General features: G+C 38.0%; 1 protein-coding gene across 2 annotated transcripts; it reads left to right on the top strand.

The window, feature by feature from the left end:
* Nucleotides 1-14035: 14035 nt before the first annotated feature.
* ACADL (acyl-CoA dehydrogenase long chain) lies at nucleotides 14036-66728 on the top strand. Of its 2 annotated transcripts, XM_043577714.1 has the most exons (11): nucleotides 14036-14281; nucleotides 19501-19656; nucleotides 21789-21926; nucleotides 23694-23858; nucleotides 31335-31401; nucleotides 36606-36770; nucleotides 37560-37661; nucleotides 38764-38877; nucleotides 55537-55664; nucleotides 59722-59808; nucleotides 65481-66728. In XM_043577714.1, the coding sequence occupies exons 1-11, from the start codon at nucleotides 14205-14207 to the stop codon at nucleotides 65572-65574; spliced, it is 1293 nt and encodes a 430-aa protein (XP_043433649.1). In that variant the 5' UTR covers nucleotides 14036-14204; the 3' UTR covers nucleotides 65575-66728. The 2 variants fall into 2 exon arrangements, with proteins under 2 accessions (XP_043433649.1, XP_043433650.1); XM_043577715.1 differs by lacking the exon at nucleotides 23694-23858.
* The last annotated feature ends 5361 nt before the right edge of the window (nucleotides 66729-72089 follow it).

Below are 72089 nucleotides of genomic sequence, written 5' to 3'. Positions count from 1 at the left end.
TCTCTTCCTTTTCTCCTTATTTCTTCCCTTCTCTAGTCTGGTTATCCTGGTTGTTGGTTTGTTTAAGCATACATATTTAATCTATTCTCTTTATACCTGTTCTGTATCTCCTTTATTTTCCCATCTCTCTCTCTCTGGATTAAGCCATAGATTTTCTTTGCCTGGTCAATTTTCTTTTCTTTTCTTTTTCCCATCCCTGTCATAACTCTCTTTGTCTGGGCTTGAAAAATGCATAGAAGACAGCAGATAATCTATTGCTTCAGAGATCAAGGAACTAAAATAGTAAATGAGTAAATACTAAAATAGTAATGATGAATTAAAAAAAGCTGTAAATGAGGGGCGCCTGGGTGGCTTAGTCAGTAAAACATCCGACTTCGGCTCAGGTCATGATCTCACGGCCTGTGAGTTTGAGCCCCACATCGGTCTCTGGGCTCACAGCTCAGAGCCTGGAATCTGCTTCTGATTCTGTGTCCCTCTCTCTTACTGTCCCTCTCCCGCTCGTGCTCTGTCTCTCTCTCTCTCAAGAATAAATAAACCATTAAAAAAAATTCAAAAAAACAGGACGAGAAGGTTATTTTTTAAAAAAGCTGTAAATGAGGTGCAAAATAAACTAGAGGCAGTGACAGCGAGGATTGAAGAGGGAGAGGGGAGAATAGGTGAAACAGAAGATAAAATTATGGGAAAAGATGAACCTGAGACAAAGAGAGATAAAAAAAATTCTGGACCACGAGGGGAGAATTAGAGAACTAAATGATTCAATGAAATGGAATAATATCTGTACCATAGGAGTTCCAGAAGAAGAAGAGAGAAAAAGGGGCAGAAGGTGTACTTGAACAAATCATAGCTGAGAACTTCCCCACTCTGGGTAAGGAAACAGACATTGAAATCTAGGAGGCACAGATAACTCCCTTTAGACATAACTTGAATCGATCTTCTGCATGACATATCATAAAAAACGGCAAAATCAAAGATAAAGAGAGAATTCTGAAAGCAGCTAGGGACAAACATGCCCTAACATACAAGGGCAGACACATAACAGTAGTAGCAGACCTATCTACTGAAACTTGGCAGGCCAGAAAGGAGTGGCAGGAAATATTCAATGTGCTCAATATGAAAAATATGCAGCCAAGAATCCTTTATCCAGCAAGTCTGTCATTCAGAATAGAAGGAGAGATAAAGGTTTTCCTAGACAAACAAAAACTGAAGGAATTCATCACCACTAAACCAGCCCTATAAGAAGAGATCCTAAGGGGGACTCTTAGAATAGAGTAGAATGTTGCAAAGACCACAAAGGACCAGAGACATCACTACAAGCATGAAATCTACAGATAACACAATTACTCTAAATCCATATCTTTCAATAATAACACTGAATGTAAATGGACTAAATGCTCCAACCAAAAGACGTAGAATATCAGAATGGATTTAAAAAAAAAAAAAAAAGACCCATCTATTTGCTGTCTACAAGAGACCCATTTTAGACCTGAGGACACCTTCAGATTGAAAGTGAGGGGATGGAGAACCATCTATCATGTTACTGGAAGTTAAAAGAAAGCTGGAGTAGCCATACTTACATTAGGCAACCTAGATTTTAAACTAAAGGCTGTAACAAGAGATGAAGAAGGGCATTATATCATAATTATGGGGTATATCCATCAAGAAGGGCTAAAAATTATAAATGCTTAGCACCAAATTCGGAGGCACCCAAATATTTAAAACAATTAATCACAAACATAAGAAATCTTATTGGTAAGAATGTGGTAATTGCAGGGGACTTTAATACTCCACTTACAACAATGGACAGATCATCCAGACAGAAAATTAATAAAGAACCAATGGCCCTGAATGATACACTGGACCACATGGACTTGACACAGATATATTCAGCTTTTCATCCTAAAGCAGCAGTATACACACTCTTCTCAAGTGCACATGGAACATTCTCCAAGATAGATCACATACTGGGTCACAAAACAGTCCTCAACAAATATAAAACAATTGAGATCATACCATGCACATTTTCAGATCACAGTGCTATGAAACTCGAAATCAACCACAGGAAAAGTTTGGAAAACCTCCAAATGCATGGATGGAGGTTAAAGAACATCCTACTAAAGAATGAATGGGTCAACCAGGAAATTAAAGAAGAAATTTAAAAATATATGGAAACAAATGAAAATGAAATCACAACAGTCCAACCCTTTGGGATGCAGCAAAGGCATCCTAAGAGGAAAATACATTGCAATCCAGCCCTATCTCAAGAAACAAGAAAAATCCCAAATACAAAATCTAACAGCTCACCTGAAGGAACTAGAAGCAGAACAACAAAGAAACCCCAAGGCCAGCAGAAGAAGAGAAATAATAAAGATCAGAGCAGAAATAAACAATATAGAATCAAAAAAACAAAAACAAAAACAAAAGTAGAACAGATCAATGAAACTAAGAGCTGGTTTTTTGAATTTTTTTTTTAAATTTTTTTTTTTCAACGTTTATTTATTTTTGGGACAGAGAGAGACAGAGCATGAACGGGGGAGGGGCAGAGAGAGAGGGAGTCACAGAATCGGAAACAGCCTCCAGGCTCCGAGCCATCAGCCCAGAGCCCGACGCGGGGCTCGAACCCACGGACCGCGAGATCGTGACCTGGCCGAAGTCGGACGCCTAACCGACTGCGCCACCCAGGCGCCCCGAGAGCTGGTTTTTTGAGAAAAAACAACAACAACAACAACAACAACAACAACACAAAACTGATAAACCACCTGTCAGACTTCTCAAAAAGAAAAGAGAGAGGAACTAAATAGATAAAATCACAAATGAAAATGGATTTATCACAACAATCCCTCAGAAATTGTGGGGAATAAGCTTAGGAATTCCCTGAGCCTGCACTGATGAGTTAACAAGGCAAAAAGAATTACAAAGCCATAGGATGCTCATACCCAAGTTTGGGTGAACAAGATTAAGTAAATAAGTAAGAGAGGGTGGGGCAAAAGCCCCAGGATAGAGACAGCAGGGCTGAGGCCCCAGGATAGAAAGGGTGGAGCAAAGGCCCCCATTACAGTATATGAGGTAAACAAGATTAGGTATTCAGGGCAAAAGTGTCCCCCAATTTAGTACTATAGCAGGAAGCTGCTTTCACAGGAAGGAAGGACCAAATTAGGCAAACAGGTAAATAGGGCTATAGACCCCTGAACTACAGGTGAAGCTGCCCAGAGCAGAGCTGATTAGCAAAAGAAAAGGTGCCTTGTTAACGCTGAAGTTACTTGCTCTCTCTGTCTTATTCCCTAGGCTAGCTAAGATAAACAGAGGTGGTGCCTCATGTCTGCTGTAAACAACCTTCAGCCCAGTTGCCTGGCACCAGGATTTTGTTTTGTATTAACCCAAACCCCTAACCTCAAATATCTTTAAGATGCCCTTTCCCTAACATCCATGAGTTAATGTTCACAGTTTCATTGTCTCTTTGTGCACGTCCATCACTATGTTTGTAAGCCTTATGATCCTAATAAAAACAGAGCAAGGACCCTTAATCGGGGCTCTTGTCTTTTCCCAGACATTAGTCATCTCTCGCATTTAATCCTGTGTCCCGCATTCTTGCTAGACAAGAAAGAACTTTAGACTTAGAGTCCAAGACAAGAAATACAAGCAATTATCAGAGAATACTATGAAAAAAAATTTTTTTTAAATGTTTATTTATTTTTGACAGACAGAGACAGAACATGAGCGGGGGACAGGCAGAGAGAGAGGGAGACACAGAATCTGAAGCAGGCTCCAGGTACTAGGCTGTCAGCAGCACAAAGCCCAACGTGGGGCTCAAACTCACAGATGATGAGATCATGACCTGAGCCAAAGTCAGACGCTCAACCGACTGAGCCACCCAGGCGCCCCCTATGAAAAATTACATGCCAACAAACTGGACAACCTGGAAGAAATGGACAAATTCCTAGACACCCACACACTACCAAAATCAAACAGAAAGAAACAGAAAATTTGAACAGACCCATAACTAGTGAAGAAATTGAGTTAGTTATCAAAACTTTCCCAACAAATAAGAGTCCTGGGCCAGATGGCTTCCCAGGGGAATTCTACCAGACTTAATACCTATCCTTCTCAAGCATTCCAAAAACTAGAAATGGAAGGAAAGCTTCAGGATTCATTCTATGAAGCCCGCATTACCTTGGTTCCCAAACCAGACAGAGACCCCACATACAGGCCAATATCCCAAATGAACATGGATGCAGAAATTCTCAACAAGATACTAGCAAATCGAATTCAAAAGCATATTAAAAGAATTATTCACCATGATCAAGTGGGATTCATTCCTGGGCTGCAGGGCTGGTTCAATATTTGTACATCAATCAACATGATAGATCACATTAATAAAAGAAAGTATAAGAACCATACGATCCTGTCAATAGATGCAGAAAAAGCATTTGACAAAATACAGCAACTTTTCTTAATAAAAACCCTCAAAAAAATCAGGATAGAAGGAACATACATAAACATTATAAAAGCCATATTTGAAAAGCCCACAGCTAATATCATCCTCAATGGGGAAAAACTGAGAGCTTTCCCCTTGAGATCAGGAACACAACAGGGATGTGCACTCTCACCACTGTTGTTTAACATAGTGTTAGAAGTCCTAGCATCAGCAATCAGACAACAAAACCAAATAAAAGGCATCAAAATTGGCAAAGAAGAAGCCAAACTTTCACTTTTCGCAGACGACATGATACTCTACATGGAAAACCCGAAAGACTCCACCAAAAGGCTGCTAGAACTGACACATGAATTCAGCAAAGTCACAGGGTAAAAAATCAATGTACAGAAATCGGTTGCATTTCTATACACCAATAATGAAGCAACAGAAAGAGAAATCAAGAAATTAATCACATTTACAATTGCACAAAGAACATTTGCATTTATACAATTGCATAAAATACCTAGGAATAAACCTAACCAAAGGGGCACTTGGGTGGCTCAGTCAGTTGGGCGTCTGACTTCAGCTCAGTTCATGATCTCACAGTTTGTGGGTTTGAGCCCTGCATAGGGCTCTGTGCTGACAGCTTGGAGCCTGGAGCCTACTTTGGATTCTGTGTCTCCCTCTCTCTGTGCCCGTCTCTCACTCATGCTCTCTGTCTCTCAAAAATAAATAAAAATGTTTTAAAAATTAAAAAACACTAACCAAAGATATAAAAGATCTGTATGTTGAAAACTATACAAAACGTATGAGGAAAATTGAAGAAGACACAAAGAAATGGAAAAACATCCCATGCTCATGGATTGGAAGAATAAATATTGTTAAAATGTCGATACTCCCCGAAGCAATCTACACATTCAATGCAATCCCAATCAAAATTGCACCGGCATTCTTCTCAAAGCTAGGACAAACAATACTAAAATTTGTATGCAACCACAAAGGACCCCGAATAGCCAAAATAATATTGAAGAAGAAAACCAAAGTGGAAGGCAGACTTCAGCCTCTACTACAAAGCTGTAATCATCAAGACAGTATAATATTGGCACAAAAACAGACACATAGACCAATGGAATAGAATAGAGAACCCAGAATTGGACCCACAAATGTATGGCCAACTAATCTTTGACAAAGCAGGAAAGGGTATCCAATGGTAAAAAGACAGTGTCTTTAGCAAACGGTGCTAGGAAATCTGGACAGCAACATGCAGAAGAATGAAACTAGACCACTTTCTTCCATACACAAAAATAAACTCAAAATTGATGAAAGACCTAAATGTGAGACAGGAAACCATCAAAACCCTAGAGGAAAAGCAGGCAACAACCTCTTTGACCTCAGCCTCAGCAATTTATTGCTTGACACATCTCCAAAGGCAAGGGAATTAAAAGCAAAAATGAACTATTGGGACCTCATCAAGATAAAAAGCTTCCACACTGCATAGGAAACACAACAAAACTAAAAGGCAACTGACAGAATGGAACAAGATATTTGCAAATGACATATCGGATAAAGGGTTAGTATCCAAAATCTATAAAGAACTTACCAGACTCAACACCCAAAAACCAAATAATCCAGTGAAGAAATGGGCAGAAGACATGAATAGACACTTTTCCAAAGAAGATATCCAGATGGCCAACCGACACATGAAAAGATGCTCAACATCACTCATCATCAGGGAAATAGAAATCAAAACCACACTGAGATACCACCTCACACCGGTCAGAGTGGCTAAAATTAACAACTCAGGAAACAACAGATGCTGGCGAGGATATGGAGAAACAGGAACCCTCTTGCACTGTTGGTGGGAATGCAAACTGATGCAGCCACTCTGGAAAACAGTGTGGAGGTTCCTCAGAAAAGTAAAAATAGAACTACCCTAATACCCAGCAATAGCACTACTAGGAATTTATCCAAAGGATACAGGAGTGCTGATTCATAGGGACACGTGTACCCCAATGTTTAGAGCAGCGCTTTCAACAATAGCCAAATTATAGAAAGATCCTAAATGTCCATCAATTGATGAATGGATAAAGATGTGGTTTATATATATAATGGAATACTACTTGGCAATGAGAAAACATGAAATCATGTCATTTGCAACAACATGGATGAAATTGGAAGGTTTTTGCTGAGTGAAATAAGTCAGTTAGAAAAAGACATATATCATATGTTTTCACTCATACGTGGACCTTGAGAAACTTAACAGAAGACCATGGGGGAAGGGAAGGGGAAATAAAATAGTTACAAACAGAGAGGGAGGGAGGCAAACCACAAGAGACTCTTAAATACAGAGAACAAACTGAGAGTTGATGGTGGGGCAGGGGAGAGGGGGAAATGGGTGATGGGCATTGAGGAGGGCACTTGTTGGGATGAACACTGGGTGTTGCATGTAAGCGATGAAACACGGGAATCTAACCCCAAAACCAAGAGCACACTTTAGACACTGTATGTTAACCAATTTGACAATAAATTATATTTTTGAAATTGCCTGGCTGTATTCTTCAAAGAATGTCAATGTCATGAATTATTAGACAAAAGGAACTGTGCCAGGTGAAAGGATATTAGAGAGGCAAGATAACAAAATATTCTACATTGGACTTGTCAATAAGTTCAGAAATAGCCAAATCAAACCAGTGAATCATTGAAGAAGTAATTAGTAAAAGTTTCTTCCGCACACACCAAAAGTTCACAAATGGGAAGCACTCAAACAAAAACATAGAATAAGGCTTAGGGGTTTATTATTATAAAGCAGTTTAACAGTAGTGTACCCCACCCCCACCCCAATCTAGTTTTGCTTTCCACAGTTTCAGTTCCCCATGGTCATCTGTGATCCAGAAGCAGAGGATCTTCCTTCTGACAAATCGTCAGTAGCCTAACACCATGTCATGATGACCACGTCATTCACCTCACTACATCTCATCACATAGACATCACAGGAAGAATGGTGAGTCCAGTACAATGAGATAGTTTGAGAGATCATATGCACATAAAGTGCTCAAAAAAACATTATTTTGAAAAACAAAAAAGTTCATTGAGGAAAAGAAGAGATAAAGGTGCAAAATAACAAGATTACATGTCAAAGGGGCAATCAAGCTCACATTTCAAGGAGGTATGGCAAGTATCCAAAACAATTATTTAGTATTTTCACATTTGAAAATGGCTTATAGATCACTTAATGTTGTATTTCATTAAACACATAGATAATGTCTTCCTAATCTCTTCATGTAAATGGAAATGTATAATGAAACCCGTCTCCACAAACATCACTAATCACTCCCTCTAAAATTAGGAGTCTTGGGGTTTCTTCAATGATGTGGAGAACAAAGGCAAAAGGAAACATAGATAAAAATAAATTTCCTTTTACCTGCAGCCCATTGACAAATACGTGACACAGAGTGTAACATTCCTCCAGGGACTCCCCCAGCTGTGTTAATGGTGATGCCTGGCTAGAGGGAAAAAGAACCTTAGCTTGACAATAGCCAGGCCTCCAGGATCCTGCAAGTCTTCTTTAACATATGAAAATCCTTTTGGAAATCCCACCCCCTCCAAAGTATACAGTCAACTGCTCTTCACAATCTCAGTACAGCTCTTTTTGTTCAAGGGTCCTGTCATGCTATAATACAAACACCTTTTTGCACTGAAAACATCTCAAGAAATCTTTCTTGGCCATTGACGCTGGACCCCAACACTTCAAATCACCTCACTTATGTTACTGCATTTCCTAGGGATTTGGCAATAATTCTAAAACTCTCTAGAGAAATCTTGCCTTTGTCATCTACATGGGCATGCCTGGTCCTGTTCAGAGACTCAAAACATAGCCACAAAGTACCACAAAGGCCTGCTTGCTTCAGACAGCTCCCCCATAGGTCTGCCCCAAAACTTCCGTTTCCTCTTGAGGCAAATGAATTTTTATCTTGTTCAGATCTTCTTGATCTGAAATATCACTATCAGAGCCAATTATTTGAGTTAGAAAAAATCTAATTGTTGTCAAATTGATTATTAAAGGCCATTATTAAAAGTCAGGGTTACCTGAAAATGTGAATATGTGAGTGGAGGAGAATAAAAACAGCTTACACTTACAGAAAGTTCTATGCAGAGGCTTCAGCAACAGTGCCCTAGTCCAGGTCCTAGATGTGGTCTAGGTGAGATGGAGGCTGCAGAACTTGCCAAGGCAAGGCCAAGGATATCTCCTCACTAAGTTGGGCCTCCTGGTCAAGGACATGAAGATAAACTCCTTGTGATGTGGGAAAGAAAGGTAAATGAAAAATTAAATTTCCTTATAACCTATAGCCCATTGACAAGTCCTTGACACAGGCAGAGTGACCTTCCTCTAGGAGCTCAGCTGTCTCAATGATGACACTTCACTAAGGGGCAAAATGCAATCTTGGCTTAACATTATCCTAACCCCCCAGGATCCTGTAAGTCCACTTTAACATATAAAAATTTCTTTGGAAACTTCTTTTACCTCTTCCCCCCAAGATATAGGCTGGCAATCATACTCCAAGCTTATGGCCCACTGATATACTTCTGAAGGGTCTCATAACTAAGTTTTTACTAAACAGTAATAAATGACCTTTTCCTAACAACAGCTAGCCCCTCAAGGTCCGGGAAACCTTGTTTCCAAACTACCTTAGAGACTTATGCTATCCCCACCCACCTCCCAACCTGAAAGTATATAATCAGTCACTCTTCATAACCTCAGTGCAGGTCTTTCTGCCCATGGGTCCTGTCCCCATGCTTTAATAAAACCACTTTTTGCACCAAAGATGTCTCAAGAATTCTTTTTTTGGCAGTTGGCTCCAAAGGTCAACACTTCATACCATATCACTTGGCGTTCTAACTCTTCTCCTTGCCTATTAAGGAGTTTGAGATCAACTTTTTTTCTATTAATGTATCTCTTTAAAGATTAAGGCCATGCAAAAGGAGACCTGCGCTGGCCAGTAGACTGAGTTCAAGGCATTTGTCACCATCCGGAACTACAATGGCCAAGTTGTTTCTGGGTGTTATGTGCTCCAAGGAGACAGCATCTGCCACATGCTGGGGCATGGTCTTGGCCCACTTCTCTAGACACAGGGCAGTGAGTGATGGGGTTTTGGTACAAAATGCTAATTTTATTAAAGCATGGGGACAGGACCTGTGGTCAGAAAGAGCTGCCCTGAGGTTGTGACAGGTAACTAACTATATACCCTCAGGTTGAGAGGGAGTTAGGGATGGAGTAAGTCTCTAAGGAATTTTGGAAGCAAAGTTTCCAGGACCTTGAGAGGGGAGGTGCTGTTAGGAAAACACCATTCATTGCCATTTAGTAAAACCTCAGTCATGAGACCCTTCAGATGTATATCAGGGGGCCATAAGCTTAGGCTATGATTACCAGCATATATGTTAGGGTAGTTGAGATAAAGGAAGTTTCCAAAGGAATTTTTATATGTTAAAGTAGACTTATAGGACCCTGGGGTGGGGGGCGGTCAGGATAATGTTAAGCCAAGATTCCCTTTTGCCCCCAGCAAAGTGTCATCAAGGAGGCAGCTGAGCTCGTAGAGGGAAGTCACTCTGCCTGTTTCAAGGACTTGTCAGTGGACTGTAGGCAGTAAAGGAATTTAATTTTTCATTTGCCTTAGTTTCCCACATCACCATGGCAAGCACTTAAACCCCTTTCCTTTGTTTTTGGGTGGCCAGGAGTATCCAAGGAATATCACACATATTCCACCTGCGAGGTGGGGAGAAGCAGGATTGCTGTCAGCCTATACTTTGCCCTCAGCCTGCCTTATGCTTCCTCCTCACTATCAAACAAATAATGGTAAACCTGAGGTTGTATTGCTTGGGTAAATGCTGTCACTGTTCAAAGTTACATATATATATATATATATATATATATATATATATGTATATATATATATATATACACACACACACACACACACACATACAAAGGAAAATTATAGTTTTTGTGACTCTTGTTGGAAATATTGCTTGTCCTCTAATGTTTGTTCTTCCAGATTAAGGAAACTTTCTCTTAAGATACCTATGACTTACAGAAATGTGATAAAATATTCCTTTGTGAACAAAATAAAGCATTTAATTTTCTCCCTACCTGAACCCTCTGAAATTCAAAAGCTCTCAATAAGGATTCTTTCTTTCATGGTCATTACAGTTATTTGCATAAATTCAATAAGAATCTGTTCTCCTTGTAACAGTTCACCCTTGGAGGTACTGGTTATTTTTACCAAGGGTTTGACTGGAATGTCATATTTGAGAGTGACATGCATAGACTCAGATACGACCAGACAGTTTTAAGGAACTAAGGTTGACTTTATGAAGCATGAAGCCAATAAAGCGCCTTGGAAATGTTGGTCTGATACCTCACTTAGAGAGTTCCCAGCAGCCTTACCAGGTGAGTAAAGAAGGTCACTTCCCGGCAGGTGCAGGAACCTCAGGATACCTTGGGGACCTCATGAAGAGGAATTCACCCGATCCTATCGGTATTGCAGGCATGTCTGATGGCAAGTACTTGGCTTGGCTGCTGGCCTGGCGAGGCTACTAAAAGTTCAGTCTAGAGGTTCCTTATAAAAAGTTCCAGCAAAGCAAATTTTAAAAGATCTATATGACCAATCACTGTTCTTGATGAGCTTATGTAAATAATTAGGCTGAGTTTGTTAAAAGTGGACTCATTCTACAAATGAATTAGTCTTGATTTGGCTCTCTCTGGAAATCAGGGTTACTAGAGAGAAAAATTATATTTCAATAACGCACCTTTATGGACGTTAAATTCTAGTTCTGATTGCCTTTAAATGTTTGTTGTTTGCCTACACTAGACAACTTGAGGCAAACTTCAGAGAAATTGTCACAAAACTCATGTATAGACAATCTTTGTGCCTGTTGCTCTATGGGCCATTCAGATGGATCACCACAGACATTTGAATTACAAACCAGAAAACCCCATCTGATTCTTGCTGCCTGTTCTCAGTCTATCTGAGGATGCTTCAAGCTTAACATCTAAAAATCTCACTGGTAGAACTGGCAGACACTGGGTTTATAATTTGGCTTTAGCCATTAACCTGTATTTTTGTTTCTATAATTATCACTTACTAATCACCTGACTAAGCAAAACAGAATCTGTATGATGATTAATTAACACTACCTATTACACAATGAAGGCCTTAAACGATTCTCAAAATAACATTATATTATTAAACACTAAAATAACTCAAATGCATTAAACAATTCTTCAAAATAAAATGCCTTAGATATTTTACCTGTTGCACAGGTGGAATTTGTGGTCTCATAAAAACAAAGTGCTGTGTATACATTCAGATTACCACAGAAATATTTCTGAGTTTCTAACTGAAAAATACTCAAATTGGCACTTTAAATGATCCTTCTCTTTCCTTTAATAAGTGGTTGAACTCCTGGACCGAACTAAAGGAAGATTTTTGTGAACTATCAAAGGACTCTTATTTGGGCCTCTTTTTGTTACTTTAATCATGTTTTGCTGTTTTCTCCCATGTCTCTCCACCTGGTGCCGAGACTCCTTCAATGCTATAACTTCAAGCCAACAGATGATCCTTTCTCCTCAAGAAAACTCCCATATGATATCCACTCTAGATATTGTTGCAGTTAGCCTTTTCTAACTCCTATTAAATTCTCAACTGACTAGCCTTGACCCTTAGGTAAGCCCATCTCTACGCCCTTATTGCAGCATGAAGATGCTACAGAAGATGAGACCTTCTGCCTTTAACAACCTTAAAGATTTAAGGGTCAAAGTTGTTCAGGGGGGGAAATGAGGTAAATAAAGGCAAGAAAAATGTAGTTTAAATTAAATTCCCTTTAGCCTGCAACCCACTGATAGATGTCAGAGACCTGCAGCATGTAACACTCCCCAAGACCTTTATGGTTGCCATAATGCCTTAACGTTTACACTTCCTTAAAAACTAGGGGCACCGGGGTGGCTCATTGCATCTGACTTCCGCTCAGATCATGGGCTCACGGGTTCCTGGGTTCAAGACCCGTGTGAGTCTCTGTGCTGACAGCTCAGAGCCTGAAACCTGCTTCAGATTCTGTCTCCCTCTCTCTCTGCCCCTCCCCCACTCTCACTTTGTCTCTCTCCCTCTGTCTCTCTCTTAAAAATAAAATAAACATTAAAAGAAAAAACTAAACTAAAAGCAACCTTATCTTGAGAATAGCTAAATCTTCAGGGTCCTGTGAGACCCTACTTTCAGCATCCAGAAATTCCTTGGAGACCTAAGTTAGCTATACCCCCCTCCCTTCACAAACTTGAAAGTATATCATCAGTCGCATCTCACAGTCCCAGCGCAGCTCTTTCTGCCCATAGGTCCTGTTTACGTGCTTTAATAAAATCACCTTTTTTGCACCAAAGATGTCTCAATAATTCTTTCTTAGCCGTTTTCTTGCGAACCCCACTTCAAATTTCATCACTGGTATGGCTAGCCTGGTAGGGCTTCCCCTGGAAGCACTAGACTCATCTGGGCCCAAGAAGCTGCTGAGGATAACTGATAGAGACAATAGCCACACCTACACCAAAGATTGCACTGCCACCACGGGCAATTTTGCCAAGGTCACCTTTTATGCCATCTCTAGTATCTATGGCTATCTCAACAAGACAGCCTCTAGAAAGTGGCCCCGTTCACCAAGTTTCCCTAGCAGGAGTTCATGAACCTTCTAGTAAAACACAGAAGAGTCTCCATGCAGAGGATCCAGTCTCCAGCTGTTGCCACCACAGTGTTTTCATACAGGTAATTAAAAGTGAATTAATAAGCCTATAAAAAAAATCACCTGTGAGATGTGTAACTATAGGATCCTGGACCTCATCATCAAATGTTATGATTCAAAATGTAGTGCTGCTGCTCCCTGATTCTCAGACCACACTGAGGCACTCTAAAGCAGTGTTGTATTATTATTTTTCAGACGTTCAGCAAGATCATGCAGAAAAAAGGTCTCTTATTGCCCCATACAGACAGGTAATTTGATCAGCCAATTACCATCTTGAAAAACCAAGAGTCTGGTCCCATGAAGCTTATAAATACCCGGCACAGCCTCCTAATGGCGGAGGTCCTAAGACCACCAGCCAGCCAAGTCTAGAATTTTGGCAGGCCTGCACGGAGCCTGGTGCTTCCCTCAAGTCAACAAGTATTATTCACCTAATATTAATACCTGATCGGTATTAACTCCCTTTTTAGTTTTTAACTTCCTGATATTCTGCATTCAGTGAATAAGTTCTTGATTTCTAACACAAAATCTTGTTTTCACTTGCCCAAGTTCAGGCCTTGATAACTGTCCTCCACTAGTCGAATGGTCTAAATGGCCTCTCTTACCTCCTTAGAATTCCACTCGGCAAACCCTATTTAGAGTTCAAAATCCTTCAGAGATTTCCCATCTCCAAAACCAAGTTCGTAAATTTCAACAGCTCAGACTATCATCCCGTTGAAATGTTGGTTATTACACAGTATTTCATGACTTCTGGAAAATGGCATAGCAGGAATCCAAATCAAATATTATTTGGGTGGCTGCGACTCTGAAGAGGGGAGTGTTGCAACGCTGGGCTACGCTCCGCCCGCCTGCTCTAGGGCTGGCAGGTCTTCTGGCTTCCGGCTCCGCAGCCGGGCGCATTTATCCCCATTAAGCCGAGTAGGACCGTGAAAGACTGTCGGCTCGCGGGGAACTCCGCCCTAGAGTCGCCGAGGAGTGGCGTCCTGCGCCCCTGCCTCCCTACGCCGTCCCAGCCATGGCTGCACGCCTGCTCCGCAGCTCCCTGCGCATGTGGGGCGGTCGGTGTGCCCTGCGTTCACCGCCGGCCGCGAGGTCAGTGCCCGCCGGGCTCCAGCTGAACGGCCCCGGGGGTAGGGGGTGGTCTACAGGGTAGGGGCGGCGACACCTACCCTTCCTGGGGACTCTGAACGCGGCGGCGAGCAAGGCGCGCCAGTCTGGGCCGGAGACTCCGCGGGTAGGGGCTGGGCCTGGTGGGACCCACGTCGGCGAGGGCGGGCGGGGGTGTCCGCCGTGACAGCCTCACCGCGGGGTTGCTCGAGTTCGGGCTGCAACCTTTCATCTTAGAAAGGTGGCTGAAGGCCGCGTCCTGATTGTGAAGGGGTCACTGGGACTCCCCGACTGGCAGATCTGGAGATCGCAGGAGCCCCCTTTGCGAAGCCTATGTGGAGGAGTGCCCCGAAGAAGGAAGCCTGGGACAGCAAAGACCCGACACCAGCCCCATCACACAACGACATTGAGATTTATTTAACAAATCCTTTAATTAATTAAATCCAGGAGAGTTAATAGAGTTTCTAAGTGGCTCTGTGCCTATTAAGGTAGTGTTTATAAGATCAAAAGTTTAGATCATATAAAATCCATTCATCGGATAAACTGGAAGCATCCGGGATTCGCTATTAAGGAGAATGACAGGAATGATAAACTAGCTCATTATAACATTGGTGGAACTCTGAGATGCTATGGGAGAGGAAACGTGTGTTATTCCTGAGGAGAGTTGGGAAGACCTCACCGAGGCGGTGACCTGACTTTAGGATGCACATACTTTTCTAAGCTCTTCCCCAGAACGTCATAAGAGTGTGAGCCTCAGATTTTTGGTGTCACTACTTTTTTATGCCCTGAAAGTTAAAGGACCACCTCAGAGATTGTTTTTATTTGGGGGGTTGTATCTATCCATATGGGTATCAAAAGATACCTACAAAACAAATTGTACAAGTACATAATTTAGTTCATTAAAAGGAACAGTAGAGATTATGGTAAGTGAAGTAAGTCAGACAGATACTGTATGATTTCACTTAGAAGTTGACTCTTACAGAAAACAAGCAAAAAAAAAAAAAAAAAGACACACAGTCTCTCTAGACACAGAGAACAGATTTGTGGTTGGGGGCAGGGCGTGGAAGTGGGTGAAGGGGGTCAAAAGGTACAAACTTCCAGCTATAAAGTACCATGGGAATGTAATGTACAGCTCAGTGACCATAGTTAATACTGCATGTATATTTTAAAGTTGTTAAAAGAGTATACCTTAAAAGTTGTCATTAGAAAGAAAAAATGAGTATGTGTAGTGATGGATGTTAACTAGACTTACCGTGTTGATTATTTACAGCGAATACATATATTGAAATCATGTGCATCTGAAACTACTGTAATGGTAATATGTCAATTATATCTCAATAATAAATAAGTAAAAGTAACAATAATAAGCCCATTATATGTTAACATAAATAACATTTTTATGAAAAATAGCTTTTTCAAAACAAGAGACACATTATTTACATTTTCATGGATTCTTTAATGTCTGATTTAGTAGAAGACAGCCCAATTCTCATATCTGTTTCTGCATTATGTCTGTTGGGGTAAGTTATTATGGTTGAAGCATAGGAAGAAAATCTCACAGGGAATTTTGGGAAAAGGAGGACCTGAGGGACCATCTGAATAGGCTTGGGACTGTTTTATTATAGCAGGCTTCTTAATGTGCATATGGATCATTCAGGGATGTTGTTAAAAATATAGATTCTGGGGTGCCTGGGTGGCTCAGTCAGTTAAGCATCCAACTCCTGATTTCAGCTCAGGTCATGATCTCACGGTTTGTGAGTTCGAGCCCCGCATAGGGCTCTGCACTGACAGTGTGAAACCTGCTTGGGATTCTCTCTCCCTCTCTTTACCCCTCCCCTGCTCATGCTGTCTCTTTCTCTCTCAAAATAAATAAATAAAACTTAAAAAAATTAAAAGAATACAGATTCGATTCAGTAGATCTGGGGTGAGATCTGAAATTGTATATTTGTAACCAGTTCCCAAGTATTGCTGAAGGTGTTGGTGGAAGCTGTCTCCCTTTTATAATGTAAATGAAGTTTTTTAAAAATAACAATTAAGGGCGCCTGGGTGGCTCAGTCGGTCGGACTTCAGCTCAGGTCATGATCTCACAGATCTGTGAGTTCCAGCTCCGCATCAGGCTCTGTGCTGACAGCTCAGAGCCTGGAGCCTGCTTCGGATTCTGTGTCTCCCTTTCTCTCTGCCCCTAACCCACTCACATTCTGTCTCCGTCTCTCTCAAAAATAAATAAACATTTAAAAAAATGTAAAACTAACAATTAGAGCTTAGCCTGTTAAATTGGTAGAAATTTCTTTTTGTACAGATTTCCTGGTCTTTATAGGGAGAAAAGGGGCCAATTTATTCAGTGAAGTTTTCTTGGTCTTCAAGAAATGGATGTACCAACATACTTGGTGCAGGTGTTTTGGTTTTCTTCTCCATATGCTCTCTTGAATACTTCTGACTGACCTGAAAGTCTTTATTCTTTCTGGCACTGCTTTTACTTTCTAATGTCTAATGTCTAAATACTTGGTGTATTTAACTTAGAAATATTCCAATATTCCAAATATTCCGATATTTTCTTAAGGTAATATGGGATATAAAATTTTAAGATCCAGGCAGACTGGAATATAAATTCCATTCTATTATTTGTTAACTATGTTACCAAATGATTCAGTGTTGCAGAGCACCAGTTGCCTAATCTCAGCACATTTTTTTCCTGAGGAAAAATTCTCAGTATGGAAAAGAAAAGCTGTATGGACAAAAGCGTGCATGATAGTTTTATTTCCACTAGCAGAAAATTGCAACCAATCATTTCAATTAGAGGATAAAGTAAATTTTAGTCTATTTGATGTAACGTTATAGTGGTATGTAAGACCCCTGTACATCCTGATCTTGTTACCTCTCACTTCATCTACTGTTTGCACTCAATCCACACTTGGTGTCCCTGCTCTTTCTAGAATGCATCAGATACCATCGTGCCTGACACCTTTTGCTCTAATTGTTTTCTTTTTTTTTTTTTTTTAATTTTTTTAGTGTTTATTTTTGAGAGAGACAGACAGGTAGAGCATGAGCAGGGGGAAGGGCAGAGAGAGAAGGAGACACAGGATCTGAAGCAGGCTCCAGGCTCCAAGCTGTCAGCACAGAGCCCAATGTGGGGTTCGAACCCACGAACCGAGAGATCATGACCTGAGCTGCAGTCAGATGCTTAACTGACTGAGCCACCCATGCACCCAGCTCTAATTGTTTTCTTGACTTAAATTCTACTGAGAAATCTGCTTGACTGTCACCTTGAGACGTTTGCTCAAATTCTCATTTTTCTAACTTAACCTACCCTGACTGCACTATTCCATGCCGCAGCCAATGTCCCAGCCTTGTTCCAGACACACACTCTGATCTTTACTCTGCTTTTCTTTTCCATAGAATTTATCATCTTCTCATAAATGCTTTAATTTGCTTCCTTACTATAAATAGTATAGTTATTCAGACTCCCCTTCTAGAAATGTGAGTCTGGAGACAGGGATCTTTATTTTGCTCACTGTTGTATCCCAAGTTACCTGAACAGTGCTTGGTACATAAAGGGTACTCAAAGTATTTGTTGACCAAATGAATGAATACGCTATCAAAAATGATGATTTGGATGAATGGGTAGTAACTAAGAAGGCAAAAGGCAGACTAAGTATAAAATTTGTAGTACTGCATGTTCACAACCAACGACTACTACCTAAAAGGCATCTCAAGTTATATTCATAAACTCCACTAAAAGTTGCATATAAAAAATAAACCTAAAGCACAATGACAGACAATTCATGTTAAATGTATTACTCAGCTCATGCTGCCATAACAAAATACCATAGACTGGGTGGCCTAAATAACAGAAATTTATTTCTCATAGTTCTAAAGGCTGGATAACCAAGATCAAAGTGCTGATGAGAGTGCTATTTCTTGTTTGTAGATGGCTGCCTTCTTTCTGTATCTTCACATGGTCTTTCCTTGTTTCATGCACACTGGGAGAGCGAGACAGAGAGAGAGAGAGAGATCTCTCTTCCTGTTATAAGGCCACATATCCTCTTGGATTAGGATCCCACCCACATGACTTCATTTAACTAACTCAGTAAAATCACAGTGGGAGTTAGAGCTTCAACATGAATTTGAGAGGGACACAACTCAATTTATAGCGTTAAATGAAAATGCATAAAGTAAAAATAATTCATTTCATGGGGAAAAAAAGGTTGAGACAACCTAATTGCCCATAAACAAGACTGTCTTTTAAACAAAAATGTGAAGAAGGAGAGGAGGAGGAAAGGAAAAAGAAAACAAACAAACAAGCAAGGGTCCATTTAAGGAAGAGAGAAACCCCAAACAGCATTTCATGCAAAACAGAAAAACATCCTTTGCTAATATTTGGATATATGATAAAAAGTTTTGTTTTGTTTTGTTTTTTAAATATGAGCTTGAATTATACAAAGTGACACACAGATTTTCAGAACTTTTCAGGAGTACCCCAAGAGGGAAATAAATCTGAAGACCATTGAACTAAAAGGAACTACAAAACAGTCTTATTTTAAGTGTAATATGAGGGGGGTATGGAGAGGGAAGAGTCAGTTTCCAAAGATCTTGAATAATTCTGTACTAATCCTTACAGAGATTCATGGACATTTTTTTTTTAATTTATACCCAGGTTGCCTCTAATATGGCAGTAACATCGCCATAGTTGTATCTTACACACCTGCCATTTCAAATTGTGTGATTCTGAATGAAATAGTAATTTGGAAATGTTAATATCATCTTAAATATTGTACGTGACATGAAAACTTATCAATATGCTATGGTGGTACTGTATAAAATAGTAATTTGGAAATGTTAATATCTTAAATATTGTACATGACATGAACACTTATCAATATTCTATGGTGGTTTTGGAATTTTTACATCATTTAATTTGCATTTACCTCAACTCAGACATGTAGGTTAGTCATGGGTTTGGAAGTGAAGAGTGAGCTGAGTAAGGACATACTACTTGATCTTATCCAGGTGAGGTAGATCCTATCAAAAGTGGTAATGTTCAGATTTGAACAGGTCTGTCGAATTTCACACTCTTCCTACCTACCTCTATAGTGTCTCTGGGGGAAATAAAATCAGCATTTTTCCATGTTGTTCGGTGGCATTAATTTGGGTATGAAGGGTCACAATTTCACTTAATTTTCTTAATGTATATGTATATTTTAAAGATGTTCTCATTCCGGAGAGGAGAAACGTCTAGAAACTCCTTCTGCTGGAAAATTAACAGATATAGGAACTCGAAGAATCTTTTCTTCAGAACATGACATTTTCCGGGAAAGTGTAAGGAAGTTTTTTCAAGAAGAAGTGATTCCTCACCATGCAGAGTAAGTGGTACATTTTTCTTTAAAGTAATTTGCATAAAGAGAACATTGAGAACCATTTCCTAGGGTCGCCTAGGTGGCTCAGTCAGTTAAGTGTCTGACTCTTGATTTTGGCTCAGGTCATGATCTCAGGGTTCATGAGTTCGAGCCCTGAGTCAGGCTCTGCACAGACAACACGTGGCCTGTTTGGGATTCTGTCTCTCCCTACCCCTCTCCCTCTCACATGTTCCATATGCTGCTCTCTCTTTCTTCTCTCGCTCTCAAAATAAGTAAATTTAAAAAAGAAAAAAACAAACCATTTCCTAGAATGTCGTATGCTGTTCTACAGAAAATATACTGTATTAATTGCTTTATTAACATTTTGCTCTTCTTAACTGTAATACTCTAAGATCTCAGGATTCTTAAATTAGTCCAAAGCTGTTTAAATGAATTTTAAAATATACAATTAAAAGTAAGTAAATTTGAAAATTTGCAGCTCAATCTAAGAGTAGTATTTTGAATACTCTGGTTAAATGGCAATTAAGTAATTACTAGTCAATTCCAAATGTTTTTTTTCTGCTTCATGAGTGAATTAAAATGAAGGCTCATGAAAGCTCAACAGGCCAGTTGACAAATCTTGGTTGGCAATGGACCACCTTAAAGTATTTTTACTGCTGGATGAGATGTATATTGATTAACTGCTTAATTACTGATCACCTACTTTTTTGACCAAAACACTGTCATTTCTATGAAAGTAGGATTTTGCTATATTTCTAAAATTCATTCACTGCCAGTAATTTACTATAATTAAAATGTTTTTGAAAACATTTTTAAATATCTTCCATTAAGATTTCATTAATGCTTTCGCTATAAAAATGACCAAAATTAGCTAAACCTAATGCGATGACTAGTCGTTGGTGAAAAGCAACTATTTCTAAAAAGAAAGAAAAAGAAAAAAAAAGAAAGAAAGAAAGAAAGAAAGAAAGAAAGAAAGAAAGAAAGAAATAAAGAAAGAAAGAAATTTATTATGGTACACTCTAGGAGAATCTTTTTTGTTCATTACTCTACTGATTCGAAACTTTGTTCCAGAAAAATTATTGATGAAGATTTGAAGTAAAAATGATAGAAGTTGACAGATTTGAGATTAATGATAAAAATGTTTCCAAAGCTAATTTAGGCAATATGTACATCAAAACATACATGATAATCAAACTCTTTTAAAATTTCTTGAGGCATCTGTGTTTCTCTTTCATCAGTATCTTCAAAAATATACCTCATTTTTGGTAAGTATATCTAACTCTCACTTAAAAAAATAAAATAAAACAAAAATTCTCAGATTCTTTATTTCCAACTAGCTCTTTCCTCATCATGCCTGTCTCATTTTGTAAAAATGTTTATTTATTTTGAGAGAGAGAAAGAATGAGCGAGCGCACGTGTGAGCAGAGCAGGGGCAGAGGGAGAGAGGGAGAGAATCCCAAGTCGTCAGCACAGAGCCCAATGCAGCGTTCCATCTCACAAACTGTGAGATCATGACCTGAGCTGAAATCATGAGTCAGACACTTAACAGCTTAACGGACCTCGCCACCCAGGTGCCCTGCTATTCTTGTTTTTAAAAAAGCAGAGGTTGCACAATCTTATTCGAATGTCTACTCTTTTCAGAAGTTCATTGGACAGCAGTTGTGCTGCAAGATGCTTATGTGCTTCTGTTGTTCCAACTTAAACTGTAATAAGATTGCCTGCTCTTGTCACCTTTTTATGTGCTCATCCCGTTAAGTTCAGCACTTTAAGGAAATATACAGAGGGCTATTGCCTTTATAGGATAAGTTGGACAAATTCCCATGACTATATGACACAACTAAGATTCCATCTTAAGGGGACCAGCTGAGACAAACTGTACCCATGAATGTCAGTACATGTAATTTGTAGGTCTGATGAAAAGTCAAGGGAGGAGAACAGTGGCAAATATGAAGAAGTAAAGAAGAGAATAAGGAGAGAAATGATGAAAGAGTCCAATGCAAATAGAAAGTTATGGCCAATGTCAACAACAATTACCTTAAAGGAACATTCCTGTACAAGATCATCCATAAATTCAAATTACGACCATTTAAATAACATGAAAAAAGCTTCTCTGATTTTAAAATGTTTGCTATTTGCAGATGGGAGAAAGCTGGAGAAGTGAGCAGGGAGCTTTGGGAAAAAGCTGGCAAACAAGGACTTCTCGGTGTCAATATTGCAAAGCATCATGGTGGTATTGGTGGAGACTTGTATTCAGCAGCTATAATGTGGGAAGAACAGTGAGTATGCAGACATTTGAAGTGGAATCGTGTTTTGTAAGCACACTGCTCACTTTTCTGAGATGATAAAATATGCTTTCTAATCTTATAATATTAAAAACTAAAATGTGAATGAATATGTGTATCATTTGTACATTTTTTAATGTGTGAAGATAGGAAAATGCCCTATTAAGTTATTAAAATAGTTGCTGCTGAAAATCAGAGATTGCTTCATTTCTAATTGCCTTATGTGTTCATTTTCTTCTTTTAAAAAAAAAGTGGAAAAATATCCCCATCAAATATACTTAAAGTTTAATATATAAGAAGAAATAAAGATTTCAGTTGATGAATGGGCAAAAGATTTGAACCAACAGTTCATCAAAACAAAATACAAATAGGTTCTTTTATTTTTTTATTAAAAAAAATTATTTAATGTTTATTTATTTTTGAGAGAGAGAGACACACACACACAGAGTGTGAACAGGGGAGGGGCAGAGAGAGAAAGACACAGAATCAGAAGCAGGCTCCAGCCTCTCAGCTGTCAGCACAGAGCCCCACAAGGGGCTCCAACTCACGAACCACAAGATCATGACCTGAGCCGAAGGAGGATGCTTAACCAACTGAGCCACCTAGACACCCCCAAATAGGTTCTTCTAGATGAAAAAAGCTCACCCTTACTGCCAATCAAGTGTAAATTAAATTAACCTGGAGGTTATCATTTTAAGTATGTGCAAAAGTCAGTGAAAATTCAAAATCATAATACCCTCTGCTGACAAGGTTGCCGTGAAAACGGCATACTCACACTATTAGTGGCATTATAAATTAGAACAATAAATGCTTTGGTGAAGCATTCACCAATTTTCATTCAAAAACTGAAAATGTTTCTGCTCTTTGATCCAGGGCATCACTTTGGAGAATTTATCTTAAGGAAATAATTTAATAGAAAAAAGAGGAGCTATGTACAGAAATCATTGTCATGTTAGATCATAAACATCCAAATATGGAAGCAATCTAAATGTCTGGTATTGGGAGAATGAATAAGTAAATTATAAAAAAAAATGTAAATTATATTACATAAACAATTTGGAATACTTTATAGCTATTTCAGATTATTGTTATGACAACATGTAAAAAAAAAAAAAAAAGGACTTTTTCATGCCATATAATAATAAAAAAAAATAGTTAACGAGATGCCTGGGTGGCTCAATTGGTTAAGCATCCGACTTCGGCTCAGGTCATGATCTCACAGTTTGTGAGTTTGAGCCCTGCATCAGACAGGCTCTGTGCTAACAACTCAGAGCCTGGAGCCTGCCTTGGATTCTACGCCTCCCTCTCACTCTGCCCCTTCCCCGCTTACACTCTGTCTCTCTCTCTCAAAAATAATAAACACTTAAAAAAAATTAGTTAAGTATAAATTCACACCACGACTGCAACTATATTAGAATATATGCTTATGGGCAAAGGTAATTTGTCAAAATGAAAACAGTTGCTATGTTAGGGTAATACAATTGTAGGTGATCCATACTTTGAAATGTTTTATCTTTTAATTCACTAGGTAAGTTCTCATGGAGCTCTGTTACAGTACTGTCAATATGCAAAAGTTAAAAGATTAGTAAAAACAAAGAGAAAATCCTCAGGAGCTCTAGGTTTGTGGGGAGACAGGCTATTGTGACACAATGTGATAAGATTTAATAATTTGTTGTTCTTTAGGTGAAAATCAAAGAAACAGAAAGCAGAACAAAATAACTATTTTGTGCTTTAAATTTTCTTCTTTTTTCTCTCTCTAAGAGCATATTCAAATTGTACAGGCCCAGGTTTTAGTCTTCATTCAGATATTGTCATGCCCTATATTGTGAACTATGGCTCTGAAGAACAGATTAAGCACTTCATCCCCCAGATGACTGCTGGGAAATGTATTGGCGCCCTAGCAATGACAGAGCCTGGGGCTGGAAGGTAAATCAACATTGATTTGGTTTTGATTTTTGGAAGCAGGGCCCTAACAGCAAATATTTTCTCAGTACTCAGTTCATACAAATATTTGCATGATGTACGAGGAAGGATACAAAGATTAACACAAGCTCAATTTACAATCTCAAGTAACTTCAAATTCTAGTAGGAAAATAAGGCCTTATCATATATAAAGAACAATAAAACATAATATATGCTGTTTTTCAGATATTAATATAGGGCAATGCAAATAAAGTGGTAGGGTATGACTAGAATTTGGAGCATGGTAGATTTTGGATGTGGTGTGACATTCACATGGCAATGTGCAGCAAAGATTTGGGATTCCGATGCAAGCTGGGGTGGCAAGAATTGGAGCAATGAGAAAGAATAAGATCATTTATTCAGTCATTTGAAGGTTACTTACTAAGTGCCTGTAATGTGCCACATACACAGTGGTGAACTAGAACAGATGTGGTCTCTGTGCTTATTGAGGAGAATAATGAGAAACACATAAATAAATATATCCCTAATTATAAATTATGATAAGTACTATGAAGGGAACATGGTGCTATGCTAGAGACTAATGGTGTATGTGTGTTTGGTAGGAAAGGGAAAAATGAATTTAGATATGAGTGCTAGAGAAGGCCTATAAAAAGTGGTTACATGTAAACTGAGATGTGACAGCTTTACAATATGATTGAAATCTTGAATTGTGACACCTCCAGTTTTGTTTTGTTTTGTTTTGTCTTGTTTTGTTTTTCAAGATCACTTTGCTATTCGGGGTCCTTGGTGATTCTATACAAATTTTAGGATAGTTTGTTCCAGTTCTATGAAAAATGCTATTAGTATTTTGATAGGGATTGCATTAAATCTGAAGATTTCTTTGGGTAGTATTGGTATTTTAACTGTATTTGTTATTCCAACCCATGACATGGAATGTCTCTCTGTTTCTTTGTGTTGTATTGAATTTCTTTCATCAGTGTTTTATAGTTTTCAGAGTATGGGTCTTTCACCTCTTTGGTTAAGTTTATTCCTAGATATTTCATTATTTTTGGTACAAGTATAAATGGGATTATTTTCTTAATTTCTCTTTCTGCTGTTTCATTATTAGTATACAGGAATGCAACAGATTTCTGTACATTGATTTTGTAGCCTGCAACTTTACTGAATCCATTTCAGTTCCAATACATTTTTGATGGAGTCTTTAGGGTTTTCTATATATAGTATCATGTTATCTGTAAATAGCAAAAGTTTTACTTATTCCTTACCAATTTGGATGCATTTTTATTTCTTTTTGTTGTCTAATTGCTGTGGCTAGGACTTTCAGTACAATGTGGAATAAAAGTGGTGACAGCGGACAGTTCTGTGTTGTTCCTGACCTTAAGGGAAAAACTTTTAGTTTTCCCCCATTGAGTATGATGTTCACTGTAGGTTTTTCATATGACACTTTTATTATGTTGAGATATGTTCCCGCTAGACCTACTTTGTTGAGAGCTTTTATCATGAATGGATGTTGTACTTCGTCAAATGGTTTTTCTGTATCTACTCTTTCTCTTATTGAGGTGATTTATCACGTTGATTGGGAATAACATGGTAAATGATTTTTTTTAATGTATTGTTGGATTCGTTTTGCTAGTATTTTGTTGAGGATTTTTGTATCTATGTTCATCAGAGATTTTAGCCTGTAGTGCACGTTTTTTGTGGTGGCTATCTGATTTTGGTATCAGGGTAATACTGACCTCATAGAATGAATTTGGAAGTGTTCCTTCCTATTCTATTTTTTGGAATAGTTTATTTTTATGTTTATTTGTTTGTTTGTTTGTTTGTTTATTGAGAGAGAGAGAGCATGCGAACACAAGTGGAGGATGGGCAGAGAGAGAGAGGGAGAGAGAGAATCCCAAGCAGGGTGCCAGCACAGAGCCCAGCACGATCCTAAGATCATGATCTGAGCCAAATCAAGAGCTGGATGCTTAACCAACTGAGCCACCCAGGTGCCCAATATTTTTTGAAATAGTTTGAGAAGAATAGGTATTAACTCTTCTTTACATGTTTGGTAGAATTTGCCTATGAAGCTGACTGATCTTGAACTATTGTTTGCTGGAAGTTTTTTGATTATTAATTCACTTTCCTTGCGGGTAATTGCTCTGTTCCAATATTCTATATTTTCCTGCTTCAGTTTTGGTAAATTATATGTTTCTAGGAATTTATCCATTTCTTCTAGGTAAAAAATTTTCCATATCTCTTACAATTGTTTGTGTTTCTGTGGTATTGGTTATATTTCTTCTTTCATTTGTGATTTTGTTTATTTGGGTCTTCTTTTTCTTTTTCTTTCTTTGTTTCTTTCTGTCTGTCTGTCTTTCTGTCTTTCTTTCTTTCTGTCTTTATTTCTTTCTCTCTGGATGAGAGAAAGGTTTGCTAGAGGTTTATCAATTTTGTTCATGTTTTCAAAGAGGCAGCTCCTGGATTCATTGATTGTTCTATTGTTTTGTTTGTTGTTTTTGTTGTTGTTTTAGTTTCTATATTATTTATTTCTGCTCTATTATTTCCTTCCTTCTCCTGGTTTGGGGTTTTGTTTGTTCTTCTTTTTCTAGCTCCTTTAGGTGTAAGGCTAGGTTGTTTATTTGAGATTTTTCTTGCTTCTTCAGGTAGATCTATAATACTATAAACTTCCCTCTTAGAGCTGCTTTTGCTGCATTCCATTGTGTTTTATTTTCGTTTGTTTCTATGTACTTTTTGATTTTTCTTTGGTTTCTTATTTGACCCATTAATTGCTTAGTAGCATGTTATTTAACCTCCCTGTATTTGTGCTCTTTCTAGATTTTTTCTTGTGGTTGATTTCTAGTTTCATAATGTTGTGGTCAGAAAAGATGTGTGCTATGACTTTGATCTTTTTTAATTTGTTGAAACTTGTTTTGTAGCCTAATATGTGATCTATTCTGGAGAATGTTCCAGTTATATTACAAGTCATATTACAAAGCTGTACTAATCAAAATAGTATAGTACTAGCATAAAGATAGACACATAGGGGCGCCTGGGTGGCGCAGTCGGTTAAGCGTCTGACTTCAGCCAGGTCACGATCTCGCGGTCTGCGAGTTCGAGCCCCGCGTCAGGCTCTGGGCTGATGGCTCAGAGCCTGGAGCCTGTTTCTGATTCTGTGTCTCCCTCTCTCTCTGCCCCTCCCCCGTTCATGCTCTGTCTCTCTCTGTCCCAAAAATAAATAAACGTTGAAAAAAAAAATTAAAAAAAAAGATAGACACATAGATCAAGGGAATAGAATAGAAAACCCAGAAATAAACCCACAATTATATGGTCAATTAATCTTTGACAAAGGAGGAAATAATATACAATTAGAAAAACTCTCTTCAACAAATGGTGTTGCGAAAACTGGACAGCTACATGCAAAAGAATTAAACTGGACCATTTTATCCTATATATGAAAATAAACTCAAAATGTATGAGACCTTAATATGAGACCTGAAACCATAAAAATCCTAGAAGAGAGCACAGGCAGTAATTTCTCTGACATCAGCCATAGCAACATTTTTCTAGGTATGTCTCCTGGAGCAAGGGAAATAAAAGCAAAAATAAACTATTGGGACTACATCAGAATACAAAGCTCCTTTACAGCAAAAGAAACAGTCAACAAAACTAAAAGACAACTCACTGAATGGGAGAAGATATTTGCAAATGACATATCCAATAAAAGATTAGTATCCAAAATACATAAAGAACTTCTACAACTCAACACCCTAAGACCAAACAATCCAATTTGAAAATGGGCAGAAGACATGAACAGATATTTATCCAAAGACATACAGATGACCAACAGACACATGAAAGGATGCTCAACATCATTCATCATCACAGAAATGTTAATCAAAACTACAATGTGATATCACCTCACACCTGTCAGAATGGCTAGGTCAAAAAACATAAGAAACCACAAGTGTAGGTGACGATGAGAAAAAGGAACCTTCATGCATTCTCGGTGGGAATGCAAACTGGTGTAGCCACTGTGGAAAACAGTATGGAGGTTCCTCAAAAAATTAAAAATAGGACTATCCTACAATCCAGTAATTGCACTAGTAGGCAATTACCCAAAAATTACAAAAATACCAACTCAAAGGAATATATCTCCCTCTGTTTATTGCAGCATTATTTACAATAGCCACATTATGGAAGCAGCCCAAGTGTCCATTGATAGATGAATGGATAAAGAAGTGGTATATATTTATGTACTTTCGAACATTTCTTAGCCATAAAAAAGAATGAAATCTTTCCCTTTGCAACAATATGAACAGAGCTAGAGAGTATAATGCTAAGTGAAATAAGTCAAAGACAAATACTGTATGATTTCACTCATATGTGACATTTAAGAAACAAAACAAATGAGCAAAGGGAAAAAAGAAAGACAGAGAGAGACAAACTGAGAAAAAACTCTTAACTATAGAGAACCAACTGATGACTTACCAGAGGGAGGTGAGGGGGATGGGTGAGATAGGCAATGGGGAGTAAGTAGTGCACCTATCATGATGAACACTGAATAATACATAAAATTATTGAATCACTATATTGTATACCTGAAATTAATATAACACTATCTGTTTACTAGAATTAAAATTAAAAACTTAATAAATAAAATAAACACCTATATTACTACATTAAAAAAATAATAAAGTGAGATGTGACAAATGAGAAAGAACCAACTGCAAGAATGGAGGGGAGGAGCTTCCACATAGTGGGACCTGATCCTCAAGGATGACAAGGAGAGCAGACAGGAAACCTTGGGCATTATGCTTCCTTTGGAACTGTACAAAAGGCAGCCACAGAGACAAAAGGATGGAGTCTGAAGGAGATCTACACCAGTGCTCTGTCGTGAGCATGAGGTGAAGTGACTTTGAAAAGGTGATAGGACAGGAGTGAGAAGTTAATAATGTCGAGGCCACAAAAATGTTGAGGGTTGAGAAAAGGTCATGGCAGGCCACTGGTGGTGATCTTTTGATTGTCATTTCAGTAGAGAGGAGAGGCTACTTTGGAAGAGAGTTGGGTATTGAGAAATCAGATGTGGAGAACACAGACTAATCTTTTAGAGTTTGTGGTGAAAGAGAGTGTAAAGAGAGACAGTACTGTTCTGTGACAGGCCAGCACAGTAAGGGGAAGGGTTTATGTTGAAGGGAACAGCAACTTCTAGGCCAACGGGAAACAGGCAGTGCAGAGCAACAACCTAAAGGTGTGGCAGAAGCAGTAATTGAAAACCCAAGGCTTGTTTCTGCAAAGATCAGGCCCTCATGTTTTACACTGCTTTTCTGACACTGCTGTTTATTTTTAAATGGCTTAGCACTCCATAGTGTGACTTGGCAACATGCTTAAATTGTATTTCTCCTTCCCAAATATAAACCTATAATTACAGGCCAATCCTGATTCTTAGTTTTTCCAAAGGTAAAAGGTTTTTGTTTGCTTCTTTTGCCTAAAAATGTGATCTAAAAGAAATAAAAATTTAATCTTCCTTTGCTTTTAAGTTAGATAATTTTTCTAAGATAAGTGACTGACTGACCGAAATTTGGATTACATCATGCTAGCTCTGGAACAGTATGTTCCTGTTCCAACCCACTGAATGCTAGTTCTCACTTAGAGGCAATATAAATCAAAGATCCTAACTTGTCCCCAACTTACACAAGCAAACAAAGGCTGATTGATTTTTGCTTATTTAAATTCTCTGTCCTCATCTGGGGTTAGGTGAATATGCTTAAGACGGAAACTGAGAAGGAGAATGGAGAAAAGAGGCAGATGGTTTGGAAGGCTGGTATAAGTGATGGAAGGGTAGCAAATTGGTCAGGTATTTAGAGACGAGCAAAGGGGCCATATGAGTGAGTGCAGGAGTGAAGGAAAACAGCAGATGCAGAAGAGTGTTTGAGTGTTCAGGACTTCCAAAAGAAAGAAAGAAAAAGCATGTGGGAGAGAAGGAATAAAGATGGGAGATGGTTTGTTGTGCCGGATTTTAGGAACAACTTGGCCACTCTTACATTCTTGCTTTCATTTGGCCTTCACCAAAAAGGGTGGAGTTTGCTAGAAAAGATTCAGAGTATCCCTGCCTCTTTTCCTTTCCACGTACATAGGAGACTCCCTAATGTGTAATTGTGTGTATTTGTATGATACCTTAACATTTTGTATTTTTCATGTTTATTTTCTGTTTGGACTATCACAATAATCTATATGAAGATATACTGTGATTCCTATGTAAAGGAGAACAGAACATGAGAAATGAAGTATTTTAACCAAACTCATAGAGCTAACCTATGATGACATTGGATCCAGAGTATTCTGACACCAGCTGTATGATTGTGGGTGAAATCTCTGAACCTCAATGTCTGTATCAGTGATACTTAATACAATTACTGCAAGGGTCTGAATTCTTGGCAATACTATAAGTAGTATATATTTTAGTAGTATATTTTTAATATTCCATGTTTACCATTCAAGAGCTTTTTTTAATCCACAAACTGAGCTGTGTCATTACCTTTGTTACTTTTGATACGTCCCTGTATAGAACAAGTATTTTAATAAGCCATGTATTGATTTTAAGAACTAATATTTCATACTGACTTACAATATAAAGACCATATATATTCAAGAAGAAGAATCAGAAAAAGTGATGTAGACTATTTATACATGATGGTATTCATTGTAGGATATTTATGAAAATTGAAAACTAAGTATTCAATAATAGATTGTTTTTAAAAAATGATAAAGCTATACAATGTAATTCTATGCCATTGATAGAAATGAAATTATAGAAAAGCATTAGATATTATTAAGAGGTCAAAATCATATGTATGGCTCTGGTTTTATAAAAATACGTATATGTGTGTATCTATTTTCACTGAAAAATTCTGGAAGGATGTATTTTAGAAATGTTTATTCTAGGAAGTAAGTTTTTTTTCAGTATTTTTTCTTTGTCAGAAATATTGTCTATCTTTTGAATTTTAACTATGGATATTTGTTTATTTTATACTTAGAAAAAATAATCTATTCCACTTTTAGAGCAGTCTTGTTAAGGGAAGCATTTGAGACGTAAGTCTTTTAAATAGCTAACTTTTGATCAATAGAGATAAGGGAAGGAATCAAGGTGAATAGAGGGAGGCAGATATATGGTGGCAAATAATTTCAAATATAGTGGGCTTTGAGATGCTATCTGAGTCCAATTTGGGGATCTACTTGGGAGTTTTTATGCTTTATAAAATATGGCTACTTTATGTAATCTTAATCATATATTCATTTGTGTAAGCGGTTTAGAATATAATACATCAGATGTGGTTTTTCAGTGCATTTGTGTGAACATTCTTAATGTTAGTTAGAAGTCAATTCTTTTCATAGTATGAACAGTTTGAATTAGCACATTATATGCATACTTATACAACAATACTTGAATAACTCAGTTTTTACCAACTAATGAATTTTCCTTCATTATTTAAAAAATTATAGTGATTTGCAAGGAATAAGAACAAATGCCAAAAGGGATGGGAGTGACTGGATTCTCAATGGAAGCAAGGTATGTAAAGAGGGGCTCCCATAGCCCTTCTCTCCAGAGTCCATGCCACAAGTAACAGTGTCTCAAAGACTGCTCATTATTGATTGTCTCATTCTATGGACTCATGTAAGAATTGAATTTACTTAAGTTGTTTTGTTTGGGGGACAATGTGAACTTTGCAACATTTATATTACATGAGATCTGTTCTTCTTGTATGTTCCATTTTACATGCTCCCCTCACTATTATGGCAAATGTTTTACTGTCCAAACGGCCCTTATCAAGCCAGAAAAGGGGAAGGAGAGGCTCACATTGTCCAAATATGAGACAAACGATAATTAATAAACTTGATGTTTGTGAAAAATTGGAGATAAGATTTTCTTATAAATATCAAGAAGACTTTCAAAAGTTCTTAGGAAAGAAGGATAGCTTTGATAGAATTTGGGAGCCCTTCAGTCCTTCTGAGAGTCACATCAGCCTAGATGAATTGGAAAGCCCTTCCAGTTAAGGTTACAGATGGGCTTAGGAGTAAATATATCCCTTAGAATCTAATATCACTGATGACAGAGGATTTTGTTTACCTAAAACTGTGTCTGGTATACAGTCAGGAAATATTTATTGTTGACTGAGTGTTAAGTGAAGGAAAGATGTTTATTTTCTGCAACTAAGGAGGTCTTTCTGAAAATTGTTTCAAAGCACGTTGAAGAACTAATTTGTTTGTTTTCTTTGAATTTTTTTAAAACTTCTAATTAGTTTTAGACTAATACCTTTGCATTTACAAAATCACAAGTTTGAATGTTGTGCTACTGTCAAATTGCTCTCAATTTTGTAAACAGCCTTGATTTCTGTACTTACGTTGTCAAGGACTAATAGCAGTTTGTGGACTGGAATGGGTCTGAAGAACACATTTTGAGCAGCCCAGGTCTAAAGACCATTTCATAATCTAGTTTCATAGTTGTTATACAAAAAAACAGTATTTGTGGTGTCAAATAAATTTAGAAAATGTGTGCAACTTCTCACTCTTTGACATGCTAATGTGCATTATAAACCTCTAAAAGTTTGGTATAGTATGTCTTATGCCCTAGGAAATTATCTTTATAGATTGAGTCACTAGTATTTTCCCAAACATACTTTTTGTCATAGACTCTAGGTCTGGCGTTCTCTCTTGTCCAGCAAGAGAGCAGATGCAGGGTTGAAATGTGAGAGAGGCTAATGTCAGGGAGGAGACGAGAGTGCCGAATAAGGGTGCTTGCTCAGTTTTTATTAGGATCAGAAGGCTTACAAGCGTGATGGACTTACACAAAGAGACAATGAAATCGTGAACATGAACTCATGGGCATGAGGGAAAGGGTGTTTTGAAGATATTCAGTGTTAGGGGTTTGGGTCAACACTAAACCTGGAGCTGGGTGGAAAGTTGTTTACAGCAGACATGAGGCACCACCTCTGTTTACCTAAACTGGCCTAGGGGACAAGAAGGACAGAGCATGCTACCTCAGGGTCAGCAAGGCATCTTTCTTTTGCTAATTAGCTCCAGCTCTGGGCAACTTCATCCTCCTGTGGTCCAAAGTCCTGTTTTCCTGTTTTTGTCCTTCCTTCCTGTGAAAGCAGCTTTCTGTTACTGTACTAACTTGGGGGGGGGGGGGGGGCATTTTCACCCTGAATACCTAATCTTGTTTACCTCATTTTGGATGATGAAAACATCCTGAGATTTCCTATTCCTATACCTTTCTCCTATACTGGGGGCCTTTGCTACCTATTTACCTAATTTTGTTTACCTAATCTTATTTAGCCAAACTTGGGTGTGTTCATTCTGTGGGTTTCTAATTCCTTATGCCTTGTTAAGCCATCAGTGCAACCTCAGGGAATTCCTAAGCTTATTCCCCACAACTGTTAGAAATTTTAGTCTAAACTATTTGTCTTAAGGATTATAGTAAAGATGTATAATAAAGATTATAATAAAGATGATTCCAGTATAATAATCACTTAACTCTGCACACAGAGGGCCACAGAAGACTAAGATATTTGATCAAATGGGAAACACATTCTCTTATGACTCCAGCTTTGTTAGCAGTTCTTCTGTGGGAACCACCCAAGAAAACTCCACTGACTATGTCCAAACCTCTATTAGAAATAACAAAAAATTGAAAGGAAGTGGGGCGCCTGGATGGCGCAGTCGGTTAAGCATCTGACTTCAGCCAGGTCAGATCTCGCGGTCCGTGAGTTCGAGCCCCGCGTCAGGCTCTGGGCTGATGGCTCAGAGCCTGGAGCCTGTTTCCGATTCTGTGTCTCCCTCTCTCTCTGCCCCTCCCCCGTTCATGCTCTGTCTCTCTCTGTCCCAAAAATAAATAAACGTTGAAAAAAAAAAATTAAGTTCTTTAAAAAAAAAAAAAATTGAAAGGAAGCAAAAGTAAAGGAATAAGTAAGTGAATATAGTACCTCAATAAGATGACCTAAGGGGTGCCTTGTGGCTCAGTAGGTTAAGGATCAACTCTTGATTTCAGCTCAGGTCGTGATTTCACGGTTCGAGAGACCAATCCCTGTGTCTTGGGATTCTTTCTCTTCCCTCTCTCTGCCCTTCCCTCCCCTCCTCCCACAAATAAATACACTTAAAAAAAATGACCCTAAGATGTGCCCATCAAAGTGTCGACACAAAGTTTTTAATGGCTTAGGAAAATAATTAAGTGAAGAGATCATATTAACTTCTATACACCTAGATTTCAGCTAAGTAACAAAATGCACATACATTTCAACTATGGTAAAAGGAAAAAAAAACAGAAAGGAAATTCATAATGATATCTACATGACGGACTTGAGGATTTTTTTTCTTTTTTCTTTATAACAATATACTATATATAACGTCCACAATGAACTTATAAACATTCAATACCCAAAAAAATGATGGCCCTCAGTAGAGATAATCCCAGCCCTATTAAGAGTTTTGACTGTCATAATTAAGAACGAAATTGAGACAGTCCTTTTACAAAGAGAATTTCCTTATGAGAAAAGGAAAGCAGTCATGCTGGAAATACTCGCCTTCTGTTGGACTCTTGCAGAAATAGTTCAGAATCGATTAACCTTCTTCCATAATTGTGTCTAAGAAAAACTGGTGAAGAATTCTATTCACTTTTTCCAAATTGAAGTCAGAGTGTTAAAGCGAACAATTTTTTTTGTATAAACAGCTCCTCCCTTCCTTTCATTCCATTGTTTGTCTTTTATCTATAATAACGTCTGTTAATATATGTCTGAGGCCGTGGATTTAGAGCTTATAGACACTAATCCCAGGACATGCGATTCAGAACAGAAAAGCACTATTTCAGCAATTCAACTGTGCACCTACACAGATGGTCATTATTCTCTTAGAAAAATATGAAATTGGGAGACTTGAAAGGTTTTTGAGCAAGTGGTATAATGGAGCAATATTGTAGAAAAAAATACATTGGCCATGATGTATAATTTTTTTTTCTAGGAACACATTTTTCTCATTTATTCAGCAAACATCCTTGAAAGCCTTCTATATGCCAAACACTACTCTAAGCACTGATGATAGTCCCTGCCCTTGAGGAGTTCCTTGTAGAGAGAAATGTTGAGGGTCTCTGATTGTTGTGTCACTTATAACCAGGCCACCACCACGGCCTTCACTTGCTATCATGTAGACAACACTAACATCATTGGCTTATTTCCCATTATTTTTATGTACAGCACTGTGGATTTGAGAACATAAATCTTATAAAGGGCATAGATGTTAGGTGATAGAAGTAACTAATGCCATTTTATACTCCTACTATTTCAAAGGGATAGAGACAAGAATAGATCATTTGAATACAGTTTGATAAATGCTAAGATGATGGTGAATTCAGAGTGCTTACAGGAGCTCTTAACCTGGCCTGGAGAATTTGGGAAGACTTTAGTCCAGAATGGTAGGATGTATCCTAGCAGCATTGGGAAACAGCCACCCAGTGGAGGAAACAAGATTTCTGAAGACACATAGGTAAAGAAGACCTTAGAATAGAAAGGATAGCAAATAGTTCAGTGGAGTTGACCTGAGGACAGGGAATGAGAAAAATGAGATAAAAGATAAGGTTGGACTGATAAGCTAGTGCCAGTTTTTGATGAGTTTTATATGTCCTTCTAAAGGTTTACAGTTTATCCTGAGGCCTATTACGAGCTATTCAGAGATTTCAAAATATGAAAATGATATGATTAGATTGCATTGTAAAAAAGGTCTCTGAGATCATGATGAATAATAGAGGTGCAGGGACATCAGTTGTAGGAACTTAAGAAATGATGAGGCCCCGAAATAAGGTAATGGCAATAGAAGAGAAAGGAAGTGAGTGGATTCATAAAGTATTGAAATGGATTAGAGAGAATTAGAAGTCAAATTGAATATGAAGCAAGATGATGACATGATTTTTTTTTTTTTGGCACCATTCACTGAGATAGGAAAAATAGATTTATATTCAAGATTAGTTAAGAGTTAAGGGTAGGAAAAGATATGTTCTGCCCATGAGTCATCAGGTGGACTCTCCAGAGGCAGGTAGGTATACAGGTCTGAAACTTAGCAAGAAATTTCACTTAAAGATTTGGAGTCATTAGCAGATAGATGGTAATTAAAGTCATGGAAGTGCTTGAGGTGACCCAAGAAAGGCACAGAATAAGTTAATAATTTGTGCTGGGTATATTTGTTTGATAAATAAATATCATCTGGTAATCTCATGTCTCTTATTTAGTATGTTATTTTATCCCTCTTTAATCATTATCTCCTTATTGAGGCCATTTGGAAAGAAGTAGGCCATCCATCATCAAAATCAAATCCATGCCTTTTCAAAAACTGTTGTAAGAGTACAAATACTTTAATGTTGCCATTTAGAACAGATTCCTTTTTCTCATCTGCAGTTTCTTTCTAAAATATAGTTTATCGTATAGTTATCATAGAGTATTTTGCTTTAATTTAGAAAAGACATAATAAGCTCTGTTCATTATTTACAGTATTAATTGTGGAATGAAAATGTACTGACTTCATTCTTTGAAGCAATGGGTTGTTTTCCCTGTACTTTTTAATAACCTCATATATGAATAATCAACACTGAAGATATTTGGGTAGAGTACAAAGAGAGGCATAAAGCATGTCTTGTCTGGTTTAGTCTTCTTGAATATACTTTCCTCCCATCATGACTTAAACATCAACCTGGTTTATTGTGAAGTGTCACAGTAAATTTGGGGTTTGCAGGTATTCATCAGTAATGGGCAGCTAAGTGACATTGTGATCGTAGTGGCAATCACAAATCATGAAGCTCACTCTCCTGCTCATGGCATTAGCCTTTTTCTGGTGGAAAATGGAATGAAAGGATTTATCAAGGGACGAAAGCTACATAAAATGGGACTAAAAGCCCAGGTAAGTCACAATATGAATTATTAATTATAAATAATTGCGTGTACTCAAATATACTTTATAGAACTACATATAGCAAATCATACCTTCCTATGCCAGATTCCTAAAATATGCTTTTCAGAAATGGAAAGAGAGGGGTGCTGGGAGGCTCAGTTGATTAAGTTTCTGACTCTTGATTTCAACTCAGGTTATGATCTCACAGTTTGTGAATTTGAGCCCTGCATCAGGCTCTGTGCTGTCAGCACGGGGCCTGGTTGGGATTCTTTCTCTCCCACTCTCTCTCTATCCCTCCCCCACTCGTGCTTGCTCTCTACAAACAAACAAATGTTAAAAAAAAAAAGAAAAGAAATGGTAAGAGAGATTTATTCCATTTATCCAAATTATCTCTGTTGTTCAGCAGTGGAAGTGAATCAGCATATTTTGAATATCTGCTTCAGAAATGGCAAAATTATATGTTAATAGACCTTCTATTAAATCGATTGAAGAAAATTATGGAATAAAAGCAGAAAATATTTTTCTATTATTTGGTAATTATTTGGTAGCTTTTTCATTACCAAAAAGAAAAATGACAGTGTATTGCAGTGGGAAAGCCACAAATTTTTAGAATCAAATGGATCTGGGTTTGAATCCGTGGTTTATTACCTACTAGATGTATTCATTAACTGCTCCAACTTGGCTTCCAGTTTCTTTTGTTCTTGTTTTTGTTTTCTTAAATGGAAATAATAGTCACCTCATTAGAGTGTTGGGAGATTTAAGTGAGATCATTCTGTACTTAATTGTGTGATCCCTTAGGATACTGCAGAATTATTCTTTGAGGATGTACGGTTACCAGCTAGTGCCCTACTTGGAGAAGAGAATAAAGGCTTCTATCACCTCATGCAAGAACTTCCACAGGTCAGAATTATTAAATATTCCATCTTTTGATTAGTTAATAAAGTGGTATGAAATAGAACTATGTAAATTCGTGCATATAAAACTTGTGACATAGCCAATCATTTGAGTAAAGTTAAAGTTGAAAAAAACCCTGACTTCTTGGAATGCCCGGATGGCTCAGTCAGTGAAGCATCTGACTCTTAATCTCAGCTCAGATCTTGATCTCAGGGTCATGAGTTCAAGCCCCACGTTGTGGGGTGTGGAGACTACATAAACCAACCAACCAACCAACAAAAAACCTGAGTTTTGTAGCCTAGATAAGTAAATAACTGAACTCAAGGATATCCAATCAAAGCTTATAAATGAGTAGGAAAATTAGGTATTTTAGTTCTGTGATACCTTCTTAGAATGATTTTAGCTTCTTAACTACAAGTCAAGAATTCTTATCTCCTTGTAAGGAAATATCAGCCAAAATATTTGGCAGAATTTTTTTTTTTTTTTGATGATACCAAGGAATCATCATACCGGAAAGTTTTAGTCCATCATAGTTAGCTCTCACATCTGTGTTTTCGGAGTGTGGTGCCTATGTGATTGTTGAACCTCACATGCCAGCATAGAAACATAGGTGCGTTTGTCTAGTGATTGCCACAGCCTGGGCTAAACTGGGGACAAGGTTAGGAATACTGCCATGGAAATAGAATAGAATATAAAGATCACCAGCAAGATGGATTTAAACTGACCATGGATACTGGTAGGCAGAATTTAACCTATCCACTTTAAAAAGTTGATTTCCATAGACCTATTAGAATATGCAGTGTGCAGAGATCAATAAATAAAAGTCAACAATTTCATATTTCTTTTCTCATAGATGACTGATGAAGGAATTAAATCAATGATGTATATATGTATATGTAGTAAAGACAGACATTTATAAAGTAAAGGATTTGTTTTAAGAATTACTATGGCTATGTCCAATATTCTTATAAATCTATGGGAGCATTTTCTTATAGAATTAAGAAATAAATTAACTTTTAGGAGTTTTATAACAATTATTTATTGAATTTATTATCATCAAAATCTTGTGGAATTAGAATGATGCTTAAGACCTAATTTTGGGTTATAGGAAAGGCTAGTGATTGCTGAAATGGGACTTTCAGCCAGTGAATTCATGTTCGAAGAAACCAGGAATTACGTTAGACAAAGAAAAGCTTTTGGGAAAACAGTTGCACATCTACAGGTAAGCTTATTTTCATGATTTAGTATTGAGCGACATCAGTTTCCTCATTTAAACACAAATATGGAATAACTCTCATAGAGGTGGTATTAGAATCCATTGAGGTGGATGAGACCATTGAGGGATAAAGAGTAGAGAGTAAGATAAGAGGTCCTAGGACAGAGTCCTGAGAAAAATTTAGTATTTAAAGGTGGACTAGTAGGGAGAAACCAGCAAAGACAACACAGAATGAAGGACTAGAAAGAAAAAAGCAAATCAAGCAAGTAGAGTCACAGAAGCCAAGAGAACAGGAGATTTCAAGTAGGCAGGAGTAGGGCCACATGTTGCTTAAAGGGAAAACAAGATGAGAATCAAGAGTGCCCATTGGACATCGCAATAGGGAGCTGATAACTGACTAGAGTGTGGTTGCACCAGGCCAGAGTAAGTAAAGGGGTAAATAGAAATGAGGAAGTAAAGATACTGATGGCACACAGCTCTTTCCTGAGTTTGGCTGTGAATGGTAGGTAGGTTACTAGGGAGTAAGAAGAGGATGGCGGGTGACAGGTAGAATCTTGGGGTCAAGTGACATACTTATAAGATTTAAGGTTTTTTTTTGTTATTATTAGGATAAGAATGCTGGAAGCACTTTTTTTTTAATTTTTTAATGTTTATTTATTTTTTTTTAATTTTTTTTTTTTATGAAATTTATTGACAAATTAGTTTCCATACAACACCCAGTGCTCATCCCAAAAGGTGCCCTCTTCAATACCCATCACCCACCCTCCCCTCCCTCCCACCCCCCATCAACCCTCAGTTTGTTCTCAGTTTTTGACAGTCTCTTATGCTTTGGCTCTCTCCCATTATAACCTCTTTTTTTTTTTTTTCCTTCCCCTCCCCCATGGGTTCCTGTTAAGTTTCTCAGGATCCACATAAGAGTGAAACCATATGGTATCTGTCTTTCTCTGTATGGCTTATTTCACTTAGCATCACACTCTCCAGTTCCATCCACGTTGCTACAAAAGGCCATATTTCATTTTTTCTCATTGCCACGTAATATTCCATTGTGTATATAAACCACAATTTCTTTATCCATTCATCAGTTGATGGACATTTAGGCTCTTTCCATAATTTGGCTATTGTTGAGAGTGCTGCTATGAACATTGGGGTACAAGTGGCCCTATGCATCAGTACTCCTGTATCCCTTGGATAAATTCCTAGCAGTACTATTGCTGGGTCATAGGGTAGGTCTATTTTTAATTTTCTGAGGAACCTCCACACTGCTTTCCAGAGCGGCTGCACCAATTTGAATTCCCACCAACAGTGCAAGAGGGTTCCCGTTTCTCCACATCCTCGCCAGCATCTATAGTCTCCTGATTTGTTCATTTTGGCCACTCTGACTGGCGTGAGGTGATACCTGAGTGTGGTTTTGATTTGTATTTCCCTGATAAGGAGCGACGCTGAACATCTTTTCATGTGCCTGTTGGCCATCCGGATGTCTTCTTTAGAGAAGTGTCTATTCATGTTTTCTGCCCATTTCTTCACTGGGTTATTTGTTTTTTGGGTGTGGAGTTTGGTGAGCTCTTTATAGATTTTGGATACTAGCCCTTTGTCCGATATGTCATTTGCGAATATCTTTTCCCATTCCGTTGGTTGCCTTTTAGTTTTGTTGATTGTTTCCTTTGCTGTGCAGAAGCTTTTTATCTTCATAAGGTCCCAGTAATTCACTTTTGCTTTTAATTCCCTTGCCTTTGGGGATGTGTCGAGTAAGAGATTGCTACGGCTGAGGTCAGAGAGGTCTTTTCCTGCTTTCTCCTCTAAGGTTTTGATGGTTTCCTGTCTCACATTTAGGTCCTTTATCCATTTTGAGTTTATTTTTGTGAATGGTGTGAGAAAGTGGTCTAGTTTCAACCTTCTGGATGTTGCTGTCCAGTTCTCCCAGCACCATTTGTTAAAGAGGCTGTCTTTTTTCCATTGGATGTTCTTTCCTGCTTTGTCAAAGATGAGTTGGCCATACGTTTGTGGGTCTAGTTCTGGGGTTTCTATTCTATTCCATTGGTCTATGTGTCTGTTTTTGTGCCAATACCATGCTGTCTTGATGATGACAGCTTTGTAGTAGAGGCTAAAGTCTGGGATTGTGATGCCTCCTGCTTTGGTCTTCTTCAAAATTCCTTTGGCTATTCGGGGCCTTTTGTGGTTCCATATGAATTTTAGGATTGCTTGTTCTAGTTTCGAGAAGAATGCTGGTGCAGTTTTGATTGGGATTGCATTGAATGTGTAGATAGCTTTGGGTAGTATTGACATTTTGACAATATTTATTTTTCCAATCCATGAGCAGGGAATGTCTTTCCATTTCTTTAAATCTTCTTCAATTGCCTTCAGAAGCTTTCTATAGTTTTCAGCATACAGATCCTTTACATCTTTGGTTAGATTTATTCCTAGGTATTTCATGCTTCTTGGTGCAATTGTGAACGGGATCAGTTTCTTTATTTGTCTTTCTGTTGCTTCATTGTTAGTGTATAAGAATGCAACTGATTTCTGTACATTGATTTTGTATCCTGCAACTTTGCTGAATTCATGTATCAGTTCTAGCAGACTTTTGGTGGATTTTCCATGTATAATATCATGTCATCTGCAAAAAGCGAAAGCTTGACTTCATCTTTGCCAATTTTGATGGCTTTGATTTCCTTTTGTTGTCTGATTGCTGATGCTAGAACTTCCAGCACTATGTTAAACAGCAGCGGTGAGAGTGGGCATCCTTGTCGTGTTCCTGATCTCAGGGAAAAAGCTCTCAGTTTTTCCCCGTTGAGGATGATGTTAGCTGTGGGCTTTTCATAAATGGCTTTTATGATCTTTAAGTATGTTCCTTCTATCCCGACTTTCTCAAGGGTTTTTATTAAGAAAGGGTGCTGGATTTTGTCGAAGGCCTTTTCTGCATCGATTGACAGGATCATATGGTTCTTCTCTTTTTTTTTGTTAATGTGATGTATCACGTTGATTGATTTGCGAATGTTGAACCAGCCCTGCATCCCAGGAATGAATCCCACTTGATCATGGTGAATCATTCTTTTTATATGCCGTTGAGTTCGATTTGCTAGTATCTTATTGAGAATTTTTGCATCCATATTCATCAGGGATATTGGCCTGTAGTTCTCTTTGTTTATTGGGTCTCTGTCTGGTTTAGGAATCAAAGTAATACTGGCTTCATAGAATGAGTCTGGGAGTTTTCCTTCCCTTTCTATTTCTTGGAATAGCTTGAGAAGAATAGGTATTATCTCTGCTTTAAACGTCTGGTAGAACTCCCCTGGGAAGCCATCTGGTCCTGGACTCTTATTTGTTGGGAGATTTTTGATAACCAATTCAATTTCTTCGCTGGTTATGGGTCTGTTCAAGCTTTCTATTTCCTCCTGATTGAGTTTTGGAAGAGTGTGGGTGTTCAGGAATTTGTCCATTTCTTCCAGGTTGTCCAATTTGTTGGCATATAATTTTTCATAGTATTCCCTGATAATTGTTTGTATCTCTGAGGGATTGGTTGTAATAATTCCATTTTAATTCATGATTTTATTTATTTGGGTCATCTCCCTTTTCTTTTTGAGAAGCCTGGCTAGAGGTTTGTCAATTTTGTTTATTTTTTCAAAAAACCAACTCTTGGTTTCGTTGATCTGCTCTACAGTTTTTTTAGATTCTATATTGTTTATTTCTGCTCTGATCTTTATGATTTCTCTTCTTCTGCTGGGTTTAGGCTGCCTTTGCTGTTCTGCTTCTAGTTCCTTTAGGTGTGCTGTTAGATTTTGTATCTGGGATTTTTCTTGTTTCTTGAGATAGGCCTGGATTGCAATGTATTTTCCTCTCAGGACTGCCTTTGCTGCGTCCCAAAGCGTTTGGATTGTTGTATTTTCATTTTCGTTTGTTTCCATATATTTTTTAATTTCTTCTCTAATTGCCTGGTTGACCCACTCATTCTTTAGTAGGGTGTTCTTTAACCTCCATGCTTTTGGAGGTTTTCCAGACTTTTTTCTGTGGTTGATTTCAAGCTTCATAGCATTGTGGTCTGAAAGTATGCATGGTATAATTTCAATTCTTGTAAACTTATGAAGGGCTGTTTTGTGACCCAGTATATGATCTATCTTGGAGAATGTTCCATGTGCACTCGAGAAGAAAGTATATTCTGTTGCTTTGGGATGCAGAGTTCTAAATATATCTGTCAAGTCCATCTGATCCAGTGTCTCATTCAGGGCCCTTGTTTCTTTATTGATCGTGTGTCTAGATGATCTATCCATTTCTGTAAGTGGGGTGTTAAAGTCCCCTGCAATTACCACATTCTTATCAATAAGGTTGCTTATGTTTATGAGTAATTGTTTTATATATTTGGGGGCTCCGGTATTCGGCGCATAGACATTGATAATTGTTAGCTCTTCCTGATGGATAGACCCTGTAACTATTATATAATGTCCTTCTTCATCTCTTGTTACAGCCTTTAATTTAAAGTCTAGTTTGTCTGATATAAGTATGGCTACTCCAGCTTTCTTTTGGCTTCCAGTCGCATGATAAATAGTTCTCCATCCCCTCACTCTCAATCTAAAGGTGTCCTCAGGTCTAAAATGAGTCTCTTGTAGACAGCAAATAGATGGGTCTTGTTTTTTTATCCATTCTGATACCCTATGTCTTTTGGTTGGCGCATTTAATCCATTTACATTCAGTGTTATTATAGAAAGATACGGGTTTAGAGTCATTGTGATGTCTGTATGTTTTATGCTTGTAGTGATGTCTCTGGGACTTTGTCTCACAGGGTCCCCCTTAGGATCTCTTGTAGGGCTGGTTTAGTGGTGACAAATTCCTTCAGTTTTTGTTTGTTTGGGAAGACCTTTATCTCTCCTTCTATTCTAAATGACAGACTTGCTGGATAAAGGATTCTTGGCTGCATATTTTTTCTGTCTAGCACCCTGAAAATCTCGTGCCAATTCTTTCTGGCCTGCCAAGTTTCAAAAGAGAGATCAGTCACAAGTCTTATAGGTCTCCCTTTATATGTGAGGGCACGTATACCCCTTGCTGCTTTCAGAATCTTCTCTTTATCCTTGTATTTTGCCAGTTTCACTATGATATGTCGTGCAGAAGATCGATTCAAGTTACGTCTGAAGGGAGTTCTCTGTGCCTCTTGGATTTCAATGCCTTTTTCCTTCCCCAGTTCAGGGAAGTTCTCAGCTATGATTTCTTCAAGTACCCCTTCAGCACCTTTCCCTCTCTCTTCCTCGTCTGGGATACCAATTATGCGTATATTATTTCTTTTTAGTGTATCACTTAGTTCTCTAATTTTCCCCTCATACTCCTGGATTTTTTTATCTCTCTTTTTCTCAGCTTCCTCTTTTTCCATAACTTTATCTTCTAGTTCACCTATTCTCTCCTCTGACTCTTCAAGCCGAGCTGTGGTGGTTTCCATTTTGTTATGCATTTCGTTTAAAGCGTTTTTCAGCTCCTCGTGACTGTTCCTTAGTCCCTTGATCTCTGTAGCAAGAGATTCTCTGCTGTCCTGTATACTGTTTTCAAGCCCAGCGTTTAATTTTATGACTATTATTCTAAATTCACTTTCTGTTATATTATTTAAATCCTTTTTGATCAGCTCATTAGCTGTTGTTATTTCCTGGATATTCTTCTGAGGGGAATTCTTCCGCTTGGTCATTTTGGATAGTCCCTGGCGTGGTGAGGACCTGCAGGGCACTTCCCCTGTGCTGTGGTGTATAACTGGAGTTGGTGGGCGGGGCCGCAGTCAGACCTGATGTCTGCCCCCAGCCCACCGCTGGGGCCACAGTCAGACTGGTGTGTGCCTTCTCTTCCCCTCTCCTAGGGGCGGGATTCACTGTGGGGTGGTGTGGCTTGTCTGGGCTACTTGCACCCTGCCAGGCTTGTGATGCTGGGGATCTGGCGTATTAGCTGGGGTGGGTAGACAAGGTGCACGGGGGCAGGAGGGGCAGGCTTAGATCGCTTCTCCTTAGGTGATCCACTTCAGGAGGGGCCCTGTGGCAGCGGGAGGGAGTCAGATCCGCTGCCGGAGGTTTGGCTCCGCAGAAGTGCAGAGTTGGGTGTTTGCGCGGAGCGAGCAAGTTCCCTGGCAGGAACTGTTTCTCTTTGGGATTTTGGCTGGGGGATGGGCGGGGGAGATGGCGCTGGCGAGCACCTTTGTTCCCCATCAAACTGAGCTCTGTCGTCAGGGGGCTCAGCAGCTCTCCCTCCCTTTGTCCTCCAGCCTTCCCGCTTCCCGAGCAGAGCTGTTAACTTATGACCTCCCAGACGCTAAGTCACGCTTGTTGTGGGAACACAGTCCGTCAGGCCCCTCCGCTTTTGCCAGCCAGACTCGGGGGCTCTGCTTGGCCGGCGAGCCGCCCCTCCGCCCCGGCTCCCTCCCGCCAGTCCGTGGAGCGCGCACCGCCTCGCCGCCCTTCCTACCCTCTTCCGTGGGCCTCTCGTCTGCGTTTGGCTCCGGCGACTCCGTTCTGCTAATCCTCTGGCGGTTTTCTGGGTTATTTAGGCAGGTGTGGATGGCATCTAAGTGATCAGCAGGACGTGCGGTGAGCCCAGCGTCCTCCTAAGCCGCCATCTTCTCTTCCTCTTCCCAATGTTTATTTATTTTTAAGTGACAGAGAGAGAGTGAGCAGGAGAGGGGTAGAGAGAGAGCAAGCAGGGGAGAGGGAGAGAGAGAGAGGGGGACATAGAAGCTGAAGCAGGCTTCAGGCTCTGAGCTGTCAGCACAGAGCCCGTCGTGGGGCTTGAACTCACAAACCTCAAATCTTGACCTGAGGTGAAGTTGGTTAGGAGCTGACTCTTAACCAACTGAGCCACCCAGGTGCCCCTGGGAGCATGTTTTAATACCTAGAGAAATGATTTAGTAAAGAAAGAAAGATTGTAGATGTGAAGAAGACAACTGCTATGATATTTGAGAAAGAATCAGGGTGTGGGTGCGAAAGCATATGGAAAGGTAGTCCTTCCCACCTCCACCGCAGAGGTGTTTCCTCGGTTGTGACGGGAAGAAAAGAGGAAAGAATGGGTATGGGTTCAGTCAGACACTTAGCTCTGTTGGTAGAAAATTGCAAAAGCTCTTTATGAAGACTTCCATTTTCCTTAAATAACATAGGGAAACTCAGCTCTTGAAAAAGAGGTGAGTGAAGGGGGCATGCAGGTGTCCATGGAGAGAGAGGAATATTTGAGATACCCTTTCAAAGTAAGAGACTGAACTAACTAGAGAAATATAATAAGGCTGTGAGCAGTAGTGAGCAGTATTGAGGACTCAGACGAGGTTAATGATTATGGGTGTATAGTGGTATCTTCTGCTTTTTTGTGTTTTAGATTTACTAGAAGGATTTAGCTGTTGATGATCAAACACAGAGAAGGTGGATAATTGTTTAAGGTTTTGCAGGGAAGTTTAAGGTATTTGCCAAAAAACTCAGCATAAGGTGGCCATAATCACTAACCATGCCAATCAAATATTAGACTCTAGTTTCTTCTTAAATGAAAGAAAAGTTTATAAACAATTTAGCCATAAAGTTGCTTCAGCATTTTGCCAGCAAAAAACCTGGAGTTGGAAATCTACCTAAACAGTTTCAAGTGGAATGGCTTATGAAGGGCTTTGTGAAGGGCAAGGCGGAGATGAAACACTTTGGTAGCCTTTGAGGACCAGCTTTATGGAAGTAACTTCAGTCATTTTTAAGTCCTAGCTCAGCTACTTGGATCTCTGTGGTCTAGTCAGGTTGTATGATCTCTCTAGGAAGCATTTTCTTATTTGCAAGATGTGAATGATATCCGTAGCTACCTTATAGAATTGCTGTGAGGATTAGCTGAGATAATATACACAAAGTGGTCAGAATATTGCCTGGCAAATTTAGCACTCATTACAGTTTGCTATTTTTGCCTTACATAATGTCATCTTCTATTTTGTTCCAATAAAGGGAACCTACTCCGTTGTTCATCAACATAACTTTTTTCCATTCTGAAAAAGCTTCTTTAGATCCTAACTTTCTTATTGGCATAACAGATCCAAAAATAGTTGTTCTGAATCTGTAAACATGAGGCACACACTTTAGAAAACATTTTTAAAAAATAGTATGACTTGACTTTCCTAAATTGTGATTTCCTTAAGAGTAAGGATTTTAGGGTTGCCTGGGTAGCTCAGTTGGTTGAGAATCTGACTTTGGCTCAGGTCACGATCACACAGTTTTGTGAGTTCAAGCCCCACATCGGGCTCTGCACTGACCCTGTGGAGTCTTCTGGGGATTCTCTTTTTCTCTCTGCCCCTCCTCAGCTTGTGCTCCGTCTCTCTCAAAATAAATAAATAAACTTAAAGGAAAAAATAATTAAAAAATTTTTAAAAAGAGTAAGGATTTTAGAGGTGCCTGGGTGGCTCAGTCAGTTAAGCATCTAATACTTGATTTGGGCTGAGGTCATGATCTTGCAGTTCAGGAGTTTGAGCCCTGGGTCAGGCTCCACACTTCAGTGCAGAGCTTGCTTGAGATTCTCTCTCTCCCTCTCTCTCTCTGCCTCTCCCCCACTCGTGTTCCCTCTCTGTCTCTCAAAACAAATAAATAAGCATTTAAAAAATAGTGAGAAGAATTGACTTTATACAAAAACAGAGTGAGGATTTTATACTGTAAATTCCTTTTAATTTACATATCATTAATTTATACCTATGAGTGATTCTCAGTGATTGCCCTCTTCCCCTCAGGCATTTAGAACCCCTCAGGAGGTGGGGTACACAGCAACTGGGGGTGTGTTTGGTATTTAGTGCTCTGGAGGCCAGTATGGTTAAATGTCCTGTAATTCAGAGATAGTTTCCTATAGCAACTAATTGTCTCACTCAAAATGCCAATAGTCTCCCTTTGAGAAATAGTGATATACATAACTTATTCCATTTTGTTTCACTGAGCAAATATGTATTGACTGCCTTCTAAAGGTTAGATGCTGAAATGTAATTTGATAGGTGTGATTCTGAAAATACACACTATAAGCTGCTAGCAATATGAAGTGGTATTATTCTGTGACTTTTGGAACTTTGCCCAAAGAGCATTATAGGCATACCTCGGAGGTATTGCAGGTTCTGTTCCAGAATATCACAATAAAGCGATTATAATGAAATTTTTGTTTTCCTAGTGCATATAAAAGTTGTGTTTACACTATACTGTAGTCTATTAAGTGTGCAATAGCATTATGTCTAAATGGCGTCCATACCTTTATTAAAAAATACTTTATTGCTAAAAAGTGCTAGCCATCATCTAGCTTTCAGTGAGTGGTAATCTTTTGCTGATGGAGGGTCTTGCCTTCATGTTGATGGATGCTGACTGATCAGGGTGGTGGTTGCTGAAGGTTGGGTGGCTGTGCCTTTTTTAAAAGACAACAACAAAACTTGCGACATCAACTGGACTCTTCCTTCAACAAAAAATTTCTCTGTAGCATGCACTGTTTGATAGCATTTTATACACAGTAGAACTTCTTTCAAAGTTGAAATCAATCCTCTCAAACCTGATGCTTTATCAACTAAATTTATCAACTAAATTTATGTAATATTCTATATCTTTTGTCTTCTTTTCCACAATCTTCACAGCATTTTCCCCAGGAGTAGTTCCATTTCAAGAAAACCACTTTTTTTTTATGCATCCATAAGAAGCAACTCCTCATCAATTAAAGTTTTATTATAAGATTGCGGCAATTCAGTCGTATCTCCAGGCTTCACTTTTTTTTTTTAAGCTTATTTCTTTTGAGAGAGAGAGAGAGAGGTGTGTGCACAAGCAGGGGAGGGGCAGAGAGAGAGAGGGAGAGAGAATCCCAAGCTGTCAATGCAGAGCCCAATGTGGGGTTCAGTCCCATGAACTGTGAGATCATGACCTGAGCCAAGATCAAGAATTGGACACTCAACTGACTGAGCCACCCAGGCACCCGCGGGCTCCTGATTCTAATTCTCTCGCTATTCCCACAATATCCCACAGTCACTTTCTCCACTGAAGTCTTGAATCCCTCAAAGTCATCCAGGAGGGTTGGAATCAACTTCTAAAACTCCTGTTATTGTTAGTATTTCAATCTATCCCTATGCATCATGAATGTTTTTCATGGCATCTAGAATGGTAGATTCTTTCCAGAAGGTTTTCAATTTACTTTGCCTGGATCCACTAGAGGAATCACTATCTATGACAGCTACAGCCTTATACAATGTATTTCTTAAATAATACAACTTGAAAATCAAAATTACTCCTTAATGCATGGGCTGCAGAATGGATGTTGTCTTAGCAAGCATGAAAACAGCATTAATCTCATTGTGCATCTCAGTCAGAACTCTTGGGTGACCGGGTGCATTGTCAACGAACAGTAATATTTGAAAGGAATTTTTTTCCTGAGCAGTAGATCTCAACAGTGGGCTTAAAATATGCAATAAGCCAAACACGTTGTAAATAGATGTACTGTCATCCAGACTTTATTGTTCCAGTTCTAGAGCAGAGACAGAGTAGATTTAGCATAATTCTTAAAGGCCCTAGGATTTTCAGAATAGTAAGTGAACATTGGCTTCAACTTAAAGTCACCAGCTGCATTAGCCCCTAATAAGAAAGTCAGCCTGTCCTTTGAAGCTTTGAAGCCAGGTATTGTCATCTACCTAGCTGTGAAAGTCCTAGATGGCATCTTCTTGCAATGTAAGGCTGTTTCATCTACATTTAAAATCTGTTGTTTAGTGTGGCCACCTTTGTTAATTATCTTAGCTAGAATTTCTGGATAGCCTGCCTCAGTTTCCGCATCAGCGCTTGCTGCTTCACCTTGCACATTTACGTTATGGAGACGGCTTCTTTCCTTAAGCCTCATGAACCAGCCTCTGCCAACTTAGACTTCTTCAAGCTCCTTACCTCTCTCAGCCTTCATAGAATTGAAGAGAGTTAAGGCCTTACTCTGGATTAGGTGTTGGCTTCAGGGGATGTTGTGGCTGGTTAGAGCTTCTATTTAGACCACTACAACTTTCCATATCAGCATAAGGCTTCTTCACTTTTTTATCATTCGTGTGTTCACTGGAGTAGCACTTTTAATTTCCTTTAAGAACTTTTCCTTTGCATTCACAGCGTGGCTAACTGGCACAAGAGGCCTGGCTTTCAGCTTATCTTGGCTTTTGACATAAGTAAGCTTAGTCGTTTCCAGCTTTTGATTTAAAATGAGAGACGTGTGACTCTTCCTTTCACTTGGACACTTAGAAGCCATTGTAGGGTTATTAATTGGTCTCATTTCAGTATTGTTGGGTCTCAGGGAATAAGGAAACTCACGGAGAAGGAGAGATAGGGAACAGCTGGCCAGTGGAGCAGTCAGAACACGCACACGTATTGATCAAATTCGCCATCTTATATGGGCGTGGTTCATGGTGCCTCAAAACAAGAAGACGAGTAACATCAAAGATCACTGATCACCATAACAAATATAATGATAGTGAAAAAGTTTGAAATACTGTGAAAATTACCAAAATATGACGCAGAGACACGTGAGCAAATGCTATTGGGAAAATGGCACCAATTGACTTGCTCCACAGATTTGCCACAGACCTTTCATTTGTAAAAAATGCAACATCTACAAAGAGCAATAAAACAAAGTGTGCCTGTAATAGCTTTTGCTTCTGAAAACCAACCATCACCACCTCACGCCTTTGGCCCTGTTATGGACACTATAAAAAGTAAATCAAATAGGCATATTTTCCATCCCCTTGGAAATCTACATCTCCTTTTATGGAATTCATATTAAATTACAATAAAGATGACTATGATATTACCCAGATTGTTTATAGCTCAGAACGTTAAATATGATTTGACATTTGACCATGAAGGAGATAGGAAACTGGTATAATGTTTTCCCAGAGAAGAAAAAAAGTCTGTAATATGTGTATTTGACTAATATTTACTAAATAAATACATTTTGATAGCAAAAAGAGAGAATATAGTTTTAATCTTTTTCAAAGCGAGCGCTGTTTTATGAAGCACTACCTTCTTTCAAAGGGAGTTTACCAAACTGTCACTAGGTGGCAGTAGTATCACTTCCACCAGTGTACTACACTACCTATAGTCTGGTTTTTCAAGTAAATTTATTATGTTCTCAGATTTCTGGGATATTTCTTCTAATCTTTCTGCTTTACTGAAATAAAGATCTTTGAATATTTTCATAGTCAATCTAGGAATGTATTCAAAGAATATGAATGACCAATATATGCTTACACCTCCTATTCTAGAGCTTGGTACTCTATTGTTCCAGTTATTAATATGAAATAGAAGACCTTTAAATGTTGTATTATACTTAGCCAAATGTCATTTTACAATCGTTTAACTATTCAGTTTCCTTTATCTTTGTTATGCTTGAATTTTGAACATTTGGGGCCTTTCTGACCATTTCGGTGCATTTCACAAAAAAATCATTTTCTTTGTAGAATGGAGACCTAACCATACTTAAGTTGCAATTATTATAAGATTTTTATTCCTTTTCATTCATTCAAATATGGATATATTTGATGTCAAATCTTATGATTTTTCCATGGAATAGATAATAAAATGGTAAAATTCAGTTATTAAATAATGATAATGACTGATTTGTTACATTGTTCCCATGTACTAGACACTGTGCTAAATGGATTATCTTGTTTTTTTCTTCACAACTCTCTTTATAAGCATTCTTTTTACCTTCATTTTACAGATGAAGAGATTGAGGCATGGAGAGGTTAAGCAAGTTTCCCAAGATTACACAGACATTATAACTCTGAAAACTACACTCTTTTTTTAAATCTTTTCTTAAATTTTAATGTTTATTTTTTAGGTTTATTTATTTATTTTGAGAGAGACAGAGACAGCGTGAGTGGGGGAGGGGCAGAGAGAGAGGGAGATAGAATCCCAAGCAAGCTCCCTGCTGTCAGCGCAGATCCCAACGATGAGGTGCTCGAACCCACAAACCTGGAAGATCCTGACCTGAGACAAAACCAAGAGTCAGATGCTTAACCGACTGAGCCACCCAGACACCTCAAATGTTTATTTTTGAGAGAGAGAGAGAGAGAGAGGGACAAAGCACAAGCTGGGAAGGGGCAGAGGAGATGGAGACACAGAATCTGAAGCAGATTCCAGGCTCCGAGCTGTCAGTACAGAGCCCGACACGGGGCTGGGACCCACGAACCCTGAGATCGTGACCTGAGCCGATGCTGGACGCTTAATTGACTGAGCCACTCAGGCGGTCCTGGAACGTACACTCTTAACTCCTATCCTAGTTTTACTACCCAGAAATTGAAAGTAGATAGACCTTTTTTCTTTCCTCACTTTCCTCACCCATGGGCGATGAAGTGAAAATGTAATGTTCTTTTCTAAGACAAACTTTAGTTATTTCCTGTGTGGGATGTGCTCTTTAGTCTAAGGGCACAGAATATTATGAAAAGGATAGGAGAGGGAAAAAAAAAATGATACTTCTTCCTTGCATTCCTCCAAAATGTAATTATCCAGTTCTTAAGACCTTGAGTGTGGGGTTAATTATAAAATTAGGTAGCAAACCGAAGATGTTATATTTTATATTTGAATCATAATATATTACAGTACAATTAACAGTATTGTTTAAATGGGATATGGGCTGGATAACCTCTCCAAAGTGTATTCCAATTCTATAATTCCATGATTCTGAGAATAATGTCATTCAGAACTCTGAAAGAGACTTGATCTGATACACTTAGTAAGTTTTGAGGAATTTAGTTAAATGCTAGCTGTAGTATTATCTATTAGCGATTAGTAATGAATGTTTAAAAGTAGTGTTACAAGTGTTGATCATTCACAAAAAACACCTTGCTAATAATGTGTGGTACAATTATTAGCCACCACCCATTACACAATAATTTCTGAAAGCTAGATACAATGTCTGTGGTAAAGAACCCAGACAAATTTTATATAGTAACACCCAATGTGATGCCAAGAATATGCAAATATAATCTGCTTATCCCCAGAGAGTAAATTATGTACTCTTGGAGGCATTAATTTCTTCAAACCTGTGGACCTCACTAAGCGACTTAAAGAAAGAGTTCTTTAACGCCTGGGTGGCTCAGTCAGCTAAGCGTTCAACTTTGGCTCAGGTCATGATCTTATGATTCCTGGGTTCCAGCCCTGCATTGGGATCTGTGCTGACAGCTCGAAGCCTGGAGCCTGCTTCAGATTCTGTGTCTCCCTCTCTCTCTCTCTGCCCCTCCCCCGCTCACTCTCTGTCTCTGTCTCTCTCTCAAAATAGGTAAACATTAAACAAAACTTTTTTTTTCATTTTTCTTTTAAAAGAAAGAGTTCTAAATGAGCCCATCCTGGTCTAAAATTTAACTTCAGCTTCTGGAAGCTCCCAGAATTCCCAGAAAAACAGCTCTCATGGAAGGGAATTAGGCTTAGAGATCTTGATTCCTTCATACTGTAAATAGTACATAAATTTTCAAGTGTGCCATCACAATAGGGAGAGGACAAAACTATCTGGACACTTGTCAGATTCTCCCTTATCTTACAAATGAAGTATCATGGTTGGTGTCCTTGAACGAAGCCAGGAGTCGGCTCAGAGAGAATATATACTCATCTGTTTTCAATGTATAGAATATTTCCCCACTTTTTTTTCTTGTTCTATCTCTAGATTTTCTATGAGTAATCTTGGCAGAGGTGGGAAACTCTGTGCTGATTTATTGTGTAGAGATTTGGCCTAATTAAATATAAATGGATAGAAAGGGAGATAGACAATGTAAGGAAAGAGTGAGAGGGGAAGAAAGTTTTGATGTGACCCAGCATATTCTGAATTAGAGGCCAGGATACAGAGGTGGAAAATGTGTGGCATCAGCCATTCTACTGTTTGGTTTTAGAACCATTAGGTGCCAGCTATATTGTCTGTTTCTAGAACAGGATGGAATAAAGCCAAGGGAAAGGCAGTCAATTGGGTTTTTCATTAGTATGGTAGTTATATTGATACACCTCTGAGGAATCTGTCCCTCAGAGTTCCTACTCCTCCTGACACCCTGGTTTTGCCTGGTCCACGGTCTTATTGTATTCCTTTTCTAGAAATGGAAAGTTCCCAAACTGTCCCCACTACAATGATGTTGAAAGGTTCAGTTTTGTGGTTTGAGAATTGCTATAACCAGTATGAATGGCAGGCAGGGCCAGCATCCTCATGAGAATCTGGTCCCTGAAGCCTTCCTATTGGGAACTCAATCTTGGGTTTGAACTTGCCAGTACATAGGTGTGGCATATTAATGTCTTGTTTGAGTTGAACTGTGCAACCTTTTTCACTAACTTCCATGCTTTTTTTTAGCCACAGTGAAGGTCTCACTTATAAATCTCATAGCAGAATGATCAAAACTCTGTTTCTGCCTGTATTTTCATAAGGAAGGGAAAGCCAGCTGACCAGTCCTGGGCCTTGAACTTGAGAGGTCAACTAGAATGGGGTGTATTTTGGGGAGTTACTCAAAGTGGAAAGTCAATATGTCAAATCCAAGTCAGTTTCCTGAAGGAGGTTCAAAAGTTGGTGCCAAAGAGACCAAATGTAAACTCAGAATTTAAGGTGTGGGAGCCAAGAATCTGGAATGTAAAAATATTTGATTGAAATGAAAGCAGTCAAGAACACTTGAGAATAGTCTAGATAGAATGATTTCCAAGGCTGGTATAGGTTGTCTGTGGCTGGCAAGAGAAAGTATAATATGTTGACATTGTTGACCATTCCAGACCATTCAGTTCAAGTTAGAGACTAGCTATTGAGGGGGGTCAATGGGGGAGGGTGGAGACAGGCGGAAGAGGCTGAAGGATACAACTTTGATCTCTTGAGTGCTGATGTCGTTCTTCTACTGCATTCTATAGATCTAGATTAACTACTTCCCAATATAAAATAATGTTTAATGTTTTTAATGTCGTCTTTCCAGCTTGTTACTTTGTTATTTTACTCTAGAACAAAGAATCAGAATAGAGAAATATATATACTTAATTAAAAAATATGTATACTTAAAAAAAAAAAGGATGTGGGGGTGCCTGGGTGGCTCAGTCAGTTGAGCAACCCACTCTTGATTTTGACTCAGGTCATGATCCCAGGGTCGTGGGATGGAGCCCTGAGTCAGGCTGTATGCTGAGCATAGAACTTGCTTAAGATTTTCTCTCTCTCTCCCTCTCTCTCTTTCTCTGCCCCTCTCCTCAGTTCTCTCTCACTCTCACTCTCTAAAATAGAAGAGAGACAGGCAGAGAGAGAGAGAGAGAGAGAGAGAGAGAGAGAGAGAGAGAGAGAGAAATTCTTCATGGTTTTAGATTCCAGAGGAAAATAGGTGTTTTTAACAGCTGTACTTAAAGGACTATACCACAAGATGGTGCTCACCTATTAAAGTCATGCTGGTTGTCAAGCAGTTTCCCTAAATGGGCTAAACTTTTTAATCTAAAACATGAGATGTTATTTATCATTTACTCTTTTTTTTTTTTTCCATCTTCTAGTACAACTTTCCTTAGTGGTGATGAGTATTGTGGGTTTTAAATTTAAGCCGTTTAGTTAATATTTGCCTCTTTTGGAGAGTAAACAAACAAACAAACAAACAGTAATTCCACTTTTGTTTTGCTCTAAAGGTCTTTTATTATATAATTTTAGATATGCTAGGTGACTAAAAATGTGCTCTTTTAGTATGCTCACTTCTTTTTTCCCCCTTTCATTTCTTTTAAACTCAAGACAGTGCAGCATAAGCTGGCAGAATTAAAAACACACATTTGTGTAACCAGAGCTTTTGTGGACAGCTGTCTCCAGCTGCATGAAAAGAAACGTCTGGACTCTGCCACTGCTGCCATGGCGAAATATTGGTATGTGTGCCTCAGTAATTAAAATGTGGTGTTTGCATAGACTGTTATGGAATTCTTCCAACTTTAAACTCAACTTTGAGGGTCTTAAAAGAAGAAGGCTGTGAAAATGAAAACTAACAGTAGGAACCAACTTTTTAAAAAACGCTGAAAGGTCCCATTAAGCCTATTTATAGTGCGCTAAAAATTACTCAAGTTGATTTAACTTTTAGCTTGCAATTGAGAATAAGATATTGCGGCGCCTGGGTGGCTCAGTCAGTTAAGAGTCTGACTTCGGCTCAGGTCATGATCTCAAGGTTCGGGAGTTCGAGCCCTGCATTGGGCTGTCAGCACAGAGGTACCTTTGGATCCTCTGTTCCTTTCTCTCTCTGCCTCTCCCCAACTCCACACACGCTTTCTGTACTTTGTCTCTGTCTCTCTCTTTCTCTCTCTCTCTCTCAGAAATAGATAAACATTTGGGGCCTCTAGGTGGCTCAGTCAGTTAATGGCTCAGGTCATGATCTCATAGTTCGTGAGTTTGAGCCCCACATCAGGCCCTGTGCTGACAGCTCGGAGCCTGGAGCCTGCTTCAGATTCTGTGTCTCCCTCTCTCTCTGCCCCTCCCCCACTAATGCGTGCATGCTCTCTCTCTCTCTCTCTCTCAAATATAAACATTAAAATAAATAAACATTTAAAAAAGAGAGTAAGATATTAAGGTATTGAAGTAGGATGACTGATTAACTCATTCAAGTAGTAGTTTAATTTCAAATTATCTGATGAGTGGCAGTATAGTGAGACCACAAAAGAACAGTATCACTTAGAGTCCTGAGATTGAATCCCAATTCTTTCATTAAATAACTATAATTAAATTTAATTCTCTCTGGGTTGGGGCACCTGGGTGACCATTTGGTTAAGTGTCCAACTTTTAATTCTGACTCAGGTCATGATCTTACGGTTCATGAGTTTGAGCCCCGAGTTGGGCTCTATGCTGACAGTTTGGAGCCTGCTTGGAATCCTCACTCTCCCTCTCTCTCTGCCCCTCCTCTTCTTGTGCTCTCTCTCTCTCTCTCTCAAAATAAATAAATACACTTAAAAATATTAATAATTCTCTCTGGGCCAACATTTTGATATCTCTGAAATGAGTAGATTAGACTCCATTTTTGATTTTAAAATGTGTCCAGATCTAAGAAAAATTTCTGAAAAATTGATTATCCAATCAGAAGTTGCACATGCTCTATTAAGTGAAAGGGAAAGTGTCCTATTAAATTTGGAAAGAACTTTCATTTGTATTAAAGATGAGTTAATTGAAAAGAGACTCCTATAAGGCCTTTGTTTATTTTAAGATGCAAGAACATGGTTTAAATCAGATACTGAAAATGGGCTTGGTTTCCTCTGTTTTAAAAACAAACATTCTCATATCTCATTAGCCCAAAAATAACTTAGAAGAAAATTCCTGTCATTATTCATTAACCTGTGTTCAGTTCAGTCAGAACTAGAGTGGAGAAGTATGCAGAATAGTTCTTTATGAAATGATTCCAAAATAATAAAACTGGCAGGGTGGAACTGATGTGGAATTACTGGGAACTTCTTTTAGGGGGAGACATTTTACATTTACATTTATAGCAAATCCTGTGACTAGTTGGAAAAGTGTAAAAATTTTTTAGGCAAGGTATTTTTAGAAAAAGAAATATTCAGATAGCTATTAACCTCATTGTTCTTAAAAACACCAAGTTTCTAGGGGCGCCTGGGTGGCGCAGTCAGTTAAGCGTCAGACTTCAGCCAGGTCACGATCTCGCTGTCCGGGAGTTCGAGCCCCGTGTCAGGCTCCGGGCTGATGGCTCGGAGCCTGGAGCCTGTTTCCGATTCTGTGTCTCCCTTTCTCTCTGCCCCTCCCCCGTTCACGCTCTGTCTCTCTCTGTCCCAGAAATAAATAAACGTTGAAAAAAAAAAAAAAACCACCAAGCTTCTAGACATACTGTTACTTCACATTGAAGGAGAGGAAGCAGCTAGTTATACCCAGTGAATATTTCACTAAAATACTTGCCAAATACAAAAATTTATAGAATTCCAAATATTGTTGCCTCCTGAGTCTTACCTGTTAATCATTATATTGTTGCTGTACTTTTTAGAAACATCCTCACCTGTCTTATGGCTTGAGTTAAAAGTTATTTTATTTTTTTCCCAAATTTTTATTTAAATTCTAATTAGTTAACATATAGTGTAATGTTGATTGCAGGAGTATAATTTAGTGATTTATCACTTACATGTAACACCCAGTGTTCATGACAACAAATGCCCTCCTTAATACCTATCAGCCATTTAACCCATCCCCTACCCACCACCCTCCATTGATCCCTGAGTTTGTTCTCTATCATGAAGAGTCTCTTATGGTTCGCTTCCCTCTCTCTCTCTCTTTTTCCCCCCTTCCCATATGTATATCTGTTTCCCACATGTATCTAAATTCCACATAAGAGTGAAATCATATGGTGTTTGTCTTTCTCTGACTGACTTATTTCGCTTAGCATAATACTCTCTAGCTCCATCTACGTTGTTGCAAATGGCAAGATTTCATTATTTTTAATGGCTGAGTAATAGTCCATTATATAAATATACTACATCTTTATCATTCATCAGTCAATGGACACTTGGGCTCTTTCCATAGTTTGGCTATTGCTGAGAGTTAAAAATTATTTAAAATAGGCAAATGTGTCTATTCTTACTTTTGCTTTAGGTTTCCCATTATTGAAAAATACTTTTAGGGGAGCCTGGCTGGCTCAGTCAGTAGAACATACAACTCCTGATCTTAGGGTCATGAGCTCAAGTCCCATGTTGTGGGCAGAGTTTAAAAAAAAAAAAAGAAAAAGGAGGGGCACCTGGGTGGCTCAGTCGCTTAAGTGCCAGACTTTAGCTCAGGTCATGATCTCACGATTTGTGGGCTCAAGCCCCACATCCGGCTCTGTGCTGACAGCTCAGAGCCTGGAGCCTGCTTTGGATTCTGTGTCTCCCTCTCTCTCTGCCCCTCCCCAACTCACACTATGTCTGTCTCTCAAAAATAAATAAATAAACATTTAAAAAAAATTTTTTTAAGGGAAAAATGAGATGCCTGGGTAGCTCATTTGGTTGGGTGTCCAATTTTGGCCCAGGTCATGATCTCACAGTTCGTGGGTTTGAGCCCCATGTCAGGCTTTGTGCTGACAGCGTAGAGCCTGCTTCAGATTCTGTGTCTCCCTCTCTCTCTGCCCCTTTTCTGCTTGCTCTCTCTCTCTCTCTCTCTCTCAAAACTAAATAAACATGAAAAGGAATCTCTAATTAAAAAAGAAAAAAAAGAAAAATGGGGTGAAAAGAATTTTGAACTTATATTTTTATGTTGAGATGAATAAAATCCCTACCAGTTATCTTATGAATTTTAATGTAGTTAAAATTACTGTGATGAGACCAAACAAGAATATTTCTCAAGTATTTCATATTAATATACATATACTTTGGGAATAATAATACCCAAGTAATCTTTTAAAAGTTTCCTATATGATGGTATGTACTTTAATAGTACTTTTTAGGTTTTTACTTTTACTTTCAGTTTATTTCTGAAAAACTCTAAAAAATTTTTTTCACAGTTACTGAAATTCAGAATTGCAACTTTCGGGTAGAAGTGGCATCTTTGGAGAAAAAGACATATCACAAGGCAAAAGAAAATGGATGGCTGTATAACTATACATTTAACTGAGATTATATGGAGAATTTAAATAAATATGCAAAATTCAAGTTTTTATTATGTCCTTCTCAAGCCTAAAGTAGCCCAAAACCTAATAGACTATGCTTTCCACTTTTTATTTCTAGCTTTAACAAAAACCCAGCCAGAACCAACTGATGCAGAAAGTATTCATTACATGAAAACTTTCCAGAAGTTTATTGCATATGTAATTTATATCAGTCTTCTCTTGTTGGCTAATATGTGTAATTGTAATTGTTTGATAAATGTATGTATTTAAACAGTCATAAATTATTTGTTTCCTGATTGTGAAGCACCTCGCGAAAACCCATTTCAAATGTTCCTTTTTTGCTTTTTATTTTGGTCATCCAGGGCAAGTGAGTTACAAAACACTGTAGCTTATGACTGTGTCCAGCTCCATGGAGCCTGGGGATACATGTGGGAGTACCCGATTACAAAGTGAGTATGGTTGTTGTGGTACACACTTCTGGATGATGTGAAGAAAAAGGAAAATTTCTTTACTGTACTTTGTGCATTGAGTGTAGAGGGAAAAGAGATGCAAAATCTTTGCATTTGTCAGCTGACTACAGAGTGTGTTCAACCAGATGAAACAGCTTCAGGTTATCAGCCCACCTGATAACCTTTTAAAGAAAGGATTTTATTGCTTTTAAAGAAAGGGAAGAGATCAGTATATAATAAAACTTGGCTTTATTTGAATCGTTTTACAGAAGGACTAATATCACTTTTGTTATAGTTGAATATTGTATTTTATTGGTTAACCATAATCTGGTTATTTCTACTTTTTTGCTATGACAAGCAATGAATGCTGCGACAGAACACCTTTATGCGTTTGTCTTAGATACATGTGTTTTCGATTACAATGGGACAGAGTTCCAAAAGTAGTATTGCTATTTCAAAAATATGCACATTTTAAATTTTAATACATTGCCAAATCATTTTCTCCAGTTAGTAGCAACTCTTACTCAAATGAAAAAAGTCTGAGGATAACTTATCCTCCTAAACTATGAATGTTCTTGCTTTTTAAACTTTGTGCTAACATAATGCATAGAAAATAGGTTATTATTCTTCCTTTAATTTGCATTGGCTATTAGTTATTTTATCTTATTTTATTTTATTTTATTTTACCCTGGCAAGAACATTTAACATGAGATCTACCGTCTTCATAAATTTTTATGTGTCGCATACTGTATTTTTTTTAATGTTTATTTATTTTGAAAGAGAGAGAGAGAAAGTACACATGCATGTCAGCAGGGGAGGGTCAGAGAGAGAGGAGGGAGAGAATCCCAAGCTGGCTCTGCAGTATCAGCACAGAGCCTGATGCAGGGCTTGAACTCAAGAACTGTGAGATCATGACCTGAGCCGAAATCAAGAGTCAGATGCTTAACCAACTGAGCCACCCAGGCACCCTGCCATGCTGTACTGTTAAGTGTAGGTACAACGTTGTGCTGCAGATCTCTAAGGCCTATTCATCTTGCTTAACTGAAACCCTATGCCCATTGATTAATAATTCCCCATTATCCCCTTCCTTTGTTCCTGACAACCATCATACCTCTTAGATTCTGTGAATTCGGCTATTTTAGATACTTCATTATAGGTAGGAATCATGTAGTATTAGTCTTTCAGTGACTGGCTTATTTCACGTAGCAGAATGTTCAAGTCCATCCAAGTTGTCACACATTGCAGAATTTCCTTCTGTTTGAAGGTTGACTAGTATTCCATTCCATTTTCCGTATACATTCGTCTGTCCGTGGACGCTTAGGTTGTTTCCACATCTTGGCTCTTGTGAATAATACTGCAATGAACATGTGAGTGCTAATATTGCTTGCAGGTCCTGATTTCAATTCTTTGCAATAAATACCTAGAAGTAGAATTTTAGGATATGTGGTAGTTCTGTTTAATTTTTTGAGGAACCTCCATACTATTTTCCATCACAGCTGCCCTGTTTTGTATTCCCTCCAACAGTGTGCAGGGGTTCCAATTTCTCCACATTCTCACCAACACTTGTTGGCCTTTGTTTTTTGTTAATAGCCATCCTCACAGGTGTGAGGTGATATCTCCTTGTGGTTTTGATTTGTGTTTGCCTGATGATTGGTGACAGTGAGCATTTATTCATATACCGTTGGTCATTTATATGTCTTCTTTTAAAAATATCACTTTTTAAAAGTAAAAAAAAAAGGCACTTTAGGAAAAAATTTGCACGTGAAAAATATCTAAGTTGTCACATCTTAAGCATTTGATTATTTTCTCTAAAAAACAAGTTAAAAGTAATCATTTTTTCCAGATATAATTTTTATTTCCTTCCAAAGAAATTAAATGCACCCTTTTTTACTCTCTTACACATGAATATTCTTGTTATTAGTTTGAAGCAGTACTGGTTTCTCAGTAGGCAGCATCCTCTTCTACATCTCTTTCTCCACTTCCATAATCTCTTCTTTCCCTCTTCCCCTTGACATTTCTCGTCATCACTCTAGAAAATAAACCTTTCCTCTAATTTAACAATATTTTCAGTTTATAAAACTTACTTAAAGAAGTTTTACTATATGGAGACAGGTCTGGTTTAGTTCTGAATCTGAGAATGTGGATGCTATGGGCTTCTAAAAACTTTTTCTAGTTTTTAGATTTTTTTGTTTTTGTTTTTATTTTTTTTCTAGTTTTTTTTGTTTTTTGTTTTGTTTTGGTTTGGTTCGTTTTTTTTTTTTTTTTCCTAGTGGCTCTGTTGGTTAAGTGTCTAACTTTGACTCAGGTCATGATCTCATGGTTGGTGAGTTCAAGCCCCACATCAATCCCCACATCAAGCTCTGCATTGGGCTCTGTGCTGATGGTGCAGAGCCTGCTTGGGATTCTCTCTCTCTCTCTCTCTCTCTCTCTCTCTGTCTCTCTCTCCCTCTCTCTCTGCTGCTTCCTTGCACACACACACTCTCTCTTCCTTGCAAAAATAAATAAACTTAAAAAAAAACTTTTTCTATTCTAATTTTAATGTAAATACATACTATCTAAAGGGAAAATTATCAAATTAGTATTCAAACTGACTTTGACATTTATCATTTTGGCAAACATAATTGGAAACATTTGATACATTTATGGTCTTTAATGAGGAAAATAAACATTTTAGTTAAGTTAAATTAAGAACAGAAGCTGCAGCATAGATATAATCTGCTAATTTTCTGTAAAATTAGTTCAGAAAGCTTTAATCACAGGGTGTGTATAATTTACAACCTTTATAAAAACTCAGCAACAACTAGGGCTTTCCTTTCTTTGGGAATGTAGACGCGAAGTAACTAAATGATTTTATTTATATATATATTTTTTGGCAATCCTTGGACTTGGATTTTGGTATATCCTTTCAGAACTACTTCAAACGAACCTTAATCAAAAGCAGATTTTTTTTTTAATCTTTGTGTAGTCATGAAATCAGAAGTAAACACTGAGTTATGCTAGCACAAATTAAATCATCCCTGGAATTTTTTTCTGTGCATTTTCATGTTTTATTCATAATATTAATCCATCTTATTCACAATATTCACAATGCTAAGAAAGTCAAATCATAATGAATGTCTCTATTTTTATACTTAAGTGTGTTGTTCCAACCACTGCTGGAAATGTAAACATGTAGTGGATTAGTTTGTCTAGTCTAGTTCGGGTTCTAAGGAAGATACATGAGGTGAGGGGTCACCCATCCACATGACTTAAGATTAGAGTGCAGAGTAAGTCTTGCTCTGTGTTTTCTTAGAGGCGATTCCTTCAGGTCAGTAGCAAGCAAAAATTGTAGCTTGATGGCTTATTTGAAACCCCTGGTTTCAATTTGAGAGACTTATATTTCCTTTCAAGAATAATAATCCCCTTCTTGGCCGGTTTGTTAGTTCAAAGATTGTATGAACTTTTAAACTAGACTGCTATTTCTCACCCCAGAGATACAAGGAAAGAATTTTTCATAAGTTAACAAGAGATAGAGTAGTAGATAGCATCAAAGGCTGATTAGACACATTAGGGGTTATGTGGTTGCAGTGCACAGATTTTGATTTGATAGGAAAAAAAATCACTCTAATGGTGTTTCTTATATCCTCGGATTAAGCTATTTTATTTGTGTATTTATGTGTGTGTATTGCTGAGTCTTGATTTTGCAGATAAAACAGGTGCTTCTTTTTTTTTCTTTTTTTTTCTTTTTTTGCTTTTTTGCTTTGTTTCATTTTATTGTTGTTGTTTTTAAAATAACTGGTCTTAAGCTAGTGAACTTATTTGACTCTTACTCATTAGGCTTGGGGCCTGTAAGAGGTGAGGCTTAAGCATTGCCGTTTCAAGACCTCTCTGCCATGCTAGGAAGAACAGCCTGAGATACAGAGCTCCATCACTGTGTGGTTAAACATTCCTTCTGCTGCCTTTCTCTGTTAATTTTAGTTGATGACTGAATTTAATTAGTAACCTATAAAAGGTCTACTGATCTCTTTCATTACCTACTCCATTGGAATTTCTTTAATGTGAAAAAAAGAAAAAAAAAAGCCCAATGCAATCCAAAAATGTCTGGAAGCGTTGAGATTGCTGAAGTAGGCCAAAGTGCCACGTAGATTCTCCATATGCAAGTGCTGGATTTTGTGAGCACAATGGAATCTGTTCAAAAGAAAAAATATATATACTTGAAAATACAAATATCTTTAGATTCCAAGTTTCAACAAAAAGTAGGTATTGAGACTCTAAAATTCCTTGGTAATACACTAAGTCAGTAAATATTTACTGAATGCTTACTTTTTATAAGGTACCATGAAGAATATGAAGAGTCCAGAATTGGTCATGTTCCTAGAGAGCCAGCATATTTAATTTGTCTCAAATGTTAAATTAAAAAAAACATTAAAAAATAAAAAGCAAAAACCAAAAATAGATTCTATGCTTGAGAAAAAAAATGCCTTTGAATTTGAGTCCAAAGCTCAATAACTAATCCTACATGCTTGGGCCAATGAAAATACTATGATATAATAAAAAAGATACTTGCCAAAGTGGCAGGATACCTACCTTCTCAATCCAGCCTGCCAATTATCTGTTATGTGATCACTAAATAACAACCATTAATTAATATGTGTATTAACTACGCTGCATCTCAGTTCCCTTACCTACAAAACAATAATAATATTTATCCTTCCTGATGCTGGAGTTGAGAGGATAAAATGAAATGAAAAAAGGTAAAAACAACTATACAGTATCACGGTTGCTATCTTTGCTACCGAAAGTGAATTCCTGGTAACGTGTGTGTGTGTGTGTGTGTGTGTGTGTGTGTGTGTGTGTGTGTGTGAGTAAACTCAGCTACTCAGTATTTTAATGTCATACATTACTGGAATTACTACTAACCATTTCTAAAAAATAAGTTACTTGTTAACTTTGTGGGAAGTAATATTTTCTAAAGCATCGATTTATACTCCTGATGGCAGCAGTGGTGGTGAAATCTAAGGGATGTTAGAAAATAGATACTTTCTTTTCTCTTTTGTTTCCTATAAAACCAGTGGATTTCAACATTTTTAAGGAAACATTAAAGATAATAAGAAATTGAGACATTCTATCCACTCTAAATCTGAAACAGCCTTTTTAGAATGCTAGTATATGTGCTGAAGTTTACAAAATTAAATCAAATGAAACATACTAATAAATGTTATTATTGGGGTTCCTGGGTGGCTCAGTCAGTTAAGCGACCAACTCTTGGTTTCTTCTCAGGTCATGATCTCAAGGTTCGTGAATTCAAGCCCTGCATTGGGCTCTGTGCTGATGGCTCAGAGCCTGCTTGGGATTCTCCCTCCCTCTCTCCCTGTCCCTTCCCTGCTCATGCTCCCTCTCTCTCAAAAATAAACATTTTTTTAATGTTATTTTGAAATTGTAATCTAAATTGTAATCTAAACATCAAGCAAACTAAAAGCTGTACAAATGATCAGTACCTTAATAGAATTTGATAATTATACAAATCTAGGATGAATGCCATACTGAAAAAAAAAGTAATTTATAGAGAACTTTTATTTTTTGGATTTCATTAAATGAATACTTTAAAGGAATCAATAGTTTCCTGCTGAGACAAAACTTATAACTTCCAGTATCTTTTATGTATTCATTCAATCATCTTCTGATTTACTTAGAGCTTATGTGGATGCCCGCGCTCAGCCAATCTATGGTGGTACCAATGAAATAATGAAGGAGCTGATTGCAAGAGAGATCATCCGTGACAAGTAGACATCTGCCCACATCCTGGAATCCTATTACAACTAATCTGCTTTTAAATCTACTCAAGATAAAATGCAACCTGGAAAGGGAGGAAATGCTAAACATGTTTTTATATGTTCTCTCTGTTGAAAGAGAAATCAAATATGAGATTAGTACAATGATAGGAGAAATCTTTGAATTCAAAGATTCTAAAATTGTCCAGTATAGGCTTAACTTTTAATTTTTATATAGCTAAAAGGCAAATATTTTCTGATTCTAGAAGCCTTGGTGTTTGGTTTTTCCCTAAAATTCTAAAATAAATAAATAAAAAATAATTGCTTTCAAATTGAGACAGCAATAGTTTTGTTATTATACTAGAAAAACATTAATAGCAGTTAGAGATCATTGACTTTGAAAGGGAAAAATAAATATAATATACAATGCAAATGTTTTCTACCACCCTCCCCTAAACCTATTTCTAAGCAGTGGAATCATTTCTTCAAACAAAAGCTTATGAAGAGTCTCTATGAAACGGTGATGAGTGCTTTTAGTGGAAGCAGGAAGCCCTCTTGCCTTATTGCCTTGGATCCACTATGACTCAAACTGAGCATTCACTTGCCCAACTCCAGCTAGAGAATGTGGTGGCTTATCAGGTGCCTGGGTGCCTTAGTTGGTTAAGCATCTGACTCTTGGTTTCTGGGGCTCAGGTCTTGAGTTCGAGTCCCACTTCAGACTATGCTGACAGCACAGAGCCTGCTTGGGATTTCTCTTTCCCTCTCTCTCTGCCCCTCCCCAGCTTGCTCTCTCTTGTGCTCTTTCTCTCAAAAAAATAAATAAATAAACATTAAAAAAAGAGAGAATGTGGTTGTTTCTCTTATCTACTGGCACTTGGGCTTTTCAACAGATACCATCCCAGTTTAATTTATAGTAGAACACAGAATCATTTATCATCCTTTAGTTCCAATATATTGGTATATTTATAGATATCAAAACAGTGACTTTTATTTTGGAACAGTGTACTTTTAAAAATTAATTTAACAAGTACATTGTGTCTTCTATAAGCTAAACTGTTAAAAATATGATGGCAAATGAAACTGGCAAGATCCCTGCTAATAAGTGAATAAACAAGTAAGTTACAATAAATAAAGTAAGAACTAAATAAAAACAACAAGATGCTTTCAAATCATGATAACTGCAATAACAAAGTAAGCATTTGAAATAGGAAGGCAAGGGGGTGTCTGGCTGGCTCACAGAGTTGATAGAGCATGAGACTCTTGATCTCAGGGATATTAGTTCAAGCCCCATATTGTGTGTGGAGATTACTTAAAAATAAAATCTTTTAAAAAATAAAATAAATAAAACAAAATAAGAAAGTGATGAAACATTTGATTTGACACTTGAAAGTAATTATTATCAAAAAACAAACCATTAATTTAATTTGTATTCTTCTAGAATTATTTCAGTACGTTTTTTTTTTTCTTTTTGCATATACTTGCAATACAGTGAATAAAGACAGTTTTAATGGAAACAAATAGATGTATTCTTGGTAAACTTAGAAAACCTAAACATTTTATTTGTTATTATTGGTATCAAACATTGTTTTTTTTTTTTTTTTTTTTTTTATTTATTTTTGGGACAGAGAGAGACAGAGCATGAACGGGGGAGGGGCAGAGAGAGAGGGAGACACAGAATCGGAAACAGGCTCCAGGCTCCGAGCCATCTGCCCAGAGCCTGACGCGGGGCTCGAACTCCCGGACCGCGAGATCGTGACCTGGCTGAAGTCGGACGCTTAACCGACTGCGCCACCCAGGCGCCCCAAACATTGTTTTTTTAATGCAACCATTACAACTGGGTAGAGCAAAAGGAAGAGAAAATACTTTGATACCATTCTTTCCTAGAATTCCACACCTTTGGTTTGCTCTTGGATAGAAGTTTGTATGGTCCCAACCTGGAGTTCTTGTTTATATACCTTAAATACCAGGCAAAACAGGTTAAAATAAATGTTCACCTCCCTCCTATTACCAAGAAACCAGATTGGATTAGACAGATGGACCCCCTCCTCCCAAGCTCCTTTTCCTTCCTTTCTCAATCTTCATGAAACTAGATTTTAGGAACATCCGTAGCATAAAAAGTAAATTGCCATAGTAAGAAAAGCCTACTATGTAGAGGTGCACAGACCTGAGTTTGAGTAATGACTCTACTTTTTAGGAGACACTGGACCTTGGGTAAGTTCTTTTAACTTCTCAGGATTCTTTCAGATGCAAATGACAAAAGAAACCTAATTTTTACTATTGTAAGCACAAACTCGAATGTGGTAGCTTAAAAGGATTGTGGGGTAGCTCATACAATCTAAAGAACTATAGGAACCAGGGTCTCAGAAAGCCTGGTTCTGGGGCTTAGAACTGCCAGCACTTACATTGCCTCCACTTATTTTCCTTTTTTTTTTTTTTTTTTTTTTTTGCAAATTGGCCTAATGGACTCTGTAGAGAAATTTCATTACACGGTTTGTAAAAATGACCTTGGGCTTCTCTAGGCCGACAGCTTTCAGCACAATGTCATTATAAGGTAGGGGAAAGGTGCATTATGATTGACAGTCTCATCAGGAATACACAGACTAGGGGAAGCAGTTCCTGAAGCAGAGAGTGGTATCATCAAAAAAAAAAAAAAAAAGGGGGGAACAGAAAAGTCGCTGGACAGACCTAAATCATACACCACGCACAAAGCTATTATAGTCCACTAGAGCTGGGAATAGGTTTTAGTAATTTTTATACCTCAGAAAGTAAAAGGATTTGTAAGATAGGATATCTTTTTGGAACAATGTCTAGGATGTTTTCTATCTATTCTAAGCCGGTTGTTTTCTTTGTCTTGTCAATTTCACTCTTGCTTTGGGCCCCTAAGAGAAATATGTGTTGTATCCTGGGCTTAAAGCTGAAAGCAAAAAAAGGGAATACAGAATGTGTTTTTTTAACCTTTCATGTAGTTTTCATTTCTTAAATAGCTAATCTTTGTATTTTGCTTGTGTGGCTTTGATTGTTGTCCCCTAGGGAGGGAATTTGTCATCTGTATATCACGCTGTGCTAAGTGCTCAAGAAATGATAAATAATAATAATGCTCAAAAGAACAGACTGGACCAACACAGCAAGAAAGCCACACTGTGTAAATAATTAATGAGAATCGGAAAGCCTGAGTAATTTTGGTTTTTAGCTGAGGTTTTTAGAATCATAATTATTGCTATAAAATTATTTTTGCCCTTTATTTCTTTGATAGTGTCGTTGAAAGTGGAAATATGTAAAAGAAGCTGTTTTGATTTGCTATTTTAAAATCTGACTGCAAATCTTTACTAATCTAGTAATTTTAGGAGTTCATTGTTCAAGATGTAAGATTTCTAGGAGACTTTTTTTTTTTCATATGTCAGTATTATTTTTGGCACACACAGCATTTATTTATTTGGAGTCATTGGAAAGATTTGACATTGAGATGAAAACCACCTGTAGGCCTATCATATCTTCTGCTTTATACTAACTGTGGAAAGGAAGTTCTACTCTGTTTTTGAAATCTCATTTTCTATTTTTAAGAGAAATTACAGAAAACTTTAAACATACTAAAAAATAGTAAAGATGATATGATGAACCTCTAGCTTCAATATTTGCTAATGTATCTTCCCCACTTTTTTTCTCAATTTTTTAAAAATCACATCCCATGGGGCGCCTGGGTGGCGCAGTCGGTTAAGCGTCCGACTTCAGCCAGGTCACGATCTCGCGGTCCGTGAGTTCGAGCCCCGCGTCGGGCTCTGGGATGATGGCTCAGAGCCTGGAGCCTGTTTCCGATTCTGTGTCTCCCTCTCTCTCTGCCCCTCCCCCGTTCATGCTCTGTCTCTCTCTGTCCCAAAAATAAATAAACGTTGAAAAAAAAAAAAAATTAAAAATCACATCCCAGACTTAATCCTATTTCTCACACACAGACACACACACACACACACACACACACACACACACACACGTATATTTCAGAATAAATATCTAACTGATGAAGATTTGTTCTTTACATAACCACAAGGCCATCATTATAATTAAAAACTTAAATTTAACTTCTAGTTCCAAATCAACATTAAAAGTGTCCTGATTGGGACTCCTGGGTAGCTATTGATATGTTGATACCTGCTTAGGTTGTGACCTGCCTGTGGGTCCTGAGATGGAGCCCTGCATTGGGCTCTATGCTGAGTGTGGAATCTACTTGGGGTTCTCTCTCTCCCTCTCTCTCTCTCTCTGGCTCAAAATAAATAGGTAAAAATTAAACAGATTTTTTTTCTTGGTTGTATCAAGAATGCCTCTTGTAGTTGGTTTGTTCAAATCAGGATCTGAACAACGTCCACAAATTGCATTTTTCCTATTGTCTCTTAAATCTTATAACAATTCTCCCTTCTCTCTTGTTTCTGTCTTTTTAAATTTTACTTTGTAAATTAACATGTAGTAAATGTGCCTGTTTTTGGTACATATACATACAGTAAAATTGCCTTTTTTGGTTCTCTGAATGTAACATGTAAATAGATTCATGCAATCCCTACCACAGTTCCATTACCCACCAAAAATACCTTGTATCCTTTATAGTCACACCTTCTCTTGTGCCTCTAACTCTCCTTCCCCCTTTACCACCAATCTGTTCTCTATTATGGTTTTGTTGTTTCAGGACTGTCATAAAAATGGAATCATACAGTATGTAACTTCTTGAGAATGGTTTCATTCTCTTAGAAAAATGAATTTAATGTTTATGCATGTTGTGTGAATAGGGTGTTCCTTTTTTTAGTGCTAAATAGTATGTCACTTTGTGGATGTGCTACAGTTTATTCATTCATTCATTCATCTGCTTTACAACATTTTGGTTGCTGAGATTAAATACCCAGGAAAGTATTGTTAGGTCATAAAAGTAATTGTATGTTTAACTTTCTAGAAAATGCCAAGCTGTTTTTCCAGAATACTTGAACCATTTTGCTCCCCACCAACAATGCAAGAGTTCCAGTTGCTCTGAATCTTCTATAGCACTGCATTTTTTATTTTAGTCATTCTAATATGTATGTAGTGATATGGTACTGTGGCTTTAATTTGCATTTCCCTAATGCCTAATGATATTGAACAGCTTTTCATAAGTACTGCCTTCCATATACCTTCTTTGGTGAATTTTCTGTTCAGGTCTTTTGCCCATTTTTTAGTTGGGTTGCTTGTTCTTAATATTAAACTTCAAGAATTCTTTATATATTCTAATACTGTCAAGCACAAGGCAAAGCCAGGCTGACAGATTCAGCCAGTAAATAAACAATGAGCTCTTTTTTGACTAAATTTACTGTTTACACGGAGTTAAAAGATGAGTAGCATAAAGGTATCTACTCTCTGTGGCCTTTGTGTGGGATGACACTGAAACAAAAGAGGCCAAAAGAAGCCAGATGACTATAGTAGGAATGAGGGGACACTCTCTTGTTGCAGATTCCATTCCATGATGGCTGCTCATTACTTTTATAGCTGTAGGTGTGCCTTATGGGTGGCAAGGCAGAAAAAACCTCATACCCCATAAGAACCTGAAACAGTGAGCACTGTCTGGGTAGATAGGGAAGCCATTGAGAAACAGCTTGTAGCAAGACCTCACAAGTCTTCCATGCTCTCGTGTTCCAAGGGGCTCACCAAGTATTCTGTGTGGAAATGTGCAAGGTCGTCAGTCTCTGGCTCTTCCCCAGTGGATACAAGTCCTTTGTCAGATATGTGATTTGTAAATATTTTCTCTCTATCTGTAGCTAGTTCTCTCTCTCTTGTTTTTTAAGTTTATTTATTTATTTTTGAGAGAAAGAGAGAGGGAGAGAGAGAGAGGGAGAGGGAGAGAAAGACAATCCTAAGCAGACTCTGCACTGCCAGCATGGAGCCTGAAGCGTGGCTCAAACCCACAAACTGTGAGATCATGACCTGAGCCAAAACCAAGAGTCAGATGCTTAACCAACTGAGCCACCCAGACACCCCTTGTAGCTAGTTCTGAAGTGGATGTTATAGAGCAAACATTTTTAATTTTGATGAATTTGGAAATTTTTTCTTCTATGGATCATGAATTTGGTATCATATCTAAGAACTTTTTGCTCACACTCAAGTCATAAAGTTTTTCTCCTGTTTTATTCTAAGAATTTTTTATTTTACATTGTTCATTTAGGTCTGTGTTCCATTTGGTAATTTTTATAATATATGAGATTTATGTCGTTGCATTTTTTTTGCTTATAGATGTCTAATTCTTTCAGTACCATTTGTTGAAAAGAATATCTTTTTTTGTTCATTGGTTTTCCTTTGTACTTGTGTCAAAAATCAGTTGACCATATTTGTCTGGGTTTATTTATGGACTCTGTTCAGTTTCATTGATCTATATATCTCCTTCTTTGTCTTGGTTGTAGTGGTTTTATGGAAAGTCTTAAAATTCCAGATAATGGGATTCCTCTTTCTTCTTTTTCAAAATTGTTTTGGCTGTTCTAATCCTCTTACCTTTCCATACAAATTTTTCAGTCTTTGTATCTACAA

The sequence above is a fragment of the Prionailurus bengalensis genome, chromosome C1 (genome assembly GCF_016509475.1).
Source record: "Prionailurus bengalensis isolate Pbe53 chromosome C1, Fcat_Pben_1.1_paternal_pri, whole genome shotgun sequence".
In the NCBI taxonomy this organism is placed as follows: domain Eukaryota; kingdom Metazoa; phylum Chordata; class Mammalia; order Carnivora; family Felidae; genus Prionailurus; species Prionailurus bengalensis.
Note: the sequence above shows the minus strand (reverse complement) of the source record. Positions and strands in the feature narration are given on the sequence as shown.

What these genes read in the sequence shown, in the direction of transcription:
- ACADL (XM_043577714.1), top strand. Translation starts at nt 14,205, where the DNA reads ATGGCTGCACGCCTGCTCCGCAGCTCCCTGCGCATGTGGGGCGGTCGG. An exon ending in ACAGAGCCTGGGGCTGGAAG is followed by an intron (nt 23,859 to 31,334) that starts GTAAATCAACAT and finishes AAAAAATTATAG; the next exon opens with TGATTTGCAAGGAATAAGAA. An exon ending in AAACAGTTGCACATCTACAG is followed by an intron (nt 38,878 to 55,536) that starts GTAAGCTTATTT and finishes TTTAAACTCAAG; the next exon opens with ACAGTGCAGCATAAGCTGGC.